The sequence below is a fragment of the Biomphalaria glabrata genome, chromosome 10, assembly GCF_947242115.1.
Source record: "Biomphalaria glabrata chromosome 10, xgBioGlab47.1, whole genome shotgun sequence".
NCBI classification, from domain to species: Eukaryota; Metazoa; Mollusca; class Gastropoda; family Planorbidae; genus Biomphalaria; species Biomphalaria glabrata.
The window spans coordinates 44,830,391-44,891,338 of NC_074720.1; the positions used below are offsets into that span (position 1 = coordinate 44,830,391).

A 60,948-nucleotide genomic window follows, 5' to 3' on the forward strand; every position below is an offset into this window, starting at 1 on the left:
CTCACACACACACAATCCATAACAACCCTTACCACCCCCCCCCACTTTGTCCTTTGCCTTAGAACCTATTTCAATAGCAGGCCCGTCCATTCTTTTATGTTGCTAGAGTTAATGTCTATGATTATTTAAATTCAATTTTGGTGGAATGAAATTTTGGTGTTAGTTAAAATTATCTCTATATCAACTCATTCTTGTCTGTCTGTCCGTCGTGTAAAAAGATTTTACACGTTATTTCTCCTACACCCATTCTCGGATCAAGTTAAAACTTTGCACAATTATTCATTGGCATAGACAAAGCATGAATCAATAATAAAAAAAAACAATTAATAAATTAATTAATGCTAATTAATTATTTTGCTTGATACCAACAAGGAAAGCTGAGCCTTCAGTATTCATAGATATGGATCAATATGTAGGGTTTTGTCCTCTTAGATAATTGTACACTTTTTTTTCTCACACACCCATTCTCAGCCTTAAGCAATTCATTCTTTATTTTTCAACTGGTTCACAGACTAGTGGTTCACAGACTAGTGGTTCGCGAATAGTGGTTCACGACTAGTGGTTCACAGACTAGTGGTTTACGACTAGTGGTTCACAGACTAGTGGTTCACGACTAGTGGTTCACGACTAATGGTTCACATACTAGTGGTTCACGACAAGTGGTTCACAGAATAGTGATTCACGACTAGTGATTCACGACTAGTGGTTCACGACAAGTGGTTCACGACAAGTGGTTCACGACTAGTGGTTCACGACTAGTGGTTCACAGACAAGTGGTTCACGACTAGTGGTTCACGACTAGTGGTTTACAGACTAGTGGTTCACGACTAGTGGTTCACAGACTAGTGGTTCACAGACTAGTGGTTCACGACTATTGGTTCACGACTAATGGTTCACAGACTAGTGGTTCACGACAAGTGGTTTACAGACTAGTGATTCACGACTAGTGATTCACGACTAGTGGTTCACAGACTAGTGGTTTACAGACTAGTGGTTCACGACAAGTGGTTCACGACAAGTGGTTCACGGCTAGTGGTTCACAGACTAGTGGTTCACAGACTATTGGTTTACAGACTAGTGGTTCACGACTAGTGGTTCACAGACTAGTGGTTCACGACTAGTGGTTCACAGACTAGTGGTTCACAGACTAGTGGTTCACGACTAGTGGTTCACAGACTAGTGGTTCACATACTAGTGGTTCACGACTAGTGGTTCACAGACTAGTGGTTCACAGAATAGTGATTCACGACTAGTGATTCACGACTAGTGGTTCACGACTATTGGTTCACGACAAGTGGTTCACGACAAGTGGTTCACGACAAGTGGTTCACAGGCTAGTGGTTCACGACTAGTGGTTCACGACTAATGGTTCACAGACTAGTTGTTCACAGACTAGTGGTTTACAGACTAGTGGTTCACGACAAGTGGTTCACGACAAGTGGTTCACGGCTAGTGGTTCACAGACTAGTGGTTCACAGACTATTGGTTTACAGACTAGTGGTTCACGACTAGTGGTTCACAGACTAGTGGTTCACGACTAGTGGTTCACAGACTAGTGGTTCACAGACTAGTGGTTCACGACTAGTGGCTCACAGACTAGTCGTTCACAGATTAGTGGTTCACAGACTAGTGGTTCACAGACTAGTGGTTCACAGACAAGTGGTTCACGACAAGTGGTTCACGACAAGTGGTTCACAGACTAAGGGTTCACAGACTAGTGGTTCACAGACTAGTGGTTCACGACTAGTGGTTCACAGACTAGTGGTTCACGACAAGTGGTTCACGACTAGTGGTTCACAGACAAGTGGTTCAAAGACTAGTGGTTCACGACTTGTGGTTCACGACAAGTGGTTCACGACAAGTGGTTCACAGACTAGTGGTTCACAGACTAGTGGTTCACGACTAGTGGTTCACAGACTAGTGGTTCACGATTAGTGGTTCACAGACTAGTGGTTCACGTCTAGTGGTTCACAGACTAGTGGTTCACGACTAGTGGTTCACAGACTAGTAGTTAATGACTAGTGGTTCACGGCTAGTGGTTCACAGACTAGTGGTTCACAGACTAGTGGTTCACAGACTAGTGGTTCATGACTAGTGGTTCACAGACTAGTGGTTCACTGGACAGTAACATAGTGTTAATATTTTCGTCTCCAGTCCATATATATCGCAGGTTAAGGTGACATTCGTTCTGGTGGTAGAGGAGCCAGCCATTTCTCGTTTGGCACGCTTTTCTTTCAGAGCTGAGGCCCATGTTCTTATGTTCCCTGTACATCGCTTTCTTGGTCACCATCTCTCTCCAAGAAGTGCAGTCTAGGACTAAGTCTTCCTAGTGGTCAGTATCAATGTCCACTGCTTTTAGGTTGCCTTTGACGTCATCCACAGATCTGAGATGGACATGTATGATTAAAAAAAAACAATCATTGTACTGCGTATGTGTGTGCGTGTGTGTACTGTACATATTATACATAATTTGATGATAGTGTGTGTTGTTGCTTGTTGTTGACATGTAGCACCAATCAGCTGGCAGACAACTAAACCGCTATAGGCGTAATGTATCTTAACAAATAAAACTTCAAATAACTTGAATAACTTCATTTTGTGAACAAAACTAGATAGAACTTTAATTTTAATATAGACAAAATCAAGTTAATATGAAACCAAAAACATGGAGTAGACTTTAGTAAGAATATTTCTTAACATGATTTAACTCACTACAATAACACAACCTTTCAGTCTCACGTTCTGGAGTCGTCTCCCCTAACTAAAATGTAATAACGACAGCGCCTATTTAGTTGATGCAAATCAGGTGACGTTAATTTAGGTGATGTTTATAAGGTAATGTTAATTAGGTAACGTTAATTAGGGGAGGTTTTCCTTGTCTGTATTTGCCAAATACGAGCTATAAATCTACAAATAGAAAACAAAAACTGTATAAATACTCAGAAAGACACAGAGATAAAGGTACATTTCTTATTCCATTTGCTGAGATATATATATATATATACAAATGCTCCATCTTTCCTAGTGCTATTTGAGCATGGTATCAGTGGCACAAAGGGGTTCAATGAACCCGGGACCACGATAATCAGGGGACACAGCCTGTGACGTAGCAACACTAGCTCAACGGGGTTTATTTCACTTGAGCCCATGACGGATGACAAAAAGGGGTCCACATGAGATTTAGGAGATGATATCAAAGTGAAAAAAAAAACTCTTTTGTAAGAACCGATTAAAAAGTAGAATCTACAAAGCTTCCTCAAAATGTTCTTAACTTTCTACCCAAAACGTTATATTCGTTTTAAAGCATTAATCAGTGTTTTTAAGCTAAAGTCAGCGTACTAGCGACTTAAATTACTTAATTGTAAGAAACTGCTCTCAACCAAAATAATTGTAGTGGTGGCTAGCTCTGACCGTGCATTTGAGATTACTTCATTGTAAGAATTTACTCTCAACCAGGTTAACTGTAGCGGTGGCTAGCCCTGATCGTGCATTTGAGGTAACAATAGTTGCTTGATCATTCCACTCTGTTTTTTCTTCTGTATATTTTATAAAACCATGAATAGTATTCAAGGAATGGGGGGGGGGGGGGCCGGGCCCTATGCGAAACGGATTGAGCGGGGCCCAGTCTGTGTAGGGATAAGAATAATAAGGGAAAATTATGATTATTGGTTAAATATGCATGAGTAAATGCATGACGCGTTGGACGTAATCATCTTCTTTTTAAAGTAACGTCTGTAATATATAAGATATAAGATTATGATCTAGAATTAGCGCGGGGCCTAAGAAAGGGCAGGGCCCACTGCTGAGGCAAAGGTTGAAATGGCCTCACACCGGCCCTGGGTGTGGGGGGGGGGGAGAGTTTGGTTAAGAAAATATTTATGTGTTGTAGAGAAAGAGAAAATGGAAATGGGAAGAGGGTTGACAATAACATTTTTGTCTATAGGGATAGTCCTGATGGTCAGGAATCAAAATTGTGACATACTTGCTAATTATTCAATTTTCTGAAAGCTCAATTTGTTTCTTTTTTCTATAACTATAACATAGTTAATTATAGGTATTTTGTATTGACAGTATACTAAATTCCAGGACGTAAGTCAGAGATCTAAACTGACTTCTTTCTGCTGTGTTTATTAAAAACAAACTTTTGCACTTAGAGGGCCATAAGAGACATTTGTATATAATGTTCTGCTTATTGTCCAGTGCACAATTGTAAGCGCAATCAACGATGAGTTAAAAATGTTGGAAAGTTAACAGCAAGATCTACATCAAGCAGATAAACAACTGTAGAGGATCTATAATGAAATAAATAATTAGAGAATGACTTTTTGAGTGTAAGATAAAAGGGGCTGCTAAAGAAGCAGAACTTTTAATTGTTGATGCAGTTTTTTCCCTCTACACCAGGGGTTCTCAACCTGTGGGTCTCGACCCCCTTGGGGGTCGATTGACCATTTGCCAGGGGTCGCTTAACACCATCGAAACTATGGATTGTTATTGCCTACTCTTCTATTGCTGTATGTGTGTGTCGGGGGAGGGGGGTTCGCGGCAGAGTGGGATTGTAAAAAGGGGTCGCCGAGCTTAAAAGGTTGAGAACCGCTGCTCTACACGATTGCGGAAAGTTAAGAAGCTATTTGATGAGCCTACTACTAATGACCAAGAAGAGAATACTCAAAAGAAGACTTTCAAATTCAACGCATTTTACGGCACTATTGATGTCATTGTTTCTCAGTAAAATGACGAATTTCATGGGCATAAAAAAGTGGTCGAAATGTTTTAGTATTTGAAGCCCATTTCATTTCAAGTACTAACAGCAAAGAGTTGGAGGACGTCAACATTCTTCTAGTCTTATCTCTGACTCAGAGGATATTTGTCTATGAATATTGTTCAGAGATAAAGTACAGTTCCCCCTATTAGACCATACGGTCTATAGCAGTGATGCTCAAAGTACGGCCCGTGGGCCAGATCCGGCTCGCGACGTGGTTTTATCCGGCCCGCCGAAACGTCAGAACAAAGTGTAGAAAAATCTCTCCCCTCCCCCCACACACACACACCATTTATGTGTTTATGAAAGTTGACTCTGAATGAGAATCTACCAGGAAAAGTGAACGGATCTTTACATGTTGTGTCACAGGATTATAAGCCAGCATGATTGTTTTCTAAAGTAACTAAGGCTGTTCAAAAAAAGAAAATAACATAATAAAAACGGCATTATAAACCAAATACGACTGCATACTTGGTTTGAGCCGCGAATAAAAATATAGTTAAACTACTCCAATAAATTGGAGGATCGATGGCAATATTTACCAAAAAGAGACAAGAAAATGAGTCGTTGGTAAAGCTAGCTACAATGTTGCTCACATTTTAAGTAGAGAAGTAATGAAATTTCCGACGCGTTAAAACTAAACATCCAATATCCCATTAATGAATGTAAGTACTAGATCCAGAGTTTGTGATAACATTGTTTCAGGTCAATTTCTTTTCGTATTTGTACCTTTTCGTTCATGTGGCCCGCGACACGAGTGTCGAAATTAAAATGGCCCGCAGGTCGAAATATGTTGGGCATCACTGGTCTATAGGGAAGATGATGTTATGTCATCAGTTTCTTTGGCCAACGGTTAACGAGCAGGGTGTCATGTGGCCAGCACAAAGACCAAGCTCCTTTACTGTCCCCAACTGAAGTCAGGTATTCATTAGAGGGTGTACTCAGGGGCGCCCTGATAGTCCCAAACTCAGATCCCAGTCATTACCGGGATTCGAACCCAGGACCCCAGGTTTGGAAGCCAAGCTGTTTAACCATTCAGCCGCCGCGCCCATATTGTTCACAGATACAACCCATCCAAAGAAGCCTTTAATGACATCTCAAGTCTGTGTTCAATACGAGATATGGCCAGGTTTTTTATTATAAATACGCAAAGTCACATTGGATTGGGCTAAGTTTAATGAGAAACAACTAGATCTATATTAGTTTCCGAGTTAAACAAACATCTATTGAAGATAAATAGTCACTCTGCGCTCTCGATTTAATCATGTATTTACAATGTGTTGATGAAATGTGTCGAGTATATTACAAAATGTTCGCCAATTTAAATTTTAAAAAATTATTAAGAATTCGGGCCGTACTTTGGGCATCCCTGGTATAGAGCATTTGGTAATTAACGTCCTTTAGCATATGGATTACCTCCCCTGCCTGCTCCCCTCTCCGGCAGAAAAGAAAAACAAGTTTTTGTCTCCGTTGTGGTCTTACATTGCGTCACAATAACCCAGGCGCGTAGCTAGGAATTTTCCATTGCTTGGGGGCAGGGTAATATTGCGTAATATTTAATTTTTAAATGTAAAAAACACTAATTTGGATTTTGGAGGCAGCCCTCAAGTGGGGGCCCGCTAGGAATATTCAAATCCTCCCAGCTCCTCCCACGACCCTAACTACGCCGATGCCGTAACCCTTAGTTACAATCACATTGGGATTGTTTCCTGTGTGTGTATACAGGGCCGGCCTCAGGCCATTGCCACCTATGCGGTCGCAGTGGGCCCCACACTTTCATAAGCCCGCGCTAACTCTAAATCTCCTGAAAACTCATGAAAATCTTCAGGAAAAAGACAAAATTGTCGTTTTGGTGTGTCATTATTATGGAAAACGCCAATTCTACGCGCGATATAAAAAGGCATTGTAAGCTTTCGTTTAATAAAAATACTACTAATTTTAACCTAAAGCGGTAGTTCCTTTACTTTTTTTTTTTTTACTATAAGAGTCACTGGCATATACAGATATAGATGTAAAATATAGATGTAAAATATCTCGATCTCTTAAAAAAAAAGAATAAAAGTGATATTTTTTAAAAACTCTGATCGTGATTTTGTACGTAGTAAAGAAAGAATAAAATGCGATGACACATTTATTTTCTAATACAAACTCTTAATTGTCCCTTATTATCCGTATCCCTACACAGACTGGGACCCGCATACTCCGTTTCGCATAGGGCTCTGCAATAGTTAGGATCGGCCCAGTGTTTGTGTGTGTGTGTGTGTGTCACGTGCTGTGACCTGCATAAAAGTTGTGTAATCTCCGAATGAACTCTTTATGTTGTCTGTTGTATTTATGTGTATGTTTCTGTTGTGTTGTTTTTATATGAGAACTGTGGTCTTGTAAGCACAACAAATTTCCATAAGGTTCAATAGCTGTCTTAGTCTTAGTCCCGTATTTAGGCCTACTCTTGAACAGGCCCTAATTTTTTAATTTTTTTTTTACTTAATTAAGAGCCCCCCTCCTTTTTTTTTTTTTGCCTTTTATAAGTACAGATCGTATATGCCAGTGAAAACTATTACTTGAGGGCCCTAACTTAGCTATAGCTTTCCTTTACGTAAATATGGATCTGGTAATGATTGTGATAGTAAGTGTATGTGTTTTGCGTGGCTGGTAGTGCAGTGTGTGTGCCTGTGTATGAAATGACCAGTGGACCTTGAGTGTACATGCTTGAGTGAACAGCAGTGTGTCAGGGACTGTGTGTAAAAGGAAGTCAGAGTATAGAGAACAAGTGGCTGGAGTAGAGAGCATAAATAAGGACGAATAAAATCATTGTGTTTATTGAAGCTCGTGTTGTTTTAGTCTAGTACAATGATTGTACACCTTCAATTTCTTTCCGTTCTACGCTGTGATTAAAGCTCTCTCTCTCTCTCTCTCTCTCTTGTAATGAATTGATTAATTAATTTCAAATCTTATCTTATATAATACAGACGTTACTTCAAATAAGAAGATGATTACGTCCTAAGCGTCATGCATCTAGTCATGCCTCTTAACAGATGACTTAAATTTTGTCGTCATTAGTTTTTCCTGGCTGGCATGCTCTAGTAGCACTAGGGAAGAAGGAGCGTTATTACAGATTTGTCCTGGCATATGGAACAAGGAATATGCCTTTATTATGGAGGCCCCTGCCCTCTTGAAGCTCCAATATAAATAAACTTAGTAGTATTGACATTGTCACGAGTCGAGTCTGTGATCTATTTCGACCAGTTTCTAGAAGCTCGAGGTCAAACCAGTGCAAGTGTCCAGCGTAAACAAGTTAATTTTAGATATCCAATCAAAGAAAGAGGTTAAGGGAAAAAAAATAGCACACGTCAGCTTCTAGAAGGTCAAAGCTACTAAAATAATTAGGGGGAGAAGTTTCCATGATTCTGGAATGTACGATTAAGAAAGGTATAAATTAAGGGAAAGTCAGTTAGACGGGGTCCTCGCTTAGTCCTCGATTAGTAATGGTTATAAGTTTTGTGATATTAGCGGGTCCATTAGTTGAAGTTGAATGTTATACTAAGTGAAGTTTCATGTATCTTTAAGTTTTATTTCGAAGTATCAAGTTAAGTTGTTATTGAATTGAGAAGTCATTTTATGTGAAAGTTGAAGAAGTATTATTAAAGAAGTTTTAAGAAAATACAGAGAGATGTTTCTTTCTTCATTTCATTGAATTGTCAAGTTTGATCATATAATCCCCGGCAAGTGTGATCGTCACAGACATCTCTAAAAGTATGTTATGTTTGTAAATAAAGAGATTGAGTATTTGTAAATATAAACTCATTTCGTTGTAAAAATGTACATCTTTGAAACGTGGAGGCGGCACTGCCTTATTATACAATACGCTGTTGTAACTCCATGACAGATTTCCAGTGTAATGTAAGAGTTAGTACTGTTTTTTTTTTCTTTACAAAGCCTATATTAACTCCCTCCGTCCGTCTGTCTGGTACAAATTTTTCCAACTTCCCATTCTCGGATTAAATTTAACTTTTGCACAGTTATTCATAGTAGATAACAATACATGAAGCAATCAAAACAAAACGACATACGAGTTCATCAATTAGTAATCGTTAATCAGTGGCGTAGCTAGGGTACTTGATGCCCGGTGCGGCAGGTCTTCATAGTAGATAACAATACATGAAGCAATCAAAACAAAACGACATACGAGTTCATCAATTAGTAATCAGTGGCGTAGCTAGGGTACTTGATGCCCGGTGCGGCAGGTCTTCATAGTAGATAACAATACATGAAGCAATCAAAACAAAACGACATACGAGTTCATCAATTAGTAATCAGTGGCGTAGCTAGGGTACTTGATGCCCGGCAGGTCTTCATAGTAGATAACAATACATGAAGCAATCAAAACAAAACGACATACGAGTTCATCAATGAGTAATCAGTGGCGTAGCTAGGGTACTTGATGCCCGGTGCGGCAGGTCTTCATAGTAGATAACAATACATGAAGCAATCAAAACAAAACGACATACGAGTTCATCAATTAGTAATCGTTAATCAGTGGCGTAGCTAGGGTACTTGATGCCCGGTGCGGCAGGTCTTCATAGTAGATAACAATACATGAAGCAATCAAAACAAAACGACATACGAGTTCATCAATGAGTAATCAGTGGCGTAGCTAGGGTACTTGATGCCCGGCAGGTCTTCATAGTAGATAACAACACATGAAGCAATCAAAACAAAACGACATACGAGTTCATCAATGAGTAATCAGTGGCGTAGCTAGGGTACTTGATGCCCGGTGCGGCAGGTCTTCATAGTAGATAACAATACATGAAGCAATCAAAACAAAACGACATACGAGTTCATCAATTAGTAATCAGTGGCGTAGCTAGGGTACTTGATGCCCGGTGCGGCAGGTCTTCATAGTAGATAACAATACATGAAGCAATCAAAACAAAACGACATACGAGTTCATCAATTAGTAATCGTTAATCAGTGGCGTAGCTAGGGTACTTGATGCCCGGTGCGGCAGGTCTTCATAGTAGATAACAATACATGAAGCAATCAAAACAAAACGACATACGAGTTCATCAATGAGTAATCAGTGGCGTAGCTAGGGTACTTGATGCCCGGTGCGGCAGGTCTTCATAGTAGATAACAATACATGAAGCAATCAAAACAAAACGACATACGAGTTCATCAATTAGTAATCGTTAATCAGTGGCGTAGCTAGGGTACTTGATGCCCGGTGCGGCAGGTCTTCATAGTAGATAACAATACATGAAGCAATCAAAACAAAACGACATACGAGTTCATCAATGAGTAATCAGTGGCGTAGCTAGGGTACTTGATGCCCGGTGCGGCAGGTCTTCATAGTAGATAACAATACATGAAGCAATCAAAACAAAACGACATACGAGTTCATCAATTAGTAATCGTTAATCAGTGGCGTAGCTAGGGTACTTGATGCCCGGTGCGGCAGGACTTCATAGTAGATAACAATACATGAAGCAATCAAAACAAAACGACATACGAGTTCATCAATGAGTAATCAGTGGCGTAGCTAGGGTACTTGATGCCCGGTGCGGCAGGTCTTCATAGTAGATAACAATACATGAAGCAATCAAAACAAAACGACATACGAGTTCATCAATTAGTAATCAGTGGCGTAGCTAGGGTACTTGATGCCCGGTGCGGCAGGTCTTCATAGTAGATAACAATACATGAAGCAATCAAAACAAAACGACATACGAGTTCATCAATTAGTAATCGTTAATCAGTGGCGTAGCTAGGGTACTTGATGCCCGGTGCGGCAGGTCTTCATAGTAGATAACAATACATGAAGCAATCAAAACAAAACGACATACGAGTTCATCAATGAGTAATCAGTGGCGTAGCTAGGGTACTTGATGCCCGGTGCGGCAGGTCTTCATAGTAGATAACAATACATGAAGCAATCAAAACAAAACGACATACGAGTTCATCAATTAGTAATCGTTAATCAGTGGCGTAGCTAGGGTACTTGATGCCCGGTGCGGCAGGTCTTCATAGTAGATAACAATACATGAAGCAATCAAAACAAAACGACATACGAGTTCATCAATGAGTAATCAGTGGCGTAGCTAGGGTACTTGATGCCCGGTGCGGCAGGTCTTCATAGTAGATAACAATACATGAAGCAATCAAAACAAAACGACATACGAGTTCATCAATTAGTAATCGTTAATCAGTGGCGTAGCTAGGGTACTTGATGCCCGGTGCGGCAGGACTTCATAGTAGATAACAATACATGAAGCAATCAAAACAAAACGACATACGAGTTCATCAATGAGTAATCAGTGGCGTAGCTAGGGTACTTGATGCCCGGCAGGTCTTCATAGTAGATAACAATACATGAAGCAATCAAAACAAAACGACATACGAGTTCATCAATTAGTAATCAGTGGCGTAGCTAGGGTACTTGATGCCCGGTGCGGCAGGTCTTCATAGTAGATAACAATACATGAAGCAATCAAAACAAAACGACATACGAGTTCATCAATTAGTAATCAGTGGCGTAGCAAGGTTACTTGATGCCCGGTGCGGCAGGTCTTCATAGTAGATAACAATACATGAAGCAATCAAAACAAAACGACATACGAGTTCATCAATTAGTAATCAGTGGCGTAGCTAGGGTACTTGATGCCCGGTGCGGCAGGTCTTCATAGTAGATAACAATACATGAAGCAATCAAAACAAAACGACATACGAGTTCATCAATTAGTAATCAGTGGCGTAGCTAGGGTACTTGATGCCCGGTGCGGCAGGTCTTCATAGTAGATAACAATACATGAAGCAATCAAAACAAAACGACATACGAGTTCATCAATTAGTAATCAGTGGCGTAGCTAGGGTACTTGATGCCCGGCAGGTCTTCATAGTAGATAACAATACATGAAGCAATCAAAACAAAACGACATACGAGTTCATCAATTAGTAATCAGTGGCGTAGCTAGGGTACTTGATGCCCGGTGCGGCAGGTCTTCATATTGTCCTCCAAAAAAAAAAGGTAACGAAACAGTAAAACGTCCTTTTTTCTCCAATAGAAATATATATGTAGTCAATGTTCAAGTATTGCTGATTCGGAATAAAATCAATTTTACAAAAAGATACATCTTAGTGCTTTCTTACTAGCAATTTATCGAGAAAATTATCAAAATACTTTTTTCTTACCAACTTTGTTCAATTGACAAAATTGCCAAATGTGTCATCAGTCGATTGAAAGTAATTCTTGCATAACTAAAGTTTAGAACTATTTCTCTTGCATGTAGCATGTACCAAAATTGTCAGAAATATGCGAATCAAGATTGCGATATTCGAGACAGGTTCATCTAGTGAATGCTTTTCTTTTTAACTCTAGAGCTGAACGGAACCTTGTTTCTTGAGTTGAAGGCTTCTGAAGAAACTGCGACAACCGTTGAAATCTCTTTCTATCCACATGAAATTGTTTTTGTCCATAGTACTATCAAATTTTTTTTTTCATTCTAGGATTGGGAAAGCGACAAAAACTCATATCACATCATGATATTGCTTAAATTTGATGATAATTTCTTTAACAATATGTTGATTTTAACAATATGTTGATTTTAACAATATGGTCCAATGAAAAAAAAGCTGTGAATTTTTTCCAAAATGACTGAAATTAAACGGAATCACAGTGAAATGAAAGTAAGCTACAACAGTCAACTTTAGTCAAGAGACATATTAAAGCAATCTAGATTTAGATAAAACTAGTGCACTGAACAATTTAGTATAAAATGTACCAACATAGCTTTGTCCCTCATATAAATAGAGCGTTGAACAATGTAGTATCCTTTTACCATGTACCACAGAAGAAAGTGTACAAGTGCGTTGCCTTCAGGGCTTTTAAACAAATGTAATCAATTTGATTCAACATGTTCTACACCTTACATGTAATGGAAGAAAGAAAAGAGGAGAAAAACAAAGCATAGACATACAAACATTTGTTTGTGTTTCTTAATGTGTTATACAAATGTGTAGTTTTTACTGACAAAGTTTGTGCTCAGCTTGATGCCCCTCATAACTTGATGCCCCATGCGGCCAGCACCACCCGCACATTGCTAGCTACGCCACTGTCGTTAATGAATGGTTTTATATGGAATACATTATAATTTAATAAACACTCAAATTTGTAATGATTATGTTGAAATTTTTAAAGTTAAGTTTAATAACAAATAAATCACTAACTAACATGAGAAAATGACCCAACGCATAACATCCTCACTTGTAGATTAGTATGCTCAGATGCAAAGTTATAATCTCCGTCTCGACAGGTCTAGGAAACCAAAAATTCTTGACCCCTACGGTGACATGTATGCACTACGCAAAGCAGCAGGGTTTCTGTCCAGGACTTTTGCAAGAGAGGATTTGAGCCTCTCAAGCCCTGACTCAGATGGAGTTAGATGATGATGATTAATATGATAAATTTATTATTTTATGTCACCTTTATTCCTCCCCTAATAATGTTCTCTTTCAATATCCCACACAGGAACCATCAGAGATGCAGTCCTGAAACTATTCATTCATCTTCTGTGGAGTCATGGCCCTCATCGTCTCCATCATACCCATCGTGGAGCCAGGGGCCCAGAGATACAACAAAGCCAACCTGGCTCGAAAAGTGAAACGAACATTTCATGAGGTTTATATCTCTTTTTTTTTTTGTTTTGTTTTTGTTTGTTTGTATATTTGCCAACTCCGAGTTATGAATTCAATTTAAAAGCAGTGCTTCCTGTTATAGTAAACGCACCTTATGGATAATCCTTAGACAGCGTAGGTGGAAGGAGTTTAGCTTTTTGGTGTGGCGGGAGTATAGGGTCCAGGTCTATGATGCATATAGGAGTGAGGGGAAAACTACAGCACTGTAGACTGTCAGTTTTGTGGATATGCTGAGTCCTCTCCGTTGCCACACTTGTTCTTGAAGTCTGCCAAAAGCAGCACTGGCGCGAGCAATACTTCCGTCAACCTCATCAGCAAACGCCAACCTGATGATGATGAATACAAGTAATATTTCGCTATGGACAATGTTTGTTTAAACGTTTTTATAGAGATAATCGACTAAACAACAAAGTTTTTATACATTGACCATTTCTACTATCAAATACGTGTAGAGGTTTGGTATCCAACTAATACCTCAGATTATTGAAAATTTAATCTACCCATCATAACAGAGCTCAATTATTATAGTTCTTAGCAGCAAATAAAGAATAAGGCTGTGATTAAGGCTAATATTAAGATAAAATCTTATGATTAAAACTTTGATATGTATACGATTAAAACTAAGACTACGTCCAGTGTTACAAGTATCGCTGCCTTGTGGTACGCTCCCGACTGTCACCTCGATAGTCCCGTGTTCGAACTCTTTAAAACTATGATTAAGTCTAAGATTTAATCTAAGATTATTAATTTTTAAATGAAGTCTAAGATAAAGGTGGAAACTAGGATTGATTCTGTTTTGTAATGTGTAATGATATGATAAACATTTTTTTTTAAATTTCATACAAGAACACTGCATACAAAGAGCATACTAGAACACTCCATACAAAGAACATACAAGAACAATCTATACAAAGAAACAAAGAATATACAAGAATTCTCCTTACAAAGAGCATACAAGAACATTCCATGCAAAGAACATACAAGTGCACTCTATAAAAAGAACACACAAGAACTCTCCTTTCAAAGAAAATACAAGAACACTTCTTACAAAGAACATACAATTCCATTCTATACAAAGACCATACAAGAAAATTCCATGCAAAGAATATACAAGTGCACTCTATACAAAGAACATACAAGAATATTACATACAAAGAACAAACAACATTTCATGCAAAGAACGCACAAGAACAGTCCTTACAAATAACATACAAGAACACTCCTTACAAATAACATACAAGAACACTGCTTACAAATAACATACAAGAACACTCCTTACAAAGAACATACAAGAACACTGCTTACAAAGAACATACAACAACACTCCTTACAAATAACATACAAGAACACTCCTTACAAATAACATACAACAACACTCCTTACAAATAACATACAACAACACTCCTTTCAAATAACATACAAGAACACTCCTTACAAAGAACATACACGAACACTCCTTACAAATAACATACACGAACACTCCTTACAAAGAACATACACGAACACTCCTTACAAATAACATACAACAACACTCCTTACAAAGAACATACAAGAACACTCCTTACAAAGAACATACACGAACACTCTTTACAAAGAACATACACGAACACTCCTTACAAATAACATACAAGAACACACCTTACAAATAACATACAAGAACACTCCTTACAAAGAACATACACGGACACTCCTTACAAAGAACATACACGAACACTCCTTACAAATAACATACAAGAACACTCCTTACAAAGAACATACACGGACACTCCTTACAAAGAACATACACGAACACTCCTTACAAATAACATACAAGAACACTCCTTACTAAGAACATACAAGAACATTCTATACAAGAACACTTCATTTAGAGTAACATTCAAGTACACTTATACAAATAAGACAGAAAAACACACACTTAAACATACCATACAATGAAAGATTTAAGAAGCTAAAATTATACTCCAGCACCCGTGACAATGAGGAGCTCTGGTGTGGTATATATTCTATTTACATCATTCAAGGATCTCTGGCATTCTACGTCTGGAAATAATTATTTCCCTTTGCAACTTCTAATGTGACTAAAAAGCTTTAATCATAGATACACATCCACTGCCACAGGTTGGGCATTTGCCTGAAGAGCCCATCCTACCGTCGAGAATGGTCCCTGGCGTTCCAGCTTACGCTAATTAGATTTCGGACAATGTAATATTACAACTGTTGCGGCTGAGGGAAAAGCACACGGCTTCGAACCTTGTTTTATGACTGGGATTTTTAATTTTAGGATTTTCAGGGTACCCTCTGATCCCACCCAGCTCAAATAAGTACTGATATTAGTTAGGGTAACATAAATGCGTTTGGTCGTTGTGCTGGCCACATGACACCCTCGTTAACCGTCGACCATAGAAACAGATGATCGTTATATCAGCTGTCTTATAGATTGCAAGGTTTGAAAATGTGTACTTTAATATTATTAAATATCTATTCTTTGGGGCCACGGTGTCTGAATGGTTAAACTCTGGGCTTCCGAACCTGGAGATCCTGGGCTCAAATCTCGGTGAAGATTTGGGTTTTTAATTTCGGAATTTTTAGGACGCCTCTGACTTCACCCAACTCTGATGGGTACCTGATTTAAGTTCTGGAAATTAAAGACGGTTGGTCGTTGTCCGGCCACATGACACCTTGCTCGTTAACCGTTGGCCAAATAAACAGATGGCCTAAACATCATCTACCCTGTAGATCGCATGATTTTCTTTGAAATGCCGAAATTTTAGACTCAACAATGTGACTCCGACAATTTTGCTTTTATGTCGTCTGCTCGGGTTTCTAGAAAAGAATAACTCTTAATTCAAGTGTCGCACACATTTTAGACCAACATATTATGGTCCAGCAAAACTACACTATAACAAGATCTCGTGTTATAGATCTAGTACCTACTCTAAACCATTTGTACTTGTTTTACAAATACGTAATTTGGGAATCAATGTCACTGCCGAAGAAAGGGAGACAAATCCTATGACTATGGTGTCACAAGAAAACGAATGCAAACAACGTGTTATTTCCCTTTTGAGCTGTACTAATAGACAATTAAAAATGTCTGAACTATATTCTCTTAATCATTTTTTTGCGTTCATTCAGCTGCGGTTTGGTTAAAGATAAATTAGTGTGTACAAGGTGGATTGGGAGGAGCGAATCGGTGGAGCTAGCTTGTGGCATGTCATGTCGTCATGTTGTGCACGCACCTAATGCTAGAGTGCACTGATCTTCGCCTGTGGGACATATTCAGCCCGTAACGCGGTGCTATACAGCTCAAGGAGACTTCAGACCATAGTAATAAAGATGCAATATCTCGGTGCTATGAATTCAATTATTTATTTTCTTTTTAATAAGGCGGTCCGTGACTCGCGCCATTTGTAGAAAATGAAATATATGCCCCAAATCTGTTTCAAATTTAATTTTAAACATGCAAAACAGAAAAAATAAAGCAGTGAGATTCATAACAAACGAATATTCACACTTAACCAGAGTAACACCTTTAGTAAAATCACTAAATTTAGAGATCGCCTTCAGGACAGAAGACTCAAAAGTAAAGTAGCAATCATACATAAAACACTGAACCATAATCTTCAAATACAAAAACAAAATTTAATAAAATACTCTGAAAGACACAAAGATCAAGGCACATTCCTCGTCACATAAGCTAGGACAAATTTGTACAAACACTCCTTCTTCCCTAGTGCTAATAGAGCATGGAATGGGTTGCCTGAGCTAGCCAGGAAAACCAGTGACTTGGCAGAATTTAAGTCATTGGTTAATATGCATGGCTAAATGCATGACGCGTAGGACGTAATCATCTTCTTTTTTGAAGTAACGTCTGTAATATATAAGATAAAAAGATAAATACATTTTAAAAACAGCGCTTGTCTAAAGGGAATAACCGCAAAATAAATGAAATATATATCTCAGTACTACACGAAAAAGCTTCCTTTTTCTACATAAAACAAAATAAATGTATTCAAACTAAATGATCAAAAAATTCGCTGATTTTTTTTATTGAATCGAAAGGTTTTTCACAACATGACCTTCTGACATTAGCACGTGGCGCCCTCGAAAGTTGTTCATAACCTAACCGTCTGACCTCAAGATGTTGTTTATAACATGACCTTCTGACATTAGCACTGGCGCCCTCGAAAGTTGTTCATAACCTAACCGTCTGACCTCAAGATGTTGTTTATAACATGACCTTCTGACATTAGCACTGGCGCCCTCGAAAGTTGTTCATAACCTAACCGTCTGACCTCAAGATGTTGTTTATAACATGACCTTCTGACATTAGCACTGGCGCCCTCGAAAGTTGTTCATAACCTAACCGTCTGACCTCAAGATGTTGTTTATAACATGACCTTCTGACATTGGCGTTAAGGCATTTAAAACCTGACATTAGCTGGCACCCTTGAGAGGTTTCTTATAAATATAAAATGGATTAACGTTTAAAAAAAATCTTTGGGCAGTTTAGACCAATAGCTCGTTGACATGTCGTAAAAACCTGGTCTAAACTGTCTACAGGCAGTGACGTCAGTCAGTGGTCAGTGTTGACACCTTCAATAACGAATGATCTCGCTCCTACCCCATTAGACTGCTTATAAACCAGTGGCGTAGCTACCGATGTGCGGGTGGTGCGGGCCGCACAGGGCACCAGGTGGAGAGGGGCACCAAAACTCCCCCAGTGTGTATTAATTTCCTATTTCCCTGAGCTTTTCGGTAAAAATGACTAATTATATGGACACGAAAAAACATAAACTACTGTATTTTAAACATGAACTAACGATTTATAAACTAGTCATGTCGCTATTTTGTTTCATCTCCTTGACTATTTCTTCAATACAATGTAAGCTATAGAACAGTTTGAATCTAATTTACTACATTTATTTCGGACACACGGCACATGTTGTTACTACACTGATCAATGCTCTGTAATGTAAAGAAGAAGATAGGCCAACCTTTTTTTTACTTCATTGTTTAGTCCATTGGTTTAATCTAGATATTGAGTTTACAAATATATTTCTAAACTCTAGCTCTAAACAATTGTATAAGTTTATTCATTTCTTTATGATTCTTTATAGCTTAATTTTGGAAATAATTCTATTGTAATGTCAATATTTTAAAATAAGCTACCTTTGTTTTCTACGAGTTTTTTTTTAACTAACTAGTTAATTGTAATACTGTAACGTAAAAAAAAAATGATGAACAGTGCTCAAGGCTGATTAGTCAGGCTGGCGCCTCAAAACCATTTTAAGCTCAGACGGAGAAATCGGCATATCAGGTTCTGTCCGGTCTGGGTAGACTATATATATATATATATAAGGGCCCGATACCCAGATCTATCGGGGTCCCTCAGTACCGACCCATCGGTATAGCAGAAAATGGCATCTGATGGGTAAGACTTTAATGTAGCTGATGCCAAGTTTTGGAGTATGGCAGGCGTTAATCGCCACTTGCTGGTTCCCTCTTGTCCTATAAGGGACATGTTTATTTGTAGGTCCGGCATCTCCACGGAGGGCAAGTACTAATTCTTCTAATAGGAATTCTATCAATGGAGAGCCCAGCTGATTTAGACAAATGGGCCGCAATGTGGAGGAACGATCGCATTTTTATGCGGTTCCTCTCTCTCCACTGTTGCACTAAGATTGTGGTGGGTAGCCTAGAGTCGCCCCTTTTGTAGCGCTCGTAGGCTGTAAGTACCGCCCTCTCCCTCCTTAAATGTAAAGGGGCCACGTTTGTTAAGATTTCAGCAGCGTTTGTTGGGCTTGTCCGAAAGGTGCCACAAATGAACCTTAGTGCATGTGATTGTACTCGGTCGAGTGATTCGAGGGCAGTTTTACTAACATATACTTGAACTGTATAGCTGTACTCAATTTGTGATCTGACTGCCCCTAAGTACAATGTGCGTAGCATGTAAGCTTTGCCACCCCACTTTGTGCTGGCCAGCTTTCTTAGTAACGCTAACTTCTCCGAGGCTTTTCTTTCAACTTCCTGGACGTGCTGGAACATTGACAGTTTTCTGTCCAAGGTCACCCCGAGATATTTTGGGCGTGTCTTCACGTTGGAGTCGCAGCGCACCGAGTTGAAGCTCGAATGGAGCCTTAAGAATGTCGATCCCTAGGCTGAACAGGGACCAATTAAAAGGATGCACAAATTCATTTGTAGTATGTTTATGTAAAAGCGATTTTTTTTTGAATTAACAATATTTGATTAATGAATACATATTATTTTGAACAAAAAAGTAAGGTTTTGCAAAGTTATTAATTAGTTTTTTTTGTTGTTTTTTTTTGGGGGGGGGGGCATCAAGATGAGGTACCGCACCAGGCATCATATACTCTAGCTACGCCACTGTTATAAACACACACACACACCATTTCGCTACATCACTTTTTTTCCAATGTTTTGTTAAGGAAACAACGAAACAACTAATATAAACAACTACCAAAAGTTAAGTGTGCGCGCGCATGCCTGCTACACGAGAAAAACATCCGGTAGTTGGACGTGTTTACATCTTGGTTGATGTGTTTCGTGCATGGGGAGGGGGGGGGGGGGGGTAACGAAGCTGGGTGCTGGAAGGAGCAGAGCAGTGGTTAGTAACTGGTCTAGAGGGTTCTTGAAATTAGGTGGCATGTCTACAGGCCTTCTAATGGTTTCGAAACCTGCCTTCAGCCACCCCCAGTCGTCTGCAACAACTTTATTTTGTAACCTTCATCTACTTCTCCTGTTTTCAATAAGAACCTATCTTTGGACTTCTTTGGATCTCAATTGTGGTGACAGAGGCCGTGGCGAAACATGTTATCGGCTCCTATATTGTTCTAAGTGCAAAGATCTTTATCGCGGTTTATGTCATTATGCATAATTTTTATTTTTACGTCTTAATTATTGTAAGAATTAAGTCGAAGACACTTGGAACTCTCTGGCACACGGAATTTCGCCTCAATGGCTCCTTCTGCCTGTCTGAACAAACTGTTCAGTCTAGGAAAGATCCCGCCTTCTTCTTATAAAATACAGACGTTACTTCAAAAACGAAGATGATTACGTCCTACGCGCCATGCATCTAGTCATGCCTCTTAACCAATGACTTAAATAACCGATGGTTCTTAATATCTTATCCCAAGAAGCTTGGGTTTAGATGCAAGGATGAAGGCCGAGCACACCGGGGATCCCCCCATATTCATTATCTGTACCTCAACAGCTGTTCATAAAAAAAGGCCACATGAGGAACGGTGTGTGGGTAATAAAATGTTTCTTATGGTTTTCTTCCATCCCCGCCAGTGCAATGGACTCCCCTACGGGAGTTCTGTTTTATTTCCCTATTCGCCTTATTTCCTTTTCAAACGACCGTTTCCACCCGAGCGCCATTTTAAAGCTGAGAAGCATTGCACAGACTGAAACATTTAACTCTTTCTTTCCTAACTGACGATACCAACGTTGATTTGACTCATTAAATTAAATTAATTTTTGGTTTTATAAACTTTAATTTGTGTTATATAAAAAGAGCATGCATTCTTCTATAATATAACTATATATAACTATAACTATAAATATAATAACTATATTCCTAATATAACATTTCCTGACTACTTACAAAAAAAGTTATTGAAGTTTAAGCATAACAGGGGAGTGAAACACATTTGAGCGAAATGAATCAGTCCACTGGAACGTAGAAAATAATGAAGGAGGGAAAGAGTTAAATCGTTTGGTTATTTAAGTCATTGGTTAAGATGCATGATTAGATGCATAGCGCGTAGGGCGTAATCATCTTTTTTGAAGTAACGACTGTATTTTATAAGAAGGAGAAGGGTTTTACAAAAATGGATCTTTCCCAGACTGAACAGTTTTTTTCAGACAGGCAGAAGGAACCATGACGCGAACTTCCGTGAGCCAGAGAGTTCCAAGTGTCTTGCAACAATTAAGAAGTCTGTGTGTTGAAATAAAAATTATGCATAATGACATAAACCGCGTTAAAGATCTATAATATGGTAGGGTAATTCACTATTTTGTTATTCGCTAATTACCACAGGGAGGTAAAGGTTTTGTAGGCAAAATTCTTGGTCTACATTCCATGTGATGAATTTTTAAAAAGTTAAAGAAATACCCAGAAAGACACAAAGATAGAGGCTATTTCTTACAAGTGCTCCTTCCTCCCTTGTGTCATTAGATAATGGAATGGGTTGCCTGAATCAGCCAAGAAAACCAACAACTTAGCGACTTTAAAACTTTACGATTTTTAACATGACTAATTTGACTAATAAAATGCGTAGGACGTTATTATCTTATTTTTTTGAAGTTACGCCTGTAAAAATAATAATAATAATAACTATAGCTTTTATATAGCGCTACCTTCATGCTTATAGCATGCTTAGACCAGTGGGAGGGGGTATCTGGGAGAATCTTTTACCGTGCTGCCTGTAGGCGCTCAGTAAAAACAACTCTGTTTGAATTTGGTGTTGAACCTCGAGCCCCTTTCATTGGTAGCCAAAATCCCCTCGGGCCCCACCACATGAGGTGGCCCCCAAATGATTGTTTTTTTACATTAAATATTGAATACTGCGCAAAATGCAGAGGGGCCCCAAAGAGGTCATGCTCCCGCCCCCCCCCCCCCCCAAATGATGGAAAATTCCTAGCTACGCCCCTGTGTGCTTGTGTGTGTGTGTGTGTGTGTGAGAGAGAATTCTTTTAAGCTTTAGGTCACTATCATGATCGAAAGTTATACATGGACGCAACTCAAGCATTTTCAATAATGATGTGGATGATAAAATCGTCATGATAATATAGATCAATGATGCCCAAAATACGACCAGCGGGCTAGATACAGCCCGCGATGTGTTTCCATCCGGCCCGCCAAAACGTCAGCACAAAGTGGAGAAAATCATCCCTTCCAAAAAAAAAAAGGGTTTAAAAATGTATCATTACTTACTTTAGGGCTCTTATATTTTCTCTGATGGATTGGTACCATGACCTTCAACGTTTATAAACTGGGCTGTTAATGTAGAAGCTACCTGGAAAAGTGAACTATCTTTCCTTTTTTTTTTTTTTTTTTTTTTTGAGAAAGATGATAATAAGCGAACTAGTGCTATCTTTTGAAATGGTTTATTTGGTTCATCCATTGACTGTAATGGAGCTTTACCCTTAAGTCCTCTTCTATGACACAAATCAATTGATCTTATGTATTTTGATAGAGTTACTTTCATTTTAGGCCAAAACACTTGTGTTGCTATATTTCTAAAACATTTCTCTATACACTCCTATGTGCACTTAAATTGTTATCATGTGACAAAATCATGACATCCTTCCAATACTTTTGTGGTAAGACTAATTGTTTTATTTCTCTACCATTTATTTTTGTTTTCCTTAACAATATTTCTTCTTCTATGACAAATTTCTCAATAGGATTATTATTTCTTCTGTTAGTTTGCCAATTATGTTATCCTGCCTTTGTTCTTGGGCCAATTTATTTATTCCTTTTAATTCTTCTGTTTTCATTTCTTTAGTTCCATCTTTCTGTTGTCCTGCTTGTGTTACATCCTGTTCTTGATTTTGTATTTTAACTTCTATTATTTCTTCTTCATTCTCATTGTCCTCTTTGCAATTAACTGTTTCCTCAGTTATAACTATAGACTCCTGTATTTCTTCTTTTGGCTTGTCCCTAGACCTAGTTACTACCATATTACTTATGTCATTTTCTGTTTCAGCCTTACTGTATTGCTTTAGTCTTTCATATTTCCTTTCCCATGATTTAATTTCTTGTCTTGAGGATTCCTTCAAGCCTGTTAAGTTTCCAATTAGCATATCATATCTCATGTTAGGCATGGCTACTCCCTCACAATGACCAGTGTAAAAAGGTGTCCCAATGAACACTTTAAATACTTCCTTCACACTGCCATCTGCTAACTCCACTTTCCTGGTGTATCCTTTATAATACTGAGGCTCAATCGAATCAGCACGAACCACGAGTGTGTTACAGCCACTATCTCGGATTGCTTTAATTAGCACATTATTTATAAAAGCTGGGTTGAAGGCTATTTTGTTTTCCCTAACAAAAAAATACTCTGTCAGAATCTCTATTTTTAAATTCCCTGCTTTTACTCCTATTGTATGTGTTATTATTGTAATTGTTGTACCTATTCCTACTGTCTGCTCTGTAATTATTTCTACTATCTGCCCTATTGTAATTATGTGCACTACTTGATCTATTATAATTATTCCTACTGTTTGACCTGTTTTGTGTTCCCCTGCATCTCATAGCCATATGTCCTTTTTTCCCACATCTATAACATGTTTTTTTCCCTGTTGTTTGACTTATCTCTATTATTGCTTATATCTAAAATGTTGGCTATCCCTACTTCTATTCCCACTGTCCCCACTGTTTTCCCGTGTGTATCCCACTAAATCAATATTGTTTTTATCTTTAACAGAAAAAGGGTTACTGGGATATGCATTTTTATATGTTCTTATTATCTCAGAAATATCATCTTTGATAAATGATTGTAATTGAGGGTCACATTTAGCTATAAAGTTGTCAACCAATATAAAAAATTTTAATCCTTGAACAAAGTGGTCGTATCCTTTCCATTAGGACTACAACAGTATGATTTAAAAACTCCTTTATCCCACTATCGGTCAGAGTATTACAAGATCAGCTGTCTTCATCGAGAAGTACATATAAGTCAAACTTATAAAGCGCTGATTGTGAGTGTGTATGTGTTTCGTGTGTGAATGTTGTTCGTATTTGCATCTATATTTTTTTTGTAAAGTAGTTACGCTGAGGTTGTCTATTGTAGTCAAACTGAATTTTCATCTTATCTTATCTTATCTCAAAGGTACTGTCAATCTTCTCAAATCCTATCCATTTATTAAAATAGTCTTCTTCCTAGCTTATAATGGTTTGTGGTTCTGTTTGGTTGGACCGTGTGTTTTCAAAATATTTTTTTCTAAATGTGCTGGCATTGTGTCCATATGCATTCAGCAATTCCTTTTTTTTTAATTTGGTAGCCATTTTGTACAGTATGATTGTGATTTTGACAAATTTGAGACCACTCATCCTCCCTTATGTTAACCATTAACAATTAACCATTTTAATTTCATATCTCTTTAGGTAGTCTGAAGTACAATCTCTAGCCTCCTGAGAGGGCTGTAGTTTTTTTTCTCAACCAATGGTTGTTGTCATATGAAATGTTAGTGTTGTTTGTATGGCTACTACTACTATTAGTTTCAATGTCATTTTCTGAGGTACTGGTATTATTATGTATTATATATAATATACATAACATACATAATATTATATTATATTATAATAATATATTATTAGTATTGAATCTCTCATTAATATTAGTAATATCAGTATTCACAGGTACGGCATCGAAGGGTTACGTCCCATTAGTAGGCCTAATTGAATACGTTATTTACCCCACGCACATTCTAAATACTCAAGTGCTTCATTTTTAGATTTGGAGCCAACACTATACAAGACTAGACACACATTTATAGAGATTATAATCGAACGTCTCAACGTCTTACAAGTTTAAGACGTTTCGTCTTACATGAGCACTAGCCGGATATGACCCGCGGCCTGCGGGCCTTAGTTTGGGTATTACTAATCTACTGGACTGAATATAGATCTATGTCTATCTTGGAAAATGTTGCGTTCCCATTTTTTTAAAATAATTTTGCCATAGAAATAGAAGTAGAGTGATCAAATCAGCCAACATATTTATATCCAATATAAATAAAGGTCAAAACGGGTTTACCCGATTTGTTAAAAAAGTTTCGTTCTTTTGATAGAAATACAATTAGGTACTTTTTGTCTACTTTTAGGGCACTCCGGTTGTGAGGGGGGGGGGACATTAAATATGCACTACTGTCTCCGCCATGCTCTAAGGAACATTTATGCCAAGTTTTATCAAGATTGGTCAAAGGTTTTGATTTTTATTCGGGACACATAAATACATACGTAATACATAAATAAAACATACATACATACATACATACATACATACATACATACATACACACACACCCACACATATACATACATACATACATACATACATACATGCATGCATGCATACATACATACATACGCTTTACTTTCTGCTTTATAGTATACATTATTCCCTCCTATTTCTGGTCGCGGGCAGAGTGACAACTCGGTACCATTGAGATAGAACATTTCGCATTCCACACGACACCACCATGGGCATGCCTGGGACTGGGTTACAACTGTTTGTTCACCTATACGCCCTTCATGCCCATTTCATTGACAGACCTTGTTTACCGATACGCCATTCATGCCCTTTTCATTGACAGACCTTGTTTACCGATGCGCCCTTCATGCCCTTTTCATTGACAGACCTTGTTTACCGATACGCCCTTCATGCCCTTTTCATTGACAGACCTTGTTTACCGATACGCCCTTCATGCCCTTTTCATTGACAGACCTTGTTTACCGATACGCCCTTCATGCCCTTTTCATTGACAGACCTAGATTTATGATCAGATATTTACATTTCTTTCTTACATTGATGGTGTACTTGCTTGGACCTTCAACTTTATGATAGCTTGTAAATAAAAGGACATATAGAAGGTATGCAAACAAATAGATATATGTCTATATAGATCAGCGGTTCTGAACATTGGGTGGACTTTTTCTTCATTGGAATTTGGGTGCTGATACACCATCTTATGCTTGATCTGTAAGCTATTCTTCTCCCCCTCCCTCCACCCCCCCTAGCTACGCCACTGCTTGAAGTTATTCTTGATAGGACTCTGTGAACCCTGTTTAGGGTGAGTTTTATTTCTTACTATAAATATTATTTAATATGGTTTCGTTCGTATTTGTATTTGTAGTTTTAGATTAGAAGTTACTTTCAAGGTTCCCTGTTATTTGTTTTCTATAGGGTTTCAGTTTTGGCGTTATATTTTGTGACTGTGGGTTCTGGTGCTGCCCTGATGAACGTCCTGAACATTGTTATCCTCGTTGATGGGGATCATTCTTCTTGGTTCAAAGATCATTGTGTTACCCTGAACGTTGTTATATGAAGTTGAACTGAACCTGTTACAGAGATGAATCTTTGTCCTGTGCTGGGAAGCTGAAATGCTGTTGACGTCAATGTTATCATGACAACATATTATAAGTGTTTTTTTCAAATACTATTTAAGTGTTTAAATAGACTGGAGACGCGTGGCTGAGCGGTAAAGCGCTTGGTTTCCGAACCAGGGGTTCGAATCTTGGTGTAGACTGGGAATTTTTTATTTCGGGATCATTGGGCGCCTCTGAGTCCACCCAGCTCTAATGGGTACCTGAGATTAGTTGGGGAAAAGTAAAGGCGGTTGGTCGTTGTGCTGGCCACATGATACGCTCGTTAACCGTGGGCCACATAAACAGATGACTATCAACCTCAAGATCTGAAAAGAGAACTTTCTTTTTACTTACTAAATACTTGGGCTACATCGGGATTTGAACTTGATCCACTTATTGACTCTAATGTTCGGCTATATATCCATTATAACCATTATTGTAAAAAGAATAAGGCAACACAACTTAGGTCGATTTTTTAAAATCTAATTAAATTACTAGTCTCCATTGGATTCGAACTGGATTCCCATCTATCAGCACGTGTCCCTCAACCACAAGTATAAAATGACTATAATAATATTATGATTTGACTAATTAATATGCACTAAATAGCAATATCCAGAGTGCAAATGTCTTCCCTAGGTCCGAACTTACAATTATTACTTTATATTTTGTGGATATTGCCACCATTACGAAACAGAGTCATGGCGTTGCATCTATTGAAATGATTTTAAATACTGCTGTATTCTAAGTTGGGATTGATTTAGGCGTTAAAGTCTCCCATCAGTAGAATTAGGTCATGAGTGGGTGTTTCATCAAGTGTGGTTTGAAGTTTATTATAGAAATTATCTTTGATGGTATCTTCTGCATCCTCTGTAGAGGCATATACTTGGATGATAGTGATTTTAATTTGGTTTGTTTGGAGTCAAGCTGTAATGATGCGGTCACTGACTGGCTTCCAAGCAATCAGCGCTGAAGCTGCTTTTTTAGACAAGATGATTCCTACACCACCAGTGTGTTCCATGCAGTCAGTGATTATTTATCCACTTGATGTCCACCGCATCTCGCAGATCCCAAGGATGTCCAGCCTGTAAGAGTCAAACTCTCTTAAAACCTGGGCCAGTTTACCGCATTGATTTAGGGTAAACGCACCAACAAGTCATTAACTATGAACAATGTTGAATCTTCGCTCTTTGTAATGAACATTAAAAACTGGTGTTGTTTTGACTACTTGCTTATGCTCCTATATCTGTGACTATGACTTTATAATTGATGAATTCCATCGGGTATATTATAATGAACAGTGTAAATGATCATGAACTATATATAACTTCTCAAAAACCTTGACTGCTCAACAGTATTATAGAGTCTGGACCTGGATGCGTTAGCCTGCTTGTCTTGTGTGTTATTCTAAGTGAAAGTAAATACTGAATAAAGAGTTTGAAGATTTGTTACAAGGGAGAGTAGATGAGTTTGAAGATTTGTTACAAGGGAGAGTGGATGAGTTTGAAGATTTGTTACAAGGGAGAGTGGATGAGTTTGAAGATTTGTTACAAGGGAGGGAGAAGTTTGAAGATTTGTTACAAGGGAGGGAGAAGTTTGAAGATTTGTTACAAGGGAGGGAGGGAGGAGTTTGAAGATTTGTTACAAGGGAGGGAGAAGTTTGAAGATTTGTTACAAGGGAGGGAGAAGTTTGAAGATTTGTTACAAGGGAGGGAGAAGTTTGAAGATTTGTTACAAGGGAGGGAGAAGTTTGAAGATTTGTTACAAGGGAGGGAGAAGTTTGAAGATTTGTTACAAGGGAGGGAGAAGTTTGAAGATTTGTTACAAGGGAGGGAGGGAGGAGTTTGAAGATTTGTTACAAGGGAGAGAGGAGGAGTTTGAAGATTTGTTACAAGGGAGAGTGGATGAGTTTGAAGATTTGTTACAAGGGAGAGTGGATGAGTTTGAAGATTTGTTACAAGGGAGGGAGGGAGAAGTTTGAAGATTTGTTACAAGGGAGAGTGGATGAGTTTGAAGATTTGTTACAAGGGAGGGAGGGAGGAGTTTGAAGATTTGTTACAAGGGAGAGAGGAGAAGTTTGAAGATTTGTTACAAGGGAGAGTGGATGAGTTTGAAGATTTGTTACAAGGGAGAGTGGATGAGTTTGAAGATTTGTTACAAGGGAGAGTGGATGAGTTTGAAGATTTGTTACAAGGGAGAGAGGAGGAGTTTGAAGATTTGTTACAAGGGAGGGAGGGAGAAGTTTGAAGATTTGTTACAAGGGAGGGAGGGAGGAGTTTGAAGATTTGTTACAAGGGAGAGAGGAGAAGTTTGAAGATTTGTTACAAGGGAGGGAGGGAGGAGTTTGAAGATTTGTTACAAGGGAGGGAGGGGGAAGGAGTTTGAAGATTTGTTACAAGGGAGGGAGGGAGGAGTTTGAAGATTTGTTACAAGGGAGAGTGGATGAGTTTGAAGATTTGTTACAAGGGAGAGTGGATGAGTTTGAAGATTTGTTACAAGGGAGGGAGGGAGGAGTTTGAAGATTTGTTACAAGGGAGGGAGGGAGGGAATAGTTTGAAGATTTGTTACAAGGGAGAGAGGGAGGAGTTTGAAGATTTGTTACAAGGGAGGGAGGGAGGAGTTTGAAGATTTGTTACAAGGAAGAGAGGAGGAGTTGAAGATTTGTTACAAGGGAGGGAGGGAGGAGTTTGAAGATTTGTTACAAGGGAGGGAGGAGTTTGAAGATTTGTTACAAGGGAGGGAGGGAGGGAGGGAGGAGTTTGAAGATTTGTTACAAGGGAGGGAGGGAGGGAGGGAGGAGTTTGAAGATTTGTTACAAGGGAGAGAGGATGAGTTTGAAGATTTGTTACAAGGGAGAGAGGGAGGAGTTTGAAGATTTGTTACAAGGGAGGGAGGAGTTTGAAGATTTGTTACAAGGGAGGGAGGCAGGAGTTTGAAGATTTGTTACAAGGGAGGGAGGCAGGAGTTTGAAGATTTGTTACAAGGGAGAGAGGAGGATTTTGAAGATTTGTTTCAAGGGAGGGAGGGAGGATTTTGAAGATTTGTTACAAGGGAGAGTGAATGAGTTTGAAGATTTGTTACAAGGGAGGGAGGAGTTTGAAGATTTGTTACAAGGGAGGGATGGAGAAGTTTGAAGATTTGTTACAAGGGAGGGATGGAGAAGTTTGAAGATTTGTTACAAGGGAGAGTGGATGAGTTTGAAGATTTGTTACAAGGGAGAGTGGATGAGTTTGAAGATTTGTTACAAGGGAGAGTGGATGAGTTTGAAGATTTGTTACAAGGGAGGGAGGGAGGGAGAAGTTTGAAGATTTGTTACAAGGGAGAGTGGATGAGTTTGAAGATTTGTTACAAGGGAGGGAGGGAGAAGTTTGAAGATTTGTTACAATGGAGAGTGGGTGAGTTTGAAGATTTGTTACAAGGGAGGGAGGGAGGGAGAAGTTTGAAGATTTGTTACAAGGGAGAGTGGATGAGTTTGAAGATTTGTTACAAGGGAGAGTGGATGAGTTTGAAGATTTGTTACAAGGGAGAGAGGAGGAGTTTGAAGATTTGTTACAAGAAAGGGAGGGAGGAGTTTGAAGAATTTTTACAAGGAAGGGAGGGAGGGAGGGAGGATTTTGAAGATTTGTTACAAGGGAGAGTGGATGTTACAAGGGAGAGTGGATGTTACAAGGGAGAGTGGATGAGTTTGAAGATTTGTTACAAGGGAGAGTGGATGTTACAAGGGAGAGTGGATGAGTTTGAAGATTTGTTACAAGGGAGAGAGGATGAGTTTGAAGATTTGTTACAAGGGAGAGAGGATGAGTTTGAAGATTTGTTACAAGGGAGAGTGGATGTTACAAGGGAGAGTGGATGAGTTTGAAGATTTGTTACAAGGGAGAGAGGATGAGTTTGAAGATTTGTTACAAGGGAGAGAGGAGAAGTTTGAAGATTTGTTACAAGGGAGAGAGGATGAGTTTGAAGATTTGTTACAAGGGAGAGTGGATGAGTTTGAAGATTTGTTACAAGGGAGAGAGGATGAGTTTGAAGATTTGTTACAAGGGAGAGTGGATGTTACAAGGGAGAGTGAATGAGTTTGAAGATTTGTTACAAGGGAGAGAGGATGAGTTTGAAGATTTGTTACAAGGGAGAGAGGAGAAGTTTGAAGATTTGTTACAAGGGAGAGAGGATGAGTTTGAAGATTTGTTACAAGGAAGAGTGGATGTTACAAGGGAGAGTGAATGAGTTTGAAGATTTGTTACAAGGGAGGGAGGGAGAAGTTTGAAGATTTGTTACAATGGAGAGAGGAGAAGTTTGAAGATTTGTTACAAGGGGGGGGAGGGAGAAGTTTGAAGATTTGTTACAAGGGAGGGAGGCAGGAGTTTGAAGATTTGTTACAAGGGGGGGAGGGAGAAGTTTGAAGATTTGTTACAAGGGGGGGAGGGAGAAGTTTGAAGATTTGTTACAAGGGAGAGAGGAGGTGTTTGAAGATTTGTTACAATGGAGAGTGGAGGTGTTTGAAGATTTGTTACAAGGGAGAGAGGAGGTGTTTAAAGATTTGTTACAATGGAGAGTGGAGGTGTTTGAAGATTTGTTACAAGGGGGGGAGGGAGAAGTTTGAAGATTTGTTACAAGGGGGGGGGGAGGGAGAAGTTTGAAGATTTGTTACAAGGGAGAGAGGAGGTGTTTGAAGATTTGTTACATGGAAGAGTGGAGGTGTTTGAAGATTTGTTACAAGGGGAGGGAGGGAAAAGTTTGAAGATTTGTTACAAGGGAGAGAGGAGGTGTTTGAAGATTTGTTACGTGGGAGAGTGGATGAGTTTTAAGATTTGTTACAAGGGGGGGAGGGAGAAGTTTGAAGATTTGTTACAAGGGAGAGAGGAGGAGTTTGAAGATTTGTTACAAGGAAGAGTGGATGAGTTTGAAGATTTTTTACAATGGAGAGTGGATGAGTTTGAAGATTTGTTACAAGGGAGAGTGGATGAGTTTGAAGATTTGTTACAATGGAGAGTGGATGAGTTTGAAGATTTGTTACAAGGGAGAGTGGATGAGTTTGAAGATTTGTTACAAGGGAGAGAGGAGGAGTTTGAAGATTTGTTACAAGGGAGAGAGGAGGAGTTTGAAGATTTGTTACAAGGGAGGGAGGGAGGAGTTTGAAGATTCGTTACAAGGGAGAGTGGATGAGTTTGAAGATTTGTTACAAGGGAGAGAGGAGAAGTTTGAAGATTTGTTACAAGGGAGAGTGGATGAGTTTGAAGATTTGTTACAAGGGAGAGAGGATGAGTTTGAAGATTTGTTACAAGGGAGAGAGGAGAAGTTTGAAGATTTGTTACAAGGGAGAGAGGAGAAGTTTGAAGATTTGTTACAAGGGAGAGAGGAGAAGTTTGAAGATTTGTTACAAGGGAGAGTGGATGAGTTTGAAGATTTGTTACAAGGGGGGGGAGGGAGAAGTTTGAAAATTTGTTACAAGGGAGAGAGAAGTTTGAAGATTTGTTACAAGGGAGAGTGGATGAGTTTAAAGATTTGTTACAAGGGAGGGAGGGAGGAGTTTGAATATTTGTTACAAGGGAGGGAGGGAGGGAGGGAGGAGTTTGAAGATTTGTTACAAGGGAGAGTGGATGAGTTTGAAGATTTGTTACAAGGGAGAGAGGAGGAGTTTAAAGATTTGTTACAAGGGAGGGAAGAAGGGAGGAGTTTGAAAATTTGTTACAAGGGAAAGAGAAGTTTGAAGATTTGTTACAAGGGAGAGTGGATGAGTTTAAAGATTTGTTACAAGGGAGGGAGAGAGGGAGGAGTTTGAAGATTTGTTACAAGGGAGAGTGGATGAGTTTGAAGATTTGTTAAAAGGGAGAGAGGAGAAGTTTGAAGATTTGTTACAAGGGAGAGTGGATGAGTTTGAAGATTTGTTACAAGGGGGGGAGGGAGAAGTTTGAAGATTTGTTACATAGGAGAGAGGAGAAGTTTGAAGATTTGTTACAAGGGAGAGTGGATGAGTTTGAAGATTTGTTACAAGGGAGACAGGAGGAGTTTGAAGATTTGTTACAAGAAAGGGATGGAGGAGTTTGAAGAATTTTTTACAAGGGAGGGAGGGAGGGAGGGAGGATTTTGAAGATTTGTTACAAGGGAGAGTGAATGAGTTTGAAGATTTGTTACAAGGGAGAGAGGAGGAGTTTGAAGATTTGTTACAAGGGAGGGAGGAGTTTGAAGATTTGTTACAAGGGAGGGAGGGAGAAGTTTGAAGATTTGTTACAAGGGAGGGAGGGAGGAGTTTGAAGATTTGTTACAAGGGAGGGAGGGAGGGAGAGAGGAGTTTGAAGATTTGTTACAAGGGAGAGAGGAGGAGTTTGAAGATTTGTTACAAGGGAGGGAGGGAGGGAGGGAGAAGTTTGAAGATTTGTTACAAGGGAGAGAGGAGGAGTTTGAAGATTTGTTACAAGGGAGGGAGGGAGGGAGGGAGAAGTTTGAAGATTTGTTACAAGGGAGAGTGAATGAGTTTGAAGATTTGTTACAAGGGAGGGAGGGAGGGAGGGAGGGAGAAGTTTGAAGATTTGTTACAAGGGAGAGAGGAGGAGTTTGAAGATTTGTTACAAGGGAGAGAGGAGGAGTTTGAAGATTTGTTACATGGGAGAGTGGAGGTGTTTGAAGATTTGTTACAAGGGGAGGGAGGGAGAAGTTTGAAGATTTGTTACAAGGGAGAGAGGAGGTGTTTGAAGATTTGTTACATGGGAGAGTGGATGAGTTTTAAGATTTGTTACAAGGGGGGGAGGGAGAAGTTTGAAGATTTGTTACAAGGGAGAGAGGAGGAGTTTGAAGATTTGTTACAAGGAAGAGTGGATGAGTTTGAAGATTTTTTACAATGGAGAGTGGATGAGTTTGAAGATTTGTTACAAGGGAGAGTGGATGAGTTTGAAGATTTGTTACAATGGAGAGTGGATGAGTTTGAAGATTTGTTACAAGGGAGAGTGGATGAGTTTGAAGATTTGTTACAAGGGAGAGAGGAGGAGTTTGAAGATTTGTTACAAGGGAGAGAGGAGAAGTTTGAAGATTTGTTACAAGGGAGAGAGGAGGAGTTTGAAGATTTGTTACAAGGGAGAGAGGAGGAGTTTGAAGATTTGTTACAAGGGAGGGAGGGAGGAGTTTGAAGATTCGTTACAAGGGAGAGTGGATGAGTTTGAAGATTTGTTACAAGGGAGAGAGGAGAAGTTTGAAGATTTGTTACAAGGGAGAGTGGATGAGTTTGAAGATTTGTTACAAGGGAGAGAGGATGAGTTTGAAGATTTGTTACAAGGGAGGGAGGGAGAAGTTTGAAGATTTGTTACAAGGGAGAGAGGATGAGTTTGAAGATTTGTTACAAGGGAGAGAGGAGAAGTTTGAAGATTTGTTACAAGGGAGAGTGGATGAGTTTGAAGATTTGTTACAAGGGAGGGAGGGAGAAGTTTGAAGATTTGTTACAATGGAGAGAGGAGAAGTTTGAAGATTTGTTACAAGGGGGGGGAGGGAGAAGTTTGAAGATTTGTTACAAGGGAGGGAGGCAGGAGTTTGAAGATTTGTTACAAGGGGGGGAGGGAGAAGTTTGAAGATTTGTTACAAGGGGGGGAGGGAGAAGTTTGAAGATTTGTTACAAGGGAGAGAGGAGGTGTTTGAAGATTTGTTACAATGGAGAGTGGAGGTGTTTGAAGATTTGTTACAAGGGAGAGAGGAGGTGTTTAAAAATTTTTTACAATGGAGAGTGGAGGTGTTTGAAGATTTGTTACAAGGGGGGGAGGGAGAAGTTTGAAGATTTGTTACAAGGGGGGGGAGGGAGAAGTTTGAAGATTTGTTACAAGGGAGAGAGGAGGTGTTTGAAGATTTGTTACATGGGAGAGTGGAGGTGTTTGAAGATTTGTTACAAGGGGAGGGAGGGAGAAGTTTGAAGATTTGTTACAAGGGAGAGAGGAGGTGTTTGAAGATTTGTTACATGGGAGAGTGGATGAGTTTTAAGATTTGTTACAAGGGGGGGAGGGAGAAGTTTGAAGATTTGTTACAAGGGAGAGTGGATGAGTTTGAAGATTTGTTACAAGGGAGAGTGGATGAGTTTGAAGATTTGTTACAAGGGAGAGTAGATGAGTTTGAAGATTTGTTACAAGGGAGAGTGGATGAGTTTGAAGATTTGTTACAAGGGAGAGAGGAGGAGTTTGAAGATTTGTTACAAGGGAGAGAGGAGGAGTTTGAAGATTTGTTACAAGGGAGGGAGGGAGGAGTTTGAAGATTCGTTACAAGGGAGAGTGGATGAGTTTGAAGATTTGTTACAAGGGAGGGAGAGAGGGAGGAGTTTGAAGATTTGTTACAAGGGAGAGTGGATGAGTTTGAAGATTTGTTAAAAGGGAGAGAGGAGAAGTTTGAAGATTTGTTACAAGGGAGAGTGGATGAGTTTGAAGATTTGTTACAAGGGAGAGAGGAGGAGTTTGACGATTTGTTACAAGGGAGGGAGGAGTTTGAAGATTTGTTACAAGGGAGGGAGGGAGAAGTTTGAAGATTTGTTACAAGGGAGGGAGGGAGGGAGGGAGGAGTTTGAAGATTTGTTACAAGGGAGAGTGGATGAGTTTGAAGATTTGTTACAAGGGAGAGAGGAGGAGTTTGAAGATTTGTTACAAGGGAGGGAAGGAGGGAGGAGTTTGAAAATTTGTTACAAGGGAGAGAGAAGTTTGAAGATTTGTTACAAGGGAGAGTGGATGAGTTTGAAGATTTGTTACAAGGGAGAGTGGATGAGTTTGAAGATTTGTTACAAGGGAGGGAGGGAGGAGTTTGAAGATTTGTTACAAGGGAGGGAGGGAGGGAGGGAGGAGTTTGAAGATTTGTTACAAGGGAGAGTGGATGAGTTTGAAGATTTGTTACAAGGGAGAGAGGAGGAGTTTGAAGATTTGTTACAAGGGAGGGAAGGAGGGAGGAGTTTGAAAATTTGTTACAAGGGAGAGAGAAGTTTGAAGATTTGTTACAAGGGAGAGTGGATGAGTTTGAAGATTTGTTACAAGGGAGAGTGGATGAGTTTGAAGATTTGTTAAAAGGGAGAGAGGAGAAGTTTGAAGATTTGTTACAAGGGAGAGTGGATGAGTTTGAAGATTTGTTACAAGGGGGGGAGGGAGAAGTTTGAAGATTTGTTACATGGGAGAGAGGAGAAGTTTGAAGATTTGTTACAAGGGAGAGTGGATGAGTTTGAAGATTTGTTACAAGGGAGAGAGGAGGAGTTTGAAGATTTGTTACAAGAAAGGGATGGAGGAGTTTGAAGAATTTTTACAAGGGAGGGAGGGAGGGAGGGAGGATTTTGAAGATTTGTTACAAGGGAGAGTGAATGAGTTTGAAGATTTGTTACAAGGGAGAGAGGAGGAGTTTGAAGATTTGTTACAAGGGAGGGAGGAGTTTGAAGATTTGTTACAAGAGAGGGAGGGAGAAGTTAGAAGATTTGTTACATGGGAGAGAGGAGAAGTTTGAAGATTTGTTACAAGGGAGAGTGGATGAGTTTGAAGATTTGTTACAAGGGAGAGAGGAGGAGTTTGAAGATTTGTTACAAGAAAGGGATGGAGGAGTTTGAAGAATTTTTTACAAGGGAGGGAGGGAGGGAGGGAGGATTTTGAAGATTTGTTACAAGGGAGAGTGAATGAGTTTGAAGATTTGTTACAAGGGAGAGAGGAGGTGTTTGAAGATTTGTTACAAGGGAGAGAGGAGGAGTTTGAAGATTTGTTACAAGGGAGGGAGAAGTTTGAAGATTTGTTACAAGGGAGGGAGGGAGAAGTTAGAAGATTTGTTACAATGGAGAGTGGGTGAGTTTGAAGATTTGTTACAAGGGAGGGAGAAGTTTGAAGATTTGTTACAAGGGAGGGAGGGAGAAGTTAGAAGATTTGTTACAATGGAGAGTGGGTGAGTTTGAAGATTTGTTACAAGGGAGAGTGGATGAGTTTGAAGATTTGTTACAAGGGAGAGTGGATGAGTTTGAAGATTTGTTACAAGAAAGGGATGGAGGAGTTTGAAGAATTTTTACAAGGGAGGTAGGATTTTGAAGATTTGTTACAAGGGAGAGAGGAGGAGTTTGAAGATTTGTTACAAGGGAGAGAGGAGAAGTTTGAAGATTTGTTACAAGGGAGAGAGGAGGAGTTTGAAGAATTTTTACAAGGGAGGTAGGATTTTGAAGATTTGTTACAAGGGAGAGAGGAGGAGTTTGAAGATTTGTTACAAGGGAGAGAGGAGGAGTTTGAAGATTTGTTACAAGAAAGGGATGGAGGAGTTTGAAGATTTGTTACAAGGGAGAGAGGAGGATTTTGAAGATTTGTTACAAGGGAGAGAGGATGAGTTTGAAGATTTGTTACAAGGGAGAGAGGAGGAGTTTGAAGATTTGTTACAATGGAGAGTGGTTGAGTTTGAAGATTTGTTACAAGGGAGGGAGAAAGGAAGAAGTTTGAAGATTTGTTACAAGGGAGGGATGGAGAAGTTTGAAGATTTGTTACAAGGGAGAGTGGATGAGTTTGAAGATTTGTTACAAGGGAGAGTGGATGAGTTTGAAGATTTGTTACAAGGGAGAGAGGAGGAGTTTGAAGATTTGTTACAAGGGAGAGAGGAGGAGTTTGAAGATTTGTTACAAGGGAGAGAGAAGTTTGAAGATTTGTTACAAGGGAGAGAGAAGTTTGAAGATTTGTTACAAGGGAGGGAGAGAGGAGGATTTTGAAGATTTGTTACAAGGGAGAGAGGAGGAGTTTGAAGATTTGTTACAAGGGAGAGAGAAGTTTGAAGATTTGTTACAAGGGAGGGAGAGAGGAGGATTTTGAAGATTTGTTACAAGGGAGAGAGGAGGATTTTGAAGATTTGTTACAAGGGAGAGTGGATGAGTTTGAAGATTTGTTACAAGGGAGAGAGGAGGAGTTTGAAGATTTGTTACGAGGGAGGGAGGAGGAGTTTGAAGATTTGTTACAAGGGAGAGAGGAGGATTTTGAAGATTTGTTACAAGGGAGAGTGGATGAGTTTGAAGATTTGTTACAAGGGAGAGAGGAGGAGTTTGAAGATTTGTTACGAGGGAGGGAGGAGGAGTTTGAAGATTTGTTACGAGGGAGGGAGGAGGAGTTTGAAGATTTGTTACAAGGGAGGGAGGGAGGAGTTTGAAGATTTGCTACAAGGGAGAGTGGGTGAGTTTGAAGATTTGTTACAAGAAAGGGAGGAGTTTTAAGATTTGTAATGTAACAAAACAAAAAAAAATATTTAAATGAAATAACAGGCCCCTTATCTTTCGCGGGTCCTAGTTTTCATACGTTCGACTGTCGTGGAAAGCCAATATCACTTGTTTCAAAACAACATTAATGACAAAAATACTTCCGGGGTTTTCCGTCGGACTCCCGATGTAAATGTACAGTAAAAAAACTGAATATGTCATCAAAGTGCCAAAAGTCGATACTTTTTCCATCATTTCTATCCATACAATGATGAAAAATTTGATTGGAAAAATGATAATAAATATGCCTTTTGTAAAATTAAAATTTTCTTGTTACTCTACCGGGGGGATTGGGGGATTGAGTCTTGTTACGATTTCTTACAAAGGGGGCATAAGGGTTAAGAAAGGTGATTTTTTGGCGTTACTTCATATTCAAACGTTTTCTAATGCAAAGTAATGCACCATCTGAAGTAGTGTTTTGACACGGTTACTATGTGTGGTCAACCGTGACACACGGTCAAGTGTTGGGTATCGGAGAGTTAGGGGACTTGCGGGAAGTGACGAGTGTGTTGAAAATATGCAGAAGGAAGTCATCTAGTGGAGTTGGTCATCTGTCGATAATGTTAGCCTTTAACTTTAACTGCTGTGTTACAAGAAGCTTTATTAGGAGATATGGCTGCATTGTCATTAGGGTTTGCAAGAACAGAACGATAGCAGTTGTGCTCTTTCTTTAGCAGCTCTTAAATTTCCACCTTGTTCTCATCAAACCAGTCTCTATTGGGTTTGGCTGTCACATCCTGGGGTATCATTTTTATCTGGCTTCAGTTACTAAATGAATCGTCGTACTGGAGCTTTCTGAGATCAACCTCTAGTATTTCTCTGAATTTCTCCTGTACAGCAGACAACCTATCAACACCGACCACCAAAAACGGATTACAAATAATGGTCATCTTTGAGAATGAGTTGGTATTGCGTCCCTTCTAGTTTGATTAGAGTAACACCATTAGTAAAATCACTAAACTTAGGGACACTTCAGGACAGAAGAATAAAACGTAAAGTATCTATAATACATAAAACACTAAACCGGAACTTACACATAGAAAAAGAAAACCTGATATAAATACTCAGAAAGACACAAAGATAGAGGCACATTTCTTATTCCGTACGCTAGAACAAATTTGTACAAGTGCTTCTTCTTTCCTTGTGCCATTAAAGAATAGAATGGGTTACCTGAATCAGCCAGAAAACCAACGACTTGGCAGAGTTTAAGTCATTGATTAACATGCATGACTAGATTGACACAAGAGATGCGTAGGATATAATTATCTTCTTTTTTTTTTAAAGTTAACTTCTGTAATATACAAGATAATATATGCATCGCCCATTGTAGCCGTTGAACTATAAGCATTCATGGGCTTATATTTGGGATGGTTCGTAGCATGCTTACCGGGCGGGCAATTAACTCTCGTTTTTTTTTTTAAATAAATGATTAATCCTTGACAAATTCATTGCCATAATGGGCATAAAGGTTTTTAATTATTGCTTTTTTAAAAATAAGACCTTAAAATAATCACAACTATTATTAGATAGGCCTACTAAGTAGATTTCAATTTAGATATAGCCTATTGATCTAAGGGGTTGGGGTTAGGGTTGATGTGGCCAAGTAGTAAAGCGCTTGATTTCTGAACCGAGGGGTATCGGGTTCGAATCTCAATGAAACATTATTTTGAATTATGTGATTGTAGTGACCTAATACAATACTACATGAATATCGCCCCCGTTGAAGACCACTAGTCTAGACGATAGTGTGGAGCGCATAGAACATGACCGAGCAGCCATCTATATTGTGTGTAATAAAAAATCTAACCAATCTAGTTAATTAAAACTAGTTTACATTGATAATTAGCGATGATATATTTTCATGTCTATCAACTAATATTAGATCAATCTAACATTTTTTTTATTTTTTTTTTTTTTGTTCTTCTAATTAGGTAATTCAGAAACCAGTGAATCTATTTCCAAACGTTTGCTGTTTCTCGCTCATGGATAGAACAGCAAGTAAAGTCAACCTTCTCTGTGTCCTAGAACTTCTTATATACTTTTTACTTCTGTCGACTTCCAGAATGATCGCAAGGCAGCAAAGGTTTGAGTTTTGTTCAGCAGATTCAATATTTGTGCCGCTCGTGAAAATCAATAAATACTCAAGAAACTGCTCTTTGCGAAACCTTTTACAATGATATATAAGGCATATTAATTAGTATTTAATGTTGGAAGGACTACTTCATAGAACAACAAATTCCTATATGAATCATAATATTCATAGCAACGGATGATAAACCTGAAAAAAAATAATTCCAGTGTGTTTGATGATCACACAGGTCAAGGGCTGTTGAATAAGGGGACAGTACTGCTAGTGCACGCATGTATGACCTGTGCTGAGGTCATGTGACAGATAGCCTTTACGGGGGAGAGACTCAGTGTGTAAAGTCAGTTTAAAGAAAGGACAGTTGAGTCCTAGACAGCAAGAGAAAAACTGTGCAGTACCTTGAGAGTCCTCGAAGATGTAGCTGTACGAGCTAGAGAGACTTGTAGGGATTAGTTAGGCAGTTCTGTTGTGAAGAAAAGCATTTCAGTTAGTGTAGCCAATTGTGTTTATTGGCTGTTGTTGTAATCTGTCATTAAACCGCCACTTTGTTTATTGAAGCTCTTGTAGTCAAGTTGTTTTAGATGTGTTGTGTTGTTGGCAGTGTTTGCAGAAGGCCTGATAGAGAAGATCGTAACAATATAAACACACACATACACAATCCATGTTAAGGCCACCAAGTGAAAAACAAATAAGCGAAAAGTTTCGCTAAATACTCAGAACGTGCGAAGTGTTTGGGAAACACTGCACTAGAGACACAATAGCGCTGACTTTGATCTAGGTTTTCCTTCAGTGGACAGTGACTTGAAATTCCCATCTCTTAAAAATTAATATATGAACAAGAAAACATAAAAAAAAACTTTTTGAAAAAAAAAAACTACAAAACTTTTTGACCAAACAGACAGAGTTGATATAAGCTTTGTAAAAAAAAATGTGGGGGGGGGGGGGGGGGGGAGGGGGAGTATTTGAAAATCCCCACGTTCCCCCCACTTGAGAAAGCACCCAAATTAGTGTGTTTTTTACATTAAAAAAATATTACGCAAAATACAGAGGCCTCAAAAGAGGTCAAGCCCTGGGCCCCCCAACGATGGAAAATTCCTAGCTATGCCCCTGGTGGCCGCCTGTTCGAGTGATATGCACTTCAATGCTCGTCGTCAATGACGTCATACCCCCGACGTCACGCATGAGGTTTGCCCTGGAATGAATGATCTTCATTTCAAAAGAAGTGTCCGAAACTTAAAAAAAAAAAACCCACATCACACAATAAACCTGTTTTTTACAAAGCGTATACCAACTCTTGTCTGGTAAAAAGTTTGAACATGTCATTTCACCCATTCCCATTCTTGGATCAAGTTGAGTGAAACTTTTGCACAATTATTCCTTGGCGAAGAAAATACATGAATCAATAACAAAATAAATAACAAATTTGTACTGGGGCGTGGTGGCTGATTGGTTAAACGCTTGGCTTCCAAACCTAGGGTCCTGGGTCCGAATCTTGGTGAAGACTGGGATTTTGAATTTCGGTCCAGCCAAATCTAATGGTGACCTGACTTAATTTGGGAAAGTAAAGGCGGTTGGTCGTTGTGCTGGCCTCATGACACCCTGCTCGTTAAAAGTTGGCCATAGAAACAGATGACCTTAACATCATCTGTCCCATAGATCGCAAGGTCTGAAAGGGAAACTTTCCTTTTACAATATTGAAATTTATAGTTGCGAATGTGGAGTTCTTCCCCATACCATAGAAAAGCTTTTTAAAAAGTATTTTCATATTTTGCCTTTTTTATGTTCCTATTCTTGTCCAGATAGTGTATCCAGTACTTCTGAAAGACCTTTTTGTTCCAGGTAATTTGCATTGCTGATGAGGAGCAAGATCACTCAAAAAAATCTATGTGCGTATTCTGAAAACCAATATGTTCATTACAAACTTAAATTCCTGTATCTAAATGTATCTATTTATCTATCACAATGACTTTTTCAATGAAAAAACATTTTTAAACGAATCATCTGAACATGTTAAAATGTGGGGAAGTTAATAGCGTACACAAATTCTACGTTCAAACTATGTCAGCATAGCCTAGGGCCTAGCCTAGATTATTGATCTATATTTGTTTTGTTAGTATTCCCCCATACTTAGATCGATCTCAAATTACATAATTCGAGATAATTTAAAATTTAGAGCATTTAAAGCGAAGACCAGGAAGTGAGAACTTAAAATTATAAATACGAATTACAAAAAAAAGATTACTTCCGCAAGAAGTTTATCTTATTGACGTCTGAAACACAAACATGGCAAGCTATAGAGTCAATATTTAACCATTTGACAACTAGAGTGGCCGGGAGTCGCCGCTACTGGTGGTCAACTAGCCGGAGGAAATTCCAGCTACCCTTCGCGTGTCCCTCTGGTGGAAACGTCTAGTGGTGGAAACTCCGGAGGAATTCAGCTACCCGTCGCCTCAGCGTGGCCCTCCGATGGAAACGTCTAGTGCAGGGGTGGGCAAATTACGGCCCGCGGGCCACATGCGGCCCGCTGAAGTGTTTTATGCGGCCCGCGAATACCTACAGAAATTATGTGTACCCACAGTATATACATATAAAAATGCTAATCTATTAAAAATAATTCTAAATTTCCCTACAAATTATTTTGGTACACATACATATGTGAACAAGTATTTTTCTTGTGGAAAATAAACAAGTGTAATCACAGGTCGATGGTGAATGACTATAATTTGACAGCAGTCACAAGTATAGCAACTAGAAAGCTAGTTCCACAATTCAGGAACATTAAGCACGAGTGTAAATAGTTAAATTCCTCACATTAAGTACAACTGTACATTTGTGGTGAAATGTTGTAATATGAAAAGACTATAGCAAATTTTTAAAAAAATCGTCAAATTGGTTTCAGAAATTGCTAACTCTAGTAATTCCTCAAATTAGAATGTGAAAAAAAAAAGGAAAAGTGAATGTATAATACAGTATAAATATGAATTAAAAGACATTATACAGTTAACTAGCGTATTTTTCTAAGTTGTAAGTATACACACACACACACATATACATACATATATATATATATATATATATGCGGCCCCCCATTCCCAAAATTTTGTTAATGCGGCCCTCGATACAAAAAGGTTGCCCACCCCTGGTCTAGTGGGTGGAGACTAGATAGTCTAAGTACGAGTAGTGAACCAGGCCCGGCCGGGCTTCCCTGGGTGAGCTTTTGTTGTTTTTTTTTCTCTCACTCGGTGTTGGGATGGAAAGAACGCCCGGAACCCAGTCCAATAAGTTAGTCACGCCGTTCCACAAGGGGGCCGTCATCAGTGTCCCGTTAGCTGGAGTGGCGGTCCTTGCACGGAACAGTGGCGGTTACAGTATAGGAATATGAGACAAGCTCCCCTCAGTTAGCACTGTTCTCGGCCACTTGTAGCGAGTGGGGCCCAGGAACGGGGACTGTGCGCTGTGTACACGTCACGCAGGGCAGGTCTTAGGCCACTGCAACCTATGCGGCAGCAGTGGGCCCCGCACTTTCATAGGCCCCGCGCTAATATTAAGTGTATATTATTAAAATAAACCATTACAACTTATATATCAGGGTTCCCTCGGTATCCGGATTTTCTACGGGCTCAAGAAATTTCCTGAAAAAAAAGACAAAATTGTCATATTGGGATGTCATTCAATTACTCGAGGTCAACAATTCACGAAGATATATTGAACAATTTGGCAATATTTGCTATTGCTTTTGAGCGTGATCTATGCAAGAAACAAAATTTTGAGAATATACTGTATGACTTCGCTACACGCAAGGTTCGTAAAGTTAACTTGCTCGAGGTATTTTACTTGGTAAAGAATGAATAAAATGCAATTTGCACTTATTATCTTTATCCTTACCAGACTGGGCCCCGCACTATCCGTTTCGCATAGGGCCCCGCAATCGCTAGGACCGGCCCTGACGTCACGGTCCGGTCTGGCCCAGTCAATCGATATGGCCGTCTACCGTTGGGAGCCATCAGACAGGACAGGGGTGAAGAGCCCCACGTCCAGGCCTGGTAGTTAGATACAAGCCTTTCTAACCACCAATGGGATAATGGCACCTACGGCGTCGACGCCCTTCTGGACTTCACTGAAGGTAGACAACTAAAGCGTGACCTCCATGTCGAAGGCGCCGACTCGAGTCGCCGATTTTGGGTTGTTTCGTTTACGCACGCACTGCTAGTTTTTAAATAACTTAAATAACTATTTATACCCTTACTAACTCTGACCTAGAAGAGCGATAGTGAAGCTATTTTTTTAGATGTTTATCTGTATCTCTGCAGTGGACTGCAGCATGTTGGATTGAATTTTTTAGATTTTTTGAAAATTACTTTTTTTTTTGCTAGCCTTTAAAATGGAACATATTTAGGCTTATGTGTAGGCTTTAATACTTTAATAGAATAAGATTCTAATGGGAATATTAATGTTTCAGCTGTAGAATATGGATATAAATAATGATTCATTGATAAAATTGATTCAATTGAGACAATTGATTGGGGTAAGTCAAGTAATCAAGTTTGTATTTAAAATTATTTACTTAATTTAGAATTTCAATTTATTCTAGGTCTCGGGACTAAGCTAGGTGTCTACTCAGGGTCTAGACTAGATCTAGACTAGGTACTTTGATAAAAATTTCAAACTCAATATATTGTAATGAAACTGATATAGTTAGATAGAGCTCTTTAAACTGAATTTATTGATAAGATAATTAGAACAGAAGTTGTCAGAAGTTATAGCAATTTTAGTGGCGAAAATTTTGCCTATATTTTTAAAAATATTTCGTGACCGAAAAAGGGAAATTTTGCAATAAAATACTGTAACTTATAAACTATTTGAGTTATTTGCATGAAAATTTCACAAGAAATGCATGATTATGTCCTGATATTTATTTTACTTTCAAACAAGGGATAGACTTTGACGAAATTTTCTTATTAATTTTTAAAGTGAGGTTACTTGTAAAAAAGAAACGATCGACGAAGAAGTACTTTTTCACATTTCAGCAACAGAGCTAGGCAGGCCTTAGAGTGGAACCCCCAGGGAACAAGACGGAGAGGAAGACCAAAAAGAACATGGCGACGCAGTGTACTTGAAGAAGCAGAGAAGACCGGGAAGAGCTGGGACACCATCAAAAAGCTAGCAAGAGACCGTGGAGAGTGGCGTGTTTTTGTCGAGGCCCTATGTTCCATGAGGAACTCAAAGGAGTGATGATGATGAAATGAAAACACATGGCCTCTTTGCCCTTAAATATAACAAATATAGGTTAGGGGTACAAATATAAGTAGTCATCCTTATTCTCCTTAAACTTAAACTAAAGAAGATTTTGATACTTATTTCTTTTCTATGTCGAAACATTGTCAAATAATGCGCTGTCAAAGTCAAACTTTGAAATTTTAGCCTATAGGTGTCCAAATAGCATAAACTACTCTAGATCTAGTTTATAAAAGATCTATTATAATTTATTATTATTTATATAAAATATATTACTATAGATCTAGACAATCACAATAGTCATTATTATCATAATCATTATACTATGACTATCTCACACTATCTGTCTATACTATTAGTCTGAGTATAGTCACTAGACTATACTTAATTATAATACAAAAATAGTATGACTATCTCACACTATCTGAGTATCTGTCTATACTATTTGTCTGACTATACCATCACTATTGTCACTAGACTATACTTAATTAAAATACTACTATTTTATACTATATTTTTTCATACTAAATAAAATTATAATATAGTTAATGGACTTCATTCACCAATCGTAAACAAACAACATTTAGCCACGTGATTATCTATATCCTCTATACAAAGTATGCCATCCATAGTGGCTGTCACGTGATACATATTTTTTTATTGTTTTATCAATATTATGCCATGGCTAAATGTGTTTATTTACGATTGGTGAATGAGGTCCATTAATATTATTTATACTATATTTTTATATTATAGAGTCTATACTTTATTAAATTATAGTTACACTACTAACTAGTTATAGATCTAGACAATGTAGTCATCTAGTCAGTAGATCTATGTTATACACATTATAATAGTATTATAATTATACCGTTTAGTCAGTTTAGTATAGATTTCTATAGATCTAGATCTAATCAATCTAATCTATCTCTAGAGATCTATATATTATTATATAATAGATCTAGTCTATATTAATCCTTTCACCACTAAACAGTTGTCAGAAACTATCTATCACCAAAGACAGGCTTAAGAGAAGGGATATATAACTCTCAGGGTTCGTAGCGCTCCTAAAAACTCCTAAAATCTCCTAAAAAATGAAAAGTCTCCTAAAATCCTAAAATTCTCCTAAAAATTGCCGAAAGTCTCCTAAAATTTTGTCCACTCTCCTAAAATTTTTACCTAATATTTTTTTTAAAATATAATTTTGCTTATTTCTTGCTAAAAATGTGAGGAGAAAAACAACAGCGTAACTAGGCATTCTGATTGCATGGCCTTACGGGCTGGCTGTGTTAATGAGCTGACCAGTGACGCGTCTACACCGCCTTTCACCCACTTGTGAAGCGCGACCTCGTGATTGAAGATGGCCTTGGCTCAAGCAAGCATTTCACCTGGCAATATTTTTCTGAAGTCATTTATTGTTACACTAAAGACGCGCTAGATCTTGTCTGTAGGGACTATTGCCTATAATTAGAGTAATTACAAGACTAATTTGTAGGCTACACTCCTCCGGGCCCTCCCTCACCTAAAATCTTCTTGTTGTAAGTGTAAGACTAAGAGTGACTTCGCGTGGAAAGTCCGTAAATCTTCTAGATCTAGCTAGTATCTAGTAACTGTAATAGTATCTAGATTTAGATTTAGATCTAGTGAAGATAATTCGCACCTAACCTGAAAACTCCGTGAATTTTTGTCAATTTAATGATCTCGATACATCTAATGTCTAGAAATACGCTAGATTCTAGATTTACGCTAAATCACTTTGAGTCTAGTGAAGATAATTAGCACAAAGAAGTGAAAAGACCGCAAATTTAGACTCTAGATCTACGGTATATCCAGTGAAGATAATTCGCATACTGCCGCGAAAAGTCCGCAAATGTTAGTGACTTAGATCTAGACTTTAGATCTACGGTATATTCAGTGAAGATAATTCGCACACAGCCGTGAAAAGTCCGCGAATTTTAGTGACTTATGTCTAGACTCTAGATTTACTCTAAATCACTAGAATCTAGTGAAGATAATTCTCACACAGACGTGAAAAGTCCGCAAAATTTAGTGACTTAGAGTTAAAGTCCGCGAATTTTAGCGAATTAGCTTTATAGTCTAGATCTTCTGTAAATTTAGTGAAGATAATATTCACACAGCAGTGAAAAGTCCGCGAATTTTCGTGACTTTGATCTAGACTCTAGATTTACGCTAAATCACTAGAATATATATAGTGAAGATATTTCTCTCACATCCCTGAAAAGTCCCCGAATTTTAGTGACTTACATCAAGAGTCTAGATCTACTGTAAATTCAGTGAAGATAATTCTCTCACAGCCATGAAAAGTCCGCGAATTTTAGCGACTTAGATCAAGAGTCTAGATCTACTGTAGATTTAACGAAAATATTTCTCATACAGCTGTGAAAAGTCCGTAAAAATTATTTCACTCGTAAAAAGCCAGGGAAACTATATGGTTGAAAATGATTCTGCTAGGAAAAAAAACTTGAATAGGTCTAAATCCCCCCCCCCCCATACCAATCCAAAAGCCATTTTTTAGTAAGCAAATGTCAAGTAAACATTCAAATAGGCCAATATTGCCCTATATATTACTGGCTCTGTTATGAAAAGGATTTAAGTTAACTAATAGAAGAAAAAAAACATTACCTCAAATGCACACCATGACTCTAGTATCTATAAGATACACATAGGAACTAAAAATGTACATTTCCATCACAGAGAATATACATCATGAATAAGGCATCTCTAAGAATGTTTCTCATTTTAAAAAAAAATGGAAAAGTAACCATTTGTAATGTTTTTAAATAAATCTTTGAAAAAAAAAATGGTTGTTTGAGGTTTTGGGATGACAGTCAAGTTGTTACTAGATTAAAAGACAACTTTCATTACATTTTCTGTGGACATACCACAGCTGATAACATTGTTTCTGTGGCATATTGGCAAGATATTTATTATTTTAAAAGTCAAATAACAATAATTGATTTGATAAATGCTTAGTTTTGTGTATGTTTTACTATGTATCACACAAACGGATAGGAAACACACACACACATCATACATTTCATCCTTAAAAAACCTCCTAAAATCTCCTAAAATTTTGTCATGGAAAAGTGCTACTAACCCTGAACTCTGTATCAGTTATTTTAAAAAATCAATTTTATGACTAATTTCACAGGAAAAAACTAATTAGATCTAATAAAACCTAACAAAAATGTCAAAAACATTCTTTTTATAATAGAAAAAAATACAATAGAGTCGACCTAGGAATACTGTTCAGAGTTGTATAACTTTGAAATCTCAGGAGATCCAGAGATACTAAATGTCCCGGCAGTTTCCAACATTGATGACTATCCGATTCTTCGCTCAGAAGTAGCAGCAGCAGTAAAAACCCTGAAAAAGGGAAAATCAGCTGGAGTTGACAACATTCCTGACGAACTTCTTCAGGCGGGAGGAAAAACTATGATAAACGCACTCTATATGATTTGCAACAAGGTCTGGCAATCAGGAGATTGGCCCAAACCCTGGACCCAATCACTCATAATAATCTTCCAAAGAAAGGCAACTTACAACTCTGTCAAAACTATCGCACCATCAGCCTCATAAGTCATCCCAGCAAAGTACTGTTAAAAATCATATTAAACCGGCTAAAACTGATAGCAGACAACATCATATCAGAGGAACAAGCAGGTTTTAGACAAGGTCACAGCACAACAGAGCCAATCCTAAACCTCAGAATACTCTGTGAGAAATATCTCCAACACCAAGAGAATCTTTTCCATGTCTTTATTGATTTCAAGAAAGCTTTCGATCGAGTATGGCACGGAGCACTCTGGGCGACAATGGAAAAGTACAACATTAATAAAAACATAATCAAAGTTATCCAGAACCTCTACAAGGATGCCACCAGTGCGGTGTACTTCAACAATAATATTGGGGACTGGTTCAAAACCACAGTTGGAGTAAGACAAGGCTGCTGTCACCAACACTCTTCAATATCTTTCTTGAAAGGATAATGGAAGATGCCCTCGAGGGCTATGAAGGTACTGTAAGCGTTGGAGGAAGAAGAATTACTAACTTGCGCTTCGCAGATGACATTGACTGCCTAGCAGGGACAGAAGAAGAACTAGCTGTCCTGGTGATGCGCATTGACAAGACTGCCGCAGCATATGGCATGCAAATAAATGCCGAAAAAACTCAAATTATGGCCAATAGCCATCAGGGCTTTAAAAGAGGCTTCAGTATTGGAGGTGAAAAGCTAACCAGTGTTAACAGCTTCAAATACCTCAGAGCTATTGTCTCAGATGAGGGAACAAAACCCGAATTATTGGCCAGAATAGCACAGTCCACAGCAGCCCTTTTGAAACTTAAAATAATATGGAAAGATAAGGGCTTAGCCCTCAGCACCAAAATCAGACTGATGCGCTCTCTGGTCATGGCCACATTTTTATATGCTTGCGAGTCATGGACGTTGAATGCAGAGCTTGAGAGGAGGATCCTAGCAATGGAATTGAGATGCTACAGAAGGATCCTAGGCATCACATTCAAAGACCGCATCACAAACCAAGAAATCAGAGACAGGGTTACTGTAGCGATCGGAGCCCATGATGACCTGCTAACTATTGTGAAAAGACGAAAGCTTAAAACCTTTGGCCACATTACAAGATCTACGGGGCTCGCAAAGACCTTCCTTCAGGGAACAGTGCCCGGGAAAAGAAGAAGAGGCAGACAGAAAAAAACGATGGGAGGACAACATTAAAGAATGGACAGGCCTGCCATTGAGAGAGGTTTTAAACAAGGAAAAAAAAAAAGGGAGGAATGGAGAAACAGTCGACAAATCTTGCCTGGTGCCCCAACGGTCCAACAGACTAAGGGATAGGTAAAGGTAAAAAAGTAGGTCTAGATCTAGGCATTTAACTACATTCAATGTACCAAGCTCACTACAAACATTTGCCCATTTATTCTCTATGAAAAAAACAAACAAACAAATATAATATAAGATCATTAACATTGATGTCCAAAACTGGCTGTCTGAAATAAATTTTGGTAAGAAAATCGTAATTTAATTCAAACACCCTATTATTTTTGTTGTATAAAATCAAACAACTTGGCTTATGAATCAAATAAAACAGCTCCAAAAAACAGAATAAGTATTGCCGGGCTCATTAGCTTAGACTTAGCCAACCAAAAAATATAGTCTTAACCCTAGGAAGAGGTAAAGTCATCCGGGTAACATAGGAAAAAACAAAAACCTGATGTAGACATTTGAAATTCTTTTTTCTTTTACATAAAAAGACAACTAAATGGAAGGAAATTGGGTCAGAATCATTGGAAATGGACATGCTAGTTTCATATTAAATATATCAAAAAAAAGATTTAATGACCACAAAAACAGCTAGTGTCTGAATTCATGTAATGTCCGGATTAAATAAACTACTCTAGATATTATATTAGATCTATATTACATTATTAGTATATAGATTCTAGTTTCTAGATCTATCTCTCTCTATATATATTTATATCTCTAGATCTAGTATTTGTGGATGGCTGCCTGGTCGTGCGGTTTGCGCACTCGACTGTCATTTGAATTTATTGATGGTCATGGGCTCAAACCATGCCCACTCCTGCAGGAGGTCTTCACGTCTGAACAAACTATGAATCTAGATCTATATGGTGACTATGACTATGAGTAAACTAAGGGACAGTCTACTAGAGTCTAGATCGGAATCTAGATCAAGTATTACAGTAAGACTACGGTATTAGTGACAGTAAGAAAGCCAAAGTGCTGCCTGTAATCCTGTATTGTTTCATGATTTAGAATCTTAGTGCATCCAGAAATCCAGTCCATTCCTGTATGATTTATGTATATGTTGATCAAGTCATGTATATTTATCACATATGATGTCAAGATGATGAAATTTATCACTACATCTAGATCTTATTTAACCTATTTAATACAAAATAGTTATTTTGAAAGAAATACTGTTAAAAGACATCGTAAAATATGAATAGAGCAAATATTTTTATTTTTTTTAATGTCATTATTTTTCAGTCATTTTGCAGGAAACACTGTCCATCCATCCATCCCAATGGCACTACAGCCCATGGAGGGCTTTAGCTGGCTTCAACACATCCCTCCATTCAGATCTCTCCTTAGCCTTTTATCTCCGTCACTATCTGTGGGTCTTCATACAATTGATATATCTCATGGTAAGTACATGTCCTCCACCCTGTTTCATCTTGTATAGCACCATAGATTTTCCTAAGAATTTTTCGTTCCCAAGTATTTAGTATATTTTTGGTTGTCTTTGTCAGCGTTCAGGTCTCACTTGCATACACTGCAGCTGGTCTTATGGTTTTGTATATTATTTTCTTGGTTTCTCTTGCTATTGTTTTGTTCTTAAGTAAATGATGGGTGCTATAAAATGCTCTGTTGCCTCCTGCTATTCTTTCCTTTATTTCTGTTAGTAGGTCATTTTTTAAATCAATTGTACTTCCTAGATATTTGAATGCTTTGACATTTTCAAATTTGTGATATTATGATTTTAATATATGGTCCTATCTATTTGATTGTCTCTTGTCATTACGATGTACTTGGGTTTACTGTCATTGACCTCAAGTCCTGCTGGTCGAGATGCTTCTTCTAGTTGTGTGAAAAAACTAGCAATGTCAGAGGTTTCTTTACCCAATAAGGCAATGTCATTGGCATAAGCAAGGTATTGTAGAGGTTATCTGTATATCGTCCCTGTTGGTTGTGGACCCATATTTTCACTCCTGAAGTATTTAAAAAGTTAGTAATATTTCCCCTCGTGTTTATGTGTATATTTCTTATAACTCTCCAGTGTCAAATTGAAAAGCATGTAAGTTAGTGAGTCACCTTGTCTTCATCATCACTCCTTTGAGTTCCTCATGGAACATAGGGCCTCGACAAAAACACGCCACTCTCCACGGTCTCTTGCTAGCTTTTTGATGGTGTCCCAGCTCTTCCCGGTCTTCTCTGCTTCTTCAAGTACACTGCGTCACCATGTTCTTTTTGGTCTTCCTCTGCGTCTTGTTCCCTGGGGGTTCCACTCTAAGGCCTGCCTAGCTCTGTTGCTGGTATCTTTTCTAAGGGTGTGACCAATCCATCTCCACTTCCTCTCTAAGATCTGCACTTCTATATTTTTCTGTCCACTCGTCTCCCACAGTTTGGTATTTTCTACTTTGTCATACCAGTGTATTTTTAGGATATTTCTCAGGCATCTGTTGATGAAGGTCTGTATTTTTTTTTTTTGTTGTGGCTTCAGTTGTTCTCCATGTTTCAGAACCATACAGTAGGACAGCCTTGACATTAGAGTTAAAGATTCTTAGTTTAAGGAGATTTCCAGGTTGGTTTTAGCTGTGTAAATGTCTGACATGCTAGATTTATACGGCATTTAATGTCTTCATCTGTTCCACCTGATATACTGACTACACTCCCAAGGTATATAAAATTTTCTACTTGGTCTATTGTCTGAGAATTCAATACTATGTCTCCACTTTGTTTATTGTTTACTTTAAGTACTTTAGTTTTTTGGTGGTTTATTTTGAGGCCTACCCTTTTTCCTACTTCGCTTAAAGCTGTGACCTTTTCTTGCATATCCTGTAGTCTGTGTGATAATAGGGCTATGTCATCAGCGAATTCCAGATCTTCCAGCTTTTGTGTGAGAGTCCATTGGATTCCTTTCCCTGCGTTAGAGTAGGCTTCTTTTGTGACCCAATCCAGTACTAGAAGGAACAGGAGTGGTGAAAGAAGACATCCCTGTTTGACTCCTGTTGTGACTGGAAATTCCTCTGACAGCTTGCCACAGTGGGTTACTTGGCAGGTGGAACCATCATAAAGGTTCTTGATTATGGTTATTATTTTATTGGGGATCCCATAATGTCTCATTACAGTCCAAATAGATTCTCTGTCGACACTATCAAAAGCTTTTTCAAAGTCAACAAAAGTTGCATAGAGAGGAGATTGCCATTCGACACATTGTTCTACAATTATCCTGAGTGTAGCTATTTGGTCAGCACAAGATCTCCCTTTTCTGAATCCGGCCTGTTCTTCCCTTAGGTGTTCATCACATGCTCCCTTTATTCTGTTTAGTAGGATTCTGCTAAAAATCTTGCTTGGTACTGACAGCAAAGTGATGCCTCGCCATTTCTCACATTGTGATAGATCTCCACTCTTTGGTATTTTTATGAGCAAGCCCTATAGATTGCAAGTTTTAAAAGGCATTCTTATTACATTTTAATCCGCAACTATTCTAAAAATTATAATCATTTTTTCAGACATTTTTTCTTTTCTGAGCCACTAAATTGACGATTATGTTAAATCAACAATTGATTTTAAAATAATATTTCTGATTTACTTTGATGCAAGAAAAGGCTAATATTATAAGCAATACTTACTATAGTCAAATTATGCACTTTATAAAGTATGCTAAGCAGGCTTAAACAAAGCATAAAAAAAGAATATTTGCTATTGATCTTTTAGAAAATGGGGCTATAGAATATACAACTATCTATTTGTTATAATTTTAATGAAGGTTTTTTTATTTTTACATTTTATCCTCAAATTTAAATCAAAACTATGTCAATAGCTATATGTCTTCATAAGTTATAACTAATTTAACATGTATTTATCTTTGGAATGTTTGTAAATTGTTTTACATGTTTCGGATGTCCCTTCAGAGTTGAAGATAGTTTACTTCCTAGTCCAAACCTCCCGCAGGGTGACGGGGGATGGGAGCAGGCAGGGTTTGAACTAGAGACCATCGATAAATCCGATCGACAGTCCAGCGCGCAAACTGCACGACCTGGCAGTCAGGATCGTTATCTGGGTATTATTGTCTGATAAATTGAAATAATGATTAAGTCTAGAAGAAGTAAAACTATGGCATGCATCCTGTTTGGAACTATCTATTCACCTAAATTAATTCCACTAACTTCGATAGTAAAGCAGTTTACTTGCTATGTTGTGAGTCTTTTTTTTAAAAAAGATAAAAAAAAATGAAACATTTGTTGGTGCTTCTGCTCTGACACTGAAAAAAAAGTAGGTCTGTTGAAGTTAATGAATAATAAAAACAAAGAAGAATATCCAGATTATACATGATTACATTTTGTAGTGTCATTCAATAAGGAAATCTACTTGAATTGTAAGCATGTTTCTAACCCTAAATATTTACTATATAAATAAATTATGGCTTTCATATAGTGCTACTTTCATGCTTATAGCATGCTCAGAGCACTATGGTCCAATCTCATTTGTGGACCAGTGGGAGTAGGTTTTCTAACTGCCTTAAAGCACTCAGTAAACACAACTCAACTCGAGTTGTGTGTCGAACCTCTTGCCTCCTTCATAGGCAGCCAAGCTAAGCCAAGTTCAAGCGTAGTTGGCCTCTTGACCACGCTTCCTACTAGGCTCGATTGGTTACCTTGGTTGTGGAAAAGGAAATATTTAAAGTTCTTGAAGTGTTCAGTATCCTCATTTTGTAATTAAACCTGATGCATGATGGACATTAATATTTATACTTTATATTTTCATATGTTTCCAACTGTGAATTGCCTCTTACTTTAAAATTTAGCTCTAGCTGGATAACTTTGTGCAATAAAAAAATTATGTTTAGATTTTGGAAATTATAATTTATGTGCTACATCTTAAATTCACTATATACGTGTAGAACTATTGCTTGGAATCTAATTGCAAGTTTCTACTGTCGACTGTCATACTAGATATGGTCTTATGGCTGCATTAGAACCTTGGTCAGGCAACTATAATGTTTGCCTCCCCCCCCCCCCCCCCCTCCCTCCCTTCATATGGAAAGCAGGTAAATCTTTCATTTAGAGCCAAATTATATAACCCTTACCGTATTTATACAATAAAAGTGTACTGAGCATGTTATAGTCTATGGTGCCATACAGGATGAAACAGGGTGGAGGACACGCACTAACCATGAGTTATATCAATTATATGAAGACCCACCAATAGTGAACGAAATAAAAAAGAACAGACTATGTTGGGCAGGTCACCTTGAAAGAATGTCAGACAACAGAGGGGCGAAAATCGTATACAGGCAAAAACCAAAAGGCAGGCGACTCAAAGGCAGACCCCGAATGCGATGGATAGATGACGTGGAAGCAGATCTGAAGCAGCTTGGGGTTAGGGCGTGGAGACGAAAGGCCCAGGAGAGATCTGAATGGAAGGATGTGTTAAAGCAGGCCAGAGCCCTCCATGGGCTGTAGCGCCACTGGGATGGATGGATGGAGCATGTTATAGTAGAAAGAAGACACATTATAGAAATCTTATACATAAGAATTTGGATACCAAGAAAAAAAATCTTTTCTCTAGTGAAACTAGATCTGTATGGATAATGGTTTGCTTTTAATCTTTAACAATACAGCCAATCAACCTTACTGGTACATCTTAACAGGTACATCTCTTATGACTAAAATCACCAGTGTGTGTGTTTTGTATCAAGGATGTGCATGTTGTTGGTTTTGAAAAAATGTTTGATGTGACTGCCAAGGCTTTTTACAAATCTTTTGTATGTGGTTTTTTTTTTTCTATTTTTTTAAATTTTGTATTGTAATCGGAATTCTTAAATGGTGGGAAAAAAATGTAAACCACTATTTTGACTGTCAAAAACAGTAAACCTAAAAAAAAATGAATTTTGTAGTTTTAAACAAATTGAATCACACTTATAACATATATAAAATATAGATTTATAACATATTGAATCACACTTATAATACATACAGGCTGGCTGCCTGGTCGTGTGGTATATTGTTTGGACTTCTCAATGGTCCTGGGTTAATACCCTGCCTGCTGTCATCCTGCTGGAAGTTAGGACTAGGAAGTAAATTATCTTCAACTGTCTTCCTTTCTCAGCACATACAGCTCAATTTACTTCTATTGGCTGGAAATATTTAAAGCATGACAGTGGCGTAGGTAAATTACCAAATAGTGGATCTTATGTTGGATTGATCAGCCCTGATGAACTGACCTGACCATTGTAATTGAAACCATAGTGAGTAATAATTTCTTAAAAGCACTCTTCTTACCTCCCTCCCCTCCCCTTAAGATTCTAAAGAAAAAATTTGTAGCATGTTACATTACTAGACTGTAAGACTATTTATGACATATCTGTCAGACAACTTTCTAGAACTGAATGTAACAAAAACTAAAGAACTTATAATAGATTTTAGAAAGAAAAAACAAACTATACGTGAACTGCAAATAAACACTACATCTATAGAACAAGTAAAGGCATATAAATATCTAGGCGTTATCATCAACAACAAGCTTTCATGGGAAGACCACCTTGGAACTCTGACAAAGAAAACAGCCCAGCGACTCTTTTTTCTATACAAACTCAACAGTTTTAAATTAAACAAGAAGATCCTTGAGACATTTTACGGCGCGACTGTACAAAATCTGCTAACATACGGAATAAGTTGTTGGCAAGGCAACGCCTCATCTAAACTGTTGCAACGTCTAGAAAACATCATTAAAAAAGCATCAAAAATTACACTCACAACATTACCACATTTAAAGGAACTTTTTGAACAAACGTGCCTAAGAAAAATCGAAAAAATCTTGGAAGACAACGGCCACCCGCTCCATCAGAACTACGCCAGGTTGTCGCGAAGTGGGCGACTGCTGTCAATCAAAACAAGAACGGAGCGGTACAAAAACTCGTTCGTACCTCACTCGGTCAGACTCTATCACCGCCACTCATTGATCAGGGAACATGAAATGCACCAAGATACCTGTGTGTAGTCGCTGAATGAACTCTTTATGTTGTCTGTTGTATTTATGTGTATTTTTCTGTTGTGTTGTCTTTATATGAGAAACGAGTCCTTGTAATCACAACAAATTTCCGTAAGGATCAATAAAGCAGTCTTAGTCTTAGTCTTAGTCTTAGACATACCTACAGGTTGGAAAACCTATCTATTTGACATACCTAGATGACATATTAACTCTGATTAATAAAAGAAAAAAAGTTTTTCAGACACAATCACTTTATTTGTATTTCAGACTCATGACCACTCTATCTGTATAGGTCCTGGTATACCCTGGGATGATGTTCACCCACAACTTTTAACTTGAAATCTTAAAGGAAGTTTTGTAAGTATATTTCATTAGATTCTTCTGCTTAAAATAATTTATAACAATAAAGAAAAAGTTAAAGACTGCTATTGCATGAGGCTTGTATTAAAAAAAAAGAAAATATAATTGACAAATGAATTCAAAAGTTTGATGTCAGCTGGCAGAATATGAACCTGGCACCATTGTGAAAGATAATCCAGTGTGCATACTGCACAACCAGGCAGCCATCCAGTCTTAAATTAATCATTTTATTTAGTTTTAAATTAGACTGTTTTATGTTTTATTTGTATCTCTTTTCTATGGACTTTCTTTTGTTTTAGCAATAATTTATTACCAGTTATATAAATTTAGTAAAATGTTTGCAGCTAAATATCACTACCATTGTTATCTTTAGGCTAAACTAACAAGCATGAATGTCTGGTACAGTAAGATAGGGTTAATGGTCAACCTGACATTATGGTTCATTCATTGGGACAGCTAATGGTGAGTCAATTCTATTTTTAAATATTAAATTAATCTGATGAATTCTTTTGACTCTTTTTGTATTAAGTATCAAACTTGGCAGTGAAACAAAGACCAAGGAAAAGAAGCATAACTTAATTTATTTAGGTGATAGAATAGGCCTAAAGTGTCTAATGCAGAACATTCTCAGGACTTAAGCAATGTATTCATATCTTGTACCTTTGCTGAAATGTTAACAGACAGAAATTTAAAGAAGGGAATCCACCTGGGAAATAGTTTAAAGAGTGTTGGTAGACAAAAAGATTTTTAAAAAATAACCATAGACTTGCAATGAAAAAAAAAAAGAGCCTACTGCTGTGCCACACCAGTTGGTTAAAAGAAAGACTTAGCAAAAGAAAATCTGGAGATGCTTTAGTAATAAATAAGTCAGCACTTTAATATTGTATTCATATATATATATTCATATTATCACATTCCATCTTTCACAGTTTGTGTCTGGCTTGATGAAGTCTACAAACTGACCACTATATCTACTGGACAAAAAGGATCATATTCTGACCCCGTCCCTCCCAACCATTTCCTCTGCCTCATCTTGATGACTTTGAAGGTATACAATTTTTGAGAAAAAAATCACAAAAAAAAATTAAAAAAATGAAGGCGCCATGGTTAAACAGTTAAGCGCTTGGCTTCCAAACCGTGGGTCCTGGGTGCAAATCCTGGTGAAGACTAAGATTTTTAATTTTTGGATCTTTGGGCGCCTCTGAGTCCACACAGCTCTAATGGGTACCTGATATTAGTTGGGGAAAAGTAAAGGCGGTTGGTCATTGTGCTGGCCACATGACACCCTTGTTAACCGTAGGCCACAGAAACAGATAACCTTTATATCATCTGCCATCTCTTATGTCATGAAAAAAATTATTAGAAGAGTTTATGACATTATGCTGATTTCACATGTTGATAGATGAATTCCCAAAACTTTTATGTACATAGAGCTGTTGAAAAAGGCAATTAGAGTTGAACTTAGTCCAACATAATTATTCCTTGAATGAAATTGGCTTTTCATTGTGAATATTTTTGTCCATTGCCACTGCAGAGAACCAAAAATGTAATAAAACTGTTCTTATTATCTCCTGCAATTTTAAAACTAACCTATTAAAATGCTTTCTGTTAGTAAACTGAGCTTGAGCATTATATAAAATGAATTAGACTGAAACTTAAAAAAACTAAGCTTACTCTGTGTTGCTCGGAATCCTAAACATTTCTCTTTGAAACTTTTTGGAAGGAATCTTTTAATGATTAAAGCTGTGGTATATAAATAAGATGTAATTATTTTTATTTTTTAGGGTACAAATGCACTTGGAGCTTTTGATGGTGTTCTGTTCAATGCAACTATTCCCACATCTCCAGCAGCTGGCTTTGCAGCTATTGGCGCAGACAGCTATGGCTTGGATGATTTTGATAATTATCTGCTTCCGCTCTTCAAAACTCAAACGCACGTCTGCCATGTTGCAGTTAATTCCTTGCCACTCTGGTACTGTGTGTGGTACAGAACCACCTTCACATTTATTTTTCTAATTAGACATTAAGCTTTCCATGTGCTGAAATTTAGCATTGTAGAACCATAACTATTAACCTTTTAGATTGTTATCTTTCGTAATGTTAAGACTAGAAAACAAGATCTCAAAATTATATTTAGGACGAGGATTACAATTACTTAGTCAATTACTTAGATAAAATAATTATAAAACAACGCAAAAGTTATATAAAGACATAATTATACAATGTTTATGTTTTGTATGTTCATAAAAATGTGTATAGCATTGTTATGGAGTGTGTGTGTGGGTGTTTCCAAGGTAACGTTGAGAAATTAGCGATTGGTTGGTGGATATGCAGTGAGGATGGTGAAATTACAAAAATGGTCTAGTGTAATGCAAATTACCCAGGGATCTGAAACTGTACAGACAGGTTTTTTGTAGTGAGTTAGATTTTGTTTAAAATACCATTTTATGTTATTGCTACTAGATTTTTTTCATTTCATCTAGGTTAGTATTAGGGTTAGTGTTATGTTGTAATAAAAGTTATATTTAGTTTTGTTTCAAAAAAGAAGTTTTTTCAAGTTTCACAGTTAAATCTATATATATATATATATCCAAGCAGTAGTTCTCACCAAACTTTCATACACTGGCAGAACTACCTTAAAAAAATGTTCTGCTGGAGGCTGGTGTGGGTAGTATAGAAGAAATGCTTATCATTCAACAGCTGTGATGGGTTGGAAAATTATCCCACATGGGGGGCGACTGCATGCCAAATGGTATCTTCAAGGATGACGTAACGGGGTGCTCCTGTAAGCACTATAAAGATTAACTCAGGCACCTTTTTGCCATAGAGGAAAGTAGGTTGTAATAGGGTTTATGAAAACACTGCACCAATCTTTTATCTTCAGCATCATTATTATTATTAAACCATTACTCAAATTTTGCTTTGTTATTTTGCCATGTAGAGATTTACTGCCGGGGTGAACAATGCTTAAAAAAAATACAAATATGCTGTGTTTTTACTTTGGCCCAGCGGTGGCTCCCACATTTATGTCTTTTGTATTTTTCTATACCAGTTCTGTTACTGTGCAAATGCAAAAAAAAAAAAAAAAATACAAGTTGTTGCACTATTGATATTTTTTATACTAATTTTTTATTTATATTATTAATTATTTATTATTATGTAAGCATCTGTTTGTATTTGAGCTGGGTAATGAATATAGATTCTTAAATTTAATTGTTGTTTGTTGCTTTCCTCACTTTTAAACTGTGACCATGTAAATTTTGTCTAGATGGAGAATGGTAATGTCTTAGTGTTAATGATTAGATTGAGAATGGTAATGTCTTAGTGTCAATGATAACAGTGAGAATGGTAATGTCTTAGTGTCATTGATTAGATTGAGAATGGTAATGTCTTAGTGTCAATGATTGCATTGAAAATGGTAATGTCGTAGTGCCAATGATAACAGTGAGAATGGTAATGTATTAGTGTCATTGATTAGATTGAGAATGGTAATGTCTTAGTGTCAATGATTACATTGAGAATAGTAATGTCTTAGTGCCAATGATAAAACTGAGACAATCATTAGATTGAGGATGGCAATTTCTTAGTGTCAATGATTACATTGAGAATAGTGATGTCTTAGTGCCAATGATAAAACTGAGACAATCATTAGATTGAGGATAGTAATGTTTTAGTGTCAATGATAAAACTGTGACAATCATTAGATTGAGGA

At 38.0% G+C, this 60,948-nt stretch overlaps 1 long non-coding RNA gene across 5 annotated transcripts; it reads left to right on the plus strand.

Moving 5' to 3' along the window:
- The first annotated feature begins 44,144 nt into the window (after window positions 1–44,144).
- On the plus strand, window positions 44,145–60,444 carry LOC129928796 (uncharacterized). Of its 5 annotated transcripts, none has more exons than XR_008780260.1 (8): window positions 44,145–44,393; window positions 44,896–50,842; window positions 51,150–51,307; window positions 55,995–56,133; window positions 57,144–57,233; window positions 57,610–57,698; window positions 58,166–58,284; window positions 59,021–60,444. It is a non-coding gene; the product is annotated as an uncharacterized LOC129928796 (long non-coding RNA). The 5 variants fall into 5 exon arrangements; XR_008780261.1 differs by having other exon boundaries at window positions 44,896–45,154; window positions 50,626–51,307; XR_008780258.1 differs by having other exon boundaries at window positions 44,896–51,307.
- The last annotated feature ends 504 nt before the right edge of the window (window positions 60,445–60,948 follow it).